The 65092-nt window shown below is 39.1% G+C and overlaps 2 protein-coding genes across 11 annotated transcripts; both read right to left on the bottom strand.

The window, feature by feature from the left end:
* Window positions 1-18642: 18642 nt before the first annotated feature.
* Window positions 18643-49959, bottom strand: LOC107827497 (CMP-sialic acid transporter 5). Of its 10 annotated transcripts, none has more exons than XR_012696414.1 (16): window positions 49602-49959; window positions 48530-48646; window positions 48259-48315; window positions 47120-47197; window positions 46389-46433; window positions 45744-45803; window positions 45476-45598; window positions 45081-45158; window positions 44645-44714; window positions 44309-44416; window positions 43798-43931; window positions 43640-43716; window positions 42109-42157; window positions 41954-42013; window positions 29251-29311; window positions 18643-18902 (listed from the first exon to the last, which is right to left on the bottom strand). XR_012696414.1 is itself a non-coding variant. In XM_016654673.2 (16 exons), the coding sequence occupies exons 1-14, from the start codon at window positions 49767-49769 to the stop codon at window positions 41963-41965; spliced, it is 1215 nt and encodes a 404-aa protein (XP_016510159.1). In that variant the 5' UTR covers window positions 49770-49959; the 3' UTR covers window positions 40952-41129; window positions 41261-41293; window positions 41954-41962. The 10 variants fall into 10 exon arrangements, 9 of the variants coding, with proteins under 9 accessions (XP_075080896.1, XP_016510159.1, XP_075080897.1 ...); XM_016654673.2 differs by lacking the exons at window positions 18643-18902; window positions 29251-29311 and adding exons at window positions 40952-41129; window positions 41261-41293; XM_075224796.1 differs by lacking the exons at window positions 18643-18902; window positions 29251-29311 and adding exons at window positions 40952-41293; window positions 49134-49330 and having other exon boundaries at window positions 49602-49958.
* LOC142165738 (uncharacterized) lies at window positions 37788-38345 on the bottom strand. The gene has a single exon (XM_075224102.1). The coding sequence runs from the start codon at window positions 38343-38345 to the stop codon at window positions 37788-37790; it is 558 nt and encodes a 185-aa protein (XP_075080203.1).
* Window positions 49960-65092: the final 15133 nt, after the last annotated feature.

Raw genomic sequence — 65092 nt, 5'->3', positions numbered from 1 at the left:
GGACACACACATTGTAAGGATATAAGAGAAAAAAAGGGAGCTGATAGAGATACACAGACAGAGATTAGAGAAAAGAGGGCACAGAGATATACACAGACAGAGAGGATTGAAAAAAGATAGAACTGATTTTAGGAAAACACAAATAGAGAGAGGTTAAGAGATAGAAAGTATACAGTCAACAATCAGAAACTGTTTCTTCCTATTGTTGTTTGGGTTTCATTTGTTCAACTTGTTCAAATCAATTCTGATTCTTTGAAGTTCCAATTGTGTCTACTAGTCGAGTGTTTTCATTGGTTTACTACTGGTTTTGGTCTGCCTGGAGTTCTGATTCTACTCTACTGTGTGTTGCTGTCATTTGGCTACTTCTTATATCGTCTATAGTTGCATTCCTGCACTCGAGCCTGTTCTGCTGGGTTGTTTTGTTTGCTGCTATTCTGTCCTGCTGTTATTCTGTCCTGCTGCTATTGCTAGTCCTGTTTCTTGCTGCTGCTGATTTCCCCATCTTCTTCCTCTTCTCCTTTGCATTTTCAGTGTTTCCAGGTACACATTTCAAATCCAACTTTGGTGTTAACTGTAATAGTTCAAAAGCATGAAATGAAAGGAGTTCTTGAAGAAGATTTAGATGTCTGTTTTGTAATGCTTGTGATATACTGACTTCAGTTGTATAAATTGATTAGTGTGATTCAGTAATGAAAGATTAGTTAGATAATACTTAATCAAGTTTAGCCTCTTGCATCTTAGTTTATAGTTGTTTGCTAGTACAAGATGTAATGATACAATACATAGAAGGCATGGAGAACTGGTATAGATTTTTTGACTGGATTCTCGTTTAACTGAATGACATGCATAGAATAGAATACTTCCACCTTACACAAATGTTCCTTGTTTATTTTTAGTTTTCCTTTATCATAACCCGCTAGGCAGCATATAGAAGCGCGTTCGAACCCTCGCAAGTAATGAGACATAGTGGTTAATTCCCTTAAATTCAGCTTCAATAAGTCTAGTTAAATTCAATTCAAGAAACGTTAGGACGCAAGTATAACATTGGGTCAATCTCGAACGTAATTTCTTTGTCCAATTAAAGTATGTTTCACAAGTTATGACATCCCTCCACTTTGTAAATAATTAATCAGTAATTGATAAGAATCCGGATTAGGCAAAAGCATATATAGTTTATATTAGCACGTCCCTTTTCTTTTAGTTTTAGGGACAAATACATTAGAAATGTAGCCACTTTAGGATATCCTTTCTAAAATAGAGACGAGCCTCGCCAAATAAAAATGCAAATTGCGGGGCCCTCAATAAATAATCATAATATTTCGAATTCAGGATAGGTCGTTTTAGCGAATTTTACGGCCTTCCCAAAATAACAATACGCTAGTTGCTTTAGGCGCGCCTTTAATAAATTACATTCTTAAACTTGGGTGCGCATTGATGTGACCCGAATCCAAATCTCAACGGAGTCGAAATGTGTTTAACAATTACGGGTGCATTGATGGCGACGTAGTTCAAGATACATTTTCACGATGTTGTAATTCTATAAAAATAAATGATAATAATGAAAGCGGTTTAAACTTAATGAAAGCACGTAAGTCATAACATGTATTTAAATCAGATATTTAGCCATTATAACAATTTAAGCGACCGTGCTAGAACCACGGGATTCGAGGGTGCCTAACACCTTCCCTCGGGTCAACAGAATTCCTTACTTAGAATTTCTGGTTCGCAGACTTCATTTGGAAAAGTCGAAAATTTCCTCGATTTGGGATTCAAGATAAACCGGTGACTTGGGACACCAAAAGCCAAACCTTTCCCAAGTGGCGACTCTGAATTAAATAAATAATCTCATTTCGAATATTGTCACTTAAATTGGAAAAACTCCACCCGCGCATTTAACTCTTCGGGGGCGGGCGCGCAAAAAGGAGGTGTGACAGCTCTGGCGACTCTGCTGGGGAATAAACCCAGAACCACTGGTTCAGGGTTCAAGAATTCGAGCTTAGAATAATTGTTATATTTGGCCTTATTATCTGATCTTTATTACATGTTTTTGCATAACGTGCTAAAATGTTGTCTTTTACTGCTTTGATATTATCTGAACTGTATATAAACTGTGCTGAAACCCTTCTCTTCTTACCTCCGGGGAGAAGCTCGCTGGTCGAGACTCCCTATTCTGTTAGTGTCAATACCTGAAATAAGAAAGAGGTCGGACAAGTTACAAAGCCGGACGATCTCGCGGGTCCCCGGTATGTAGCCCCCTCCTCGACTCGAGTGGTCCGCTCGGGTACACAGTCTAGAACAAATACCCAGGTTACGAACCTAGAATAACTTGACTTCATGCCGGATCCCTAGTAGGAACGCTTATTTGCATCATGTTGCATTTGACTTAGGGGACTCAACACAGGGGTTGGGTCCGTCTAGGACAGACAACCTGAAATGAAAAGACCATCATTGCTGCATTCCTATCTATGTTGTGCATTTATTTGCTTCGGTTCCGCATGTTGACCGGTTTCTAAAAAAGGGAAAATAGCAGGGTAGGGAGATAATTACTTATTTTGGAAAAATAAAACCAATGTTCAAGTATTGTCAAAACCTCGCCGGAATTTTTCTAAAAAAAAAATAAAAAAAATTGTCTTCTTAGTTTGAATTATTAAAAAAAAATTCTTTCATGTCCAAAATCAAAAAAAAAAGAAGGTATTTATTTAAAAGTAAAAAAAACGGAAAGTTCATAATTCAAAAAAAAAATGTTGTTTCTTTCATAGTACCCCTTGTATGAATTCAGACTAATAGTCCAAATTTTTCCTATAAAAAAAAATATAATAAATATTTTCTTTAGTCTTTATCTCTTTTCAAAAAATAATAAAAATATGTATTCTTGATTTCTAGGTTTATTCAATTTTCCCTATTTGCGATATGCCCGAACTACGCCGGTTTGATTCTCACCGGATGTGAGATACGTAGGCAACCCTCGTCGGGTTCAACCCCATTTTTGCTAAAATAGCCAAAATCAATAAATAAATAAATAAAAAATGTGTCAAATTTTAAAAGAGTCGTAAATAAATCGGGTGACGTTGTTTTGTCATAAATAGCCGAATGTTCCCGAAAGGGACGCCGGAAGGCTGACTTTGTATGAATAGCCACCTTTGGGTCTTATTTAGCATTTTTACCCAGTAGACCCACACAGCCTTAAAATCTTCGCCCCCGAAGTTGTTTAAAGGCCGTGTTCAAAACTTGATCCCATCTGTAAAAATATTTTTGAGTCAGTCATTTTTGATTAAAATCACCTTAATAAATGTGCAGGATGAGCACGATGCAAAATGAACATTTTCCAATAATGACCAAAATCCCTGTCAAGTTACGGCTATGGTGGAATGATCTAGGTGTTGAAGGACAAAATGAGGTTAAGAAATATCTGAAAGGTCTTGTGGGTCTGTTGGAAATCCAGCCTCGGGGAGATATCATATGAGCTTTGGTTACCTATTGGGACCCGGCGCACAATGTCTTCCATTTCTCTGATTTTGAGCTCACCCCGACTTTGGAAGAAATGGCCGGATACATCGGGAATACTGAACTTCCGTTGAGGGAAAAATACTTGGTCGCCCCGAGAGTCGTCACGGTACATCGGTTCCTAGATTCATTGAAAATACCTAGAACAGTCCACAACCCGGATCTAGCAGCCGGATTCTGTACTCCATGCTTCATATATGATAGGTACGGTCATGAGGGGGATTCAATAATCCAATCAACAAACTGTGCAGCAAAGGAGTTCGTCAGAAGTGGGACGAGCACAGACGGGTAGCGTTCATGATAATGTTCCTGGGTCTTCTGGTATTTCCAAGGAAAGATGGAAACATTGATTTGAAGGTATCTGGGGTCGTCAGCACTTTACTCACGCAAAGTGACAGTACCCTTGCACCAATGGTGGTATCTGACATCTCTCGGGCTCTCACAACTTGTAAAGCTGGGGGAAATTTCTTCGAAGGTTGTAACTTGCTCCTACAGATATGGATGACCGAGCACCTCTGCCATCATTCCGAGATTTTGAGCCATGGTTTCTCGGAAAAGACATGCATAGAAGAATCTTACACGAGAACCAAAGAGATCAGTTTGCCCAAAGGAGTCCTGGCATGGACCTCATTCTTTCAAGCTCTTACCGCCAGCCAAATACAATGGACGTTGGGATGGTTGCCTGTTGATGAGATCCTATATATGTCTGCAGCTAAAACTCATTTCTTGCTGATGGGGCTTAAGAGCATTCAACCTTACGCACCCGGCCGAGTTTTGAGACAGTTCGGAAGATGCCAGACAGTACCTCATGAGGAAGATCTTAGCGCTCAAGCAGTTGAGATAAGTCCTAACGGACAGTTCCCAGAAGCAAAGATTCGCCAAATCTGGAATGAGGGTCAATATTTGAAATCAGATACTTGTGTGCGGGATCGAGCCAAAGGAGAAACGGCGCCAGGTTACCTGGCATGGTACAGGAGGGAACTTGAGCATGAAAGGCCAGCTAAGAGACCCCACATCCGGAATTTCACCGAGTCATCGCAAAGGCATTGGGATTGGTTAGCAAAGGAAAGAGGCTATTGTGCCGAAATCAGCAGGTTAAAGCAACAAGTAGAAGGCATGAAATACGAGCACAACGTGCAAATTGCTACCGATCTGGGAGAGCGGAACAGGTTAATTCAAGGAAATGAAATGCTCAGAGCCCAGATCAAACAGATAAGGTTGGATGCAGATAAACAGCCAAGGCGTCGATCAGACGAGCACCTGATAAAAAGGCTAAAAAGCGAGATCAGAGAATGGCAAGATGGTTTGGAGAAATCTGAAAACGTCATAGCAGAGCTCAAAGCACAGTGGGATACAAGAGCAGATAAGCATCGTCGATACCTGAATCAATTGGAAGGCGACCACGAGAAAATTGTTGCTAAAATAAAGAGAGAGATGGTTGCACTTGAGATCAAAGCAGCTAATCAGGCCAAGGATTTCCAAATTGAGAGCAGATACTGGTACGACTCAATAGCCCAGATGAAGTTGGAAGTACGGCGACTGAAGCATCAGCATGTACAAGATGCTCAAGTCTTCAAGATATACAGCAATCAGATAAAACGCCTGCTCGTAGAGAATAAGCAAACCAGAGATAGGATCAAGGCCATTGCCCATGCCATCACCAGATGATGCCTACGATGTGAGAACATGTCCAGCGTTACTGTCCTCTCGGCAGTAATGGGTTATGTCAAGCAGACTATGTACGAGCTGGAGCAACTTGAGAGGGATCTCACGCCTAGGACCGCGGCGAGGCCGAACGATGCCCCGCGGACACCAATTTTCAAAACCATAATGCACTCATAAGTCGAATCTGTATCTTAGCATTTTCTGCCTGTTTTTCCATCAGGGTGATTTTAGTCTATGTTGAGTCTAGGTTTATTTTTGAAGTTTGCTTTTTCTTTAGCAAAATGTAGTTTGTAATAGACCACTTCAACAATAAAGAGGTTGCTTCTTTTACGCTCATTTGTGTTTTTCGAACTACGTAATGATCTGATTCACGTAGGCATCGTGATACGTAGGCAATCCTCATCGGATCCGGTCGCATTTCTTTTACTGCAAAATAAAAAAAAACATAAAAGAAAACAAAAGAGAAAAGAAAAAAAAGAGAAGGGAAAAACTAATAAGAGGAAAAATGCCGGAATGACGCATGCTCTCGTAGAAAACATATAGTAATCCACTTGACTGTATAGGTGCATCATGCCCAACGTGAGATTAACTATCTGTTATTTGCTACAAATTAACCGTGCGTTTGTCGTTGAGTCCCAGGGTTTTTGAAAAGACGTCTGGTTTGGTGAAAGTCTGGCCTCGCACTCATATTTCACGAGGTCAAGGAGAAGTGTTCAACTACCTGTTGTTAGGGCCAGAAGCAGTACTCACACTTACTTCACCAGGTCAAAAGGAAGTGTGGAAATGTCTTCAGAAATTCCATTGCAAACAATCCCTGTTTCCGAGGAAAGCTCGATCTCAGCCGTCCTCACACCTGAATCCGCAACTGCGGAGGAAAATAGAATCCTACGGGTCCGCATGCTGGAAATGCTGGACGATTGGAATATGGGAAAGAGCCGCCAAGTGTCGTCCCCGGATTCCCTGAATTATTCTCCAGGTCAAGTGGGACTTCTAATGTCCCCATAAATTATCCTGCTACCCCATTCGGGTACCCAGCCACCTCACCCTTCTCTGCTGGATCGCCTTCTGAGCCTCCTCCCCGAATGTCGGCCACTGATGCAAGCATGAACATCTTTACTGCATCACCTTGCCCGGTTGCAGCACAGCCTACCACATACAAGCCAAGCTTTGACTCATCCTCTTTTACAAGCACCATCGTTCTCAATGGAACCAACTAGGTTCACTACCAGTACCAATCCTCTACCGCCTCAGTGTGAGCTTGCACCTGGGCAGGATCAGAACCCCAGAATCGCAGAGCAAAATGAGATTGCCAAGAGAATGAGGAGCCTTGAACAAAGTTTGAAGAATATGCAAGGATTGAGCGGACAAAAAAGCGTCTCTTACGCCGACCTGTGCATGTTCCCTCACGTGCACCTGCCAACGGGTTTCAAGACCCCCAAATTCGAGAAATACGATGGGCACGGTGACCCCATTGCGCATCTTAAGAAATATTGCAACCAATTGCGGGGAGCCGGCGGAAAAGAAGAACTGCTAATGGCATATTTTGGGGAAAGTCTAGTAGGGATAGCTTCGGAATGGTATATGGATCAGGAAATGTCCCGATGGCATATATGGGATGATCTCGCCAGAGATTTTGTAAAACAATTCCAGTATAACATCGACATTGCGCCAGACCGAAACTCTCTGTCGAATTTGAAGAAGAAGCCTTCGGAAAGCTTTAGAGAGTATGCTATTAAGTGGCGTGAACAGGCGTCGAGAGTTAAGCCTCCCATGGATGAAGTGGAAATGGTCACTACCTTTCTCCAGGCTCAAGAGTCTGACTATTTCCAAAACATGATGTCAGTCATGGGTAAGCCATTCGCGGAAGCGATCAAGATTGGAGAGATGGTGGAAAATGGTTTGAAAACAGGTAGGATTCTGAGTCAAGCAGCCATAAGGGCAACCTCCCAGGCCGTCCAAAGCGGGTCCGGAGGAACGACAAGGGGGAAGAAGAAGGAAGAAACGACTATGGCAACCTCTGAAGCAAGGGAGTATCGTCATCCCAGGCCACATTTTCCGGAAAGAGCCCCACAACCCTACTACCCCCACTCAAATTTGGCATATGCTCATCAACCTTATATGGTCATGAATGCCCAGCCTTATAACCATCCACCACAACATGCCAACCGAGGCCCAGCTCCACCTCCCAGAAATCAGCCTCCTTACCGCAACCACTATAACCCACAACCCCCGCAGAATAACTTCTGCCCCCAGGAGCCACCTCGACGGCGGACTTTCACGCCCATCGGTGAACAATACTCTACTTTGTTCCCTAAGCTAGTCCAGTTGGGTTTCTTGCAACCAATTCCCCAAACGAGGCAAAACCCAACATCGTCTTCTTACAAAGCCGGAGTCAGATGCGCCTATCATTCAGGGGTCGAGGGACATGATACAAATGACTGCTGGTCATTGAAGAAAGTGGTCGAAAATTTGATAGAGCAGGGGAAAATAGTGCTAAAGGACGAAGAGATCCCAAATGTGACTAACAATCCATTGCCCGCTCACAATAATGGGCCGCTAATCGGAATGATTTGTGAAGACAAAGAGTTCGACCCTGCTCTGAAAGCCATAATTGCCATTGTCGACACGGGGAAGAGCCTGAAATAGACCAGAAACCAGAAAAGGGGGAGGAGGCCAAGGCTATAAAGAGCAAGCCTGAAAAGAAGATAGAGAAGAAAGTGGTCCCTGTAAAAAATGAAGTTCTTTACATACCACGAGGTCGAGCTGAGAAGACGCAGAACTTCGGGATCAAAAAGACAAAGCCTATGTACGTGCCAAAAGGGGCCTATGTGGTCCGGGGGACGATTCAACCACCTCGGCTGAATGAGCCAGTGGTTATCGGACGCGTGCCACAAAAGCCAATGACCAACCCATCCACAGTGCCGTGGAATTATCAAAAGACTTGGGTGATGTACAAAGGTAAAGAGGTCATGGGAGAACTTCCAGAAAATATTTTCATTGGAAGGTATTCAAATACCCAAGAACTGAACAACGCCACACAAAGGCGCTTCCCTCCAAAGAAGCCCGTGAGTGTTGAAGAAGCGGAAGTGTTCTTCCAACAAATGAAAATGCCGGATTACGAAGTAATAGATCAGCTGCGCAAGTACCCTGAGCAAGTATCCATACTGTCATTATTGATGAGGTCAACCGAGCATCAAAAGATCCTGCTGAAAACCCTTAATGAAGCATATGTACCAGTTGAAACCTCGGTGGAGCAACTAGAGCGGATGACAGAAAGATTCTTCGCCGTTAACCAAATCTCTTTCAGCAAGAATGATTTACCCCCGGAAGGAGCAGCACACAACAAGGCCTTGCATTTAACAGTTAAATGCGAGGACTACTATGTCAAGCGGGTAATGTTGGATGGGGGATCAGGTGTTGACATTTGCCCGCTCTCCACGCTACAAAGAATGGAAATTGGGACAGGAAGAATCCGACCCAACAATGTCTGCGTAAGAGCTTTTGACGGCATCAAGAGAGATACCATGGGAGAAATAGACCTGTTGTTGGTCATAGGACCAGTCGAATTTCGAGTAACCTTCCAGGTAATCGACATGGACACATCCTACAATTTTCTCCTTGGCAGACCTTGGATCCATGCGGCAGGAGCCGTTCCTTCCACTCTTCACCAGATGGTGAAGTTCGAGTACGAAGACCGAGAGATCGTGGTCCATGGGGAAGATGAGCATGCCATTTATCGGGACCCATCCATCCCGTACCTTGAACCAAGAGAAGGAAGCGAACATACGGTCTATCAAGCTTTCGAGGTTGTACTGGCAGAGCAGCACGAAGAGGGAATACCCTGCCCCCAGTCTTTCCTGTCTAACGCCTCGTTTATGGTAGCCAAAGAGATGATCGGGCATGGATTTAGGCCAGGGAAGGGGCTTGGGCGAACCCTTCAGGGAATAATAGAACCCATTACTTTGCCAATCATCAAGAAACCTTTTGGACTAGGTTTCAAACCTACTCCAGCAGACGAAGAGTGGGCAAAGAAAAGGAAAAATGAGGGTTGGAAGTTACCACAACCACTGCCGGATTTATACGCAACTTTCATCAGGCCGAGGTACATCGAAGAACAAGATGATGAGGTCTTCACAGCTGAGGAAATCGAGGAGATATGTGGGGCAATGAGAGAGATGCTCTACGAGGTCCACATGGTTCAACCAGGTGAAGGCACAAGCACTGCTGAGATGTTGTACATGGGGCCGAGCGCCCAACTTCAAAACTGGGAGGCCACGCCATTCCCGACTAGATGGAAGTCCGGGTAGACCTGTCCTGCCACCTTTCCTGTGTCACAAGTTATCTCCAGGACATAACTTGAACGTTTTCTTCTTTTCAATTGTTGCTTTGAATTCCTAGTTGTAAACATTGTTGTTTTCCAACTTTCCAAAGAAAATATATATAAAAAAAAAATCAATCATTGCTTTCCTATTCTTTCTTTTGTTCTGATTTTTATCATTTTTCCTTTTATCTTTCTTTTCAGTCCCAATAATACGGCTTTAAATATGACATGCTTGCGGACTTCACGCCCAGATCACAATGAGTTATTTAACTGCGAATTAATGAACCCAGAACCAGAATATGATGCGGAAGAGGCTTTTAGGGAGATAAACCGAGAGTTGGAATATTTCGAGAATAAACCTAAGCCAAATCTGAATGACACTGAACCGGTAAATTTAGGAACCCCGGAAGAAATCCGGGAGACCAAGATAAGCATTCACACGGACAAGAAAACGCGAGAGGCGATAATTCAACTTCTTCTTGAATTCAAAGACGTGTTTGTTTGGTCATATGATGACATGCCGGGACTAGGTGTTGATCTAGTGGTTCATAAATTGCCGATTCATCCTGATTGTCCTCCAGTTCAACAAAAGCAACGAAAGTTCAAAACTGAGGTCAGTGACAAGATTAAAGAGGAGATCACCAAGCAACTGAAAACAGGAGTGATCCGGGTAGTCCAATATACAACATGGTTAGCGAATGTGGTTCCAGTACCAAAAAAGGACGGGAAAACTCGGGTATGTGTAGATTACCGAGATCTGAACAGAGCGAGTCCTAAAGATAACTTCCCGCTACCCAACATCCACATCCTCGTTGACAATTGTGCCAAACACGAGATACAGTCTTTTGTAGATTGTTATGCTGGGTATCACCAGGTATTGATGGATGAAGAAGACGCCGAGAAAACTGCCTTCACCACGCCTTGGGGCACCTACTGTTACCGGGTCATGCCATTTGGTCTGAAGAATGCGGGGGCTACTTACATGAGGGTCATGACTGCCATTTTCCATGACATGATGCATCAGGAAATAGAGGTGTACGTGGACGACGTGATAGTCAAGTCCAGGACGCAGGATAATCACATCCAAGACTTGAGGAAATTCTTCGAGAGATTAAGGAAGTATGACTTGAAGCTAAACCCAGCCAAATGCGCTTTCGGAGTTCCGTCGGGCAAACTTTTGGGTTTCAACGTAAGCAGGAGAGGAATCGAGATAGATCCAACTAGGATAAAATCCATCAGGGATCTACCTCCCCCGAGAACAAAGAAAGACGTGATGAGTCTGTTGGGCAGGTTGAACTACATCAGTCAGTTTATTGCCCAGCTGACAAGCACGTGTGAGCCCATATTCAAGCTTTAAGGAAAGATGCGGCGATCAAATGGACAACTGAGTGTCAAGAAGCCTTTGATAAAGTCAAAGAATACCTTTCGAATCCCCCAGTCTTGGTCCCTCCAGAACCAGGGAGGCCACTTTTCTTGTATTTGACAGTCTTGGAGAACTCTTTCGGTTGCGTCCTCGGGCAACACGACGTAACCGGAAAGAAGGAGCAAGCAATCTACTATTTGTGCAAGAAATTCACCGACTACGAGGCCAAATACACTCTGCTGGAAAGGACATGTTGCGCTCTCACATGGGTTGCTCAAAAGCTGAGACATTATCTCCAAGCCCACACTACGTTCCTCATAAGCAGATTGGATCCTTTGAAGTATATATTTCAGAAACCAATGCCTACTGGGAGACTGGCTAAATGGCAAATCTTGCTTACGGAATTCGACATAGTTTATGTCACTCGCACGGCAATGAAAGCCCAGGCATTAGCAGATCATTTGGCCGAAAATCCGGTCGATGAGGAATACCAGCCATTGGATACCTACTTTCCAGATGAAGAAGTAAACACCGTAGAAGTGATCTTGGAGGAAGCTCAGGTGTGGAAGATGTTCTTTGACGGAGCCGTAAACACCAAGGGTGTAGGGATTGGGGCAATTTTGATCTCGCCTTCTGGTCAGCATTATCCCGCCACAGCTAGACTGCGTTTCTTTTGCACAAATAATACAACTGAGTATGAAGCCTGCATTATGGGCATGCATATGGCAATCGATCAGGATGTCGAAGACTTACTGATTATGGGAGATTCTGACCTGATCATCCGGCAAGCTCAAGGCGAATGGGAAACTCGGGATGTCAAACTTATCCCATACCGACAACATGTGGAGGACCTCAGCAAGCGCTTTACATCAATAGAATTCAGGTACATTCCAAGGTGTCACAATGAACTGGCAGATGCACTTGCTACTTTGGCTTCAATGCTACCCTACCCGGGCAACGCCCACGTCGATCCTTTGGAAATCCAAATCAAGGAAAGACACGGTTACTGCAGTGTAATCGAGGCGGGATCAAATACGCAGCCTTGGTACCATGACATCAAGAGGTTCCTGAAGACGCAAGAATACCCCGAGCACGCTACTGGAGATCAAAAGAGGACCATTAGGCGACATGCAAGTGGTTTCTTTTTGAGCGGTGAATTGTTATATAAGAGGACTCCGGACCTCAATCTCCTAAGATGTGTCGATATCGAGGAATCGAAAAAGATCATGCACGAAGTGCACGCAGGCGTGTGTGGACCTCACATGAACGGGTTTGTCTTAGCGAAGAAAATCCTTCGAGCAGGTTATTACTGGATGACCATGGAAAAAGATTGCTTTAGCTTTGTTCGGAAGTGTCATCAGTGTCAGGTGCACGGTGATTTGATTCACGCACCTCCCACGGAGTTGCATCCCATGTTTGCACCTTGGCCATTTGTCGCATGGGGCATGGACGTCATTGGACCAATCGAACCGAAGGCTTCGAATGGACACAGGTTTATACTGGTTGCCATCGATTACTTCACAAAATGGGTAGAAGCTGTCACTCTCAAGTCGGTCACTAAGAAAGCTGTGGTGGATTTTGTACACTCAAATCTTATCTGTCGCTTCGGTATTCCTGCGACTATCATTACAGATAACGCAGCAAACTTGAACAGTCACTTGATGGGAGATGTATGCGAGCAATTCAAGATAACGCATAGGAATTCCACTCCTTATCGGCCAAAAGCCAATGGTGCTGTGGAAGCGGCAAACAAAAACATCAAGAAGATTTTGAGGAAAACGATCCAAAGTTCCCGACAGTGGCATGAGCAGTTACCTTTTGCATTATTGGGGTACCGCTACGGTACGCACGTCGGTGGGAGCGACTCCTTATCTTTTGGTTTATGGGACCGAGGCGGTAATACCGGCAGAGGTAGAAATTCCTTCGCTTCGAATCATTGTCGAAGCAGAAATCGAAGACAGCGAGTGGGTCAAGGCTCGACTGGAGCAATTGACGTTGATTGATGAAAAGCGAATGGCCGCAGTTTGTCACGGACAGTTATACCAACGAAGGATGGCCCGTGCTTACAACAAGAAAGTCCGACCCCGGAATTTCGAAGTAGGTCAGCTGGTACTAAGGCGTATTCTGCCGCATCATGAAGAAGCAAAAGGAAAGTTTGCCCCAAATTGGAAAGGCCCATACATCGTAAGGAAGATATTGCCGAGAGGAGCATTGTATTTAGGTGATATCGAAGGAAATGACCCCGACACAGCAGTAAATGCAGATGCAGTCAAGAGATACTACGTCTAGATCATACTCCAAGTAGTCCTGACACATTTGAAAATGGCGAAGGTTTTATCCCCCACTACTCCCAAACACTACCCAATCCTCTCTACAAACAAAAGAAAACAAAACAAAACATTGATTGAGGCCTGAACTACGTTTGACTTGATTCCGAAAGGATACGTAGGCAGCCTCTCCCTGAGGTTCAGTCACACCAACAATAAAATCTCATTCACCCTGAAATTGAAAACCGGGGCACGTCGAGCAGTTGAGAAGTTAGTATCATCTACCTCTCTTTACCAAGCACAAGCTTTCAGATCAATTACCAAATATGGTGGGGAACCAATAAGCGTCACGAATGGAGGCCAGCACACTCTGAATTGAGAGAGATAAAATGAGAGAGTCTCGGCGGTGAAAACCTTCGGGCACCACGAGGCGACGGGAGTAGAGAAACCAAAATGAGAGAGCTTGTTTAGTAAAAACTCACAAAGAGTGCTATCAAGCGATGGCAGGAAGAGAAATGAGAGAGGTCAGCAAGCGAAAACCCGCAAAGAGCGCGGTTGGCCGAAAAAGAATGACTCCACCCCAAGGAGGTCTCGGCAAAGTGCCACCGGTTTGGAATCACAGATCCGTTCTGGTTCAGGAAAACGCAAGTTCTTGGAAGGTCAGATGTCCAGTCCAAAGAGCATGTCATGTCGTTTAAAGCCAGCATTATCTTCCTCAGATAAGTCTTTCTCGTCCCAAAAGGGACACTCCCTTCCTGAATTTGTGTTCTCCTTTCTTTGCTTCTCTTCGAATCCCTTTTGTGTTTTAACCCCAAGTTCAGGACACACCGGAAAGGGCAAGTGGTAGGTTTTCTTGCACGGAATCCCGTCTCATGAAGGAAAGCGCCTCATCTCGTTGGTACGATTGCCCAAGCCTGATGAATCATGATGTTTGATGGTGTTTTAGAGTGAAGAAGAAAGAGAGAAATCTTGAAATCTTCCCCAGCAAGTCCGCCTTCGGACAAATCCCCACAGAGTCTCTCCTTTTGTACGATCCCCCACAGAGTCTCCCCAATATGAAAAAAAAAAATCTCCGTTGGAATTTCCTCAGCACATCCCCAGCGAGTCCCTTTGTAAATATTCCCCAACAAGCTTACCCCAACAAACCCTGGGAAACTCGTTTTGAAACAAAATACCCAGCATACCCCATTGTACAGAATCCGCACAAAGAATCCATTTTGTAAATATTCCCCCCACAGTGCTTCCTTTTGTACAAATTCCCACAAGAATACCTCCAATAAAATCCCCGTTGAGAACCTCCAATCAAAACGGGACAAAAAAAGGAAAAAAAAGGAGGCCTTACGAGGCAAATCATCGCAGAATCTGGAGATACAAGCCTGAACAGTCTAGAAGGGTTTCGCCATTCGAATCAAATCAATGGCGGAACTTCACAAACAGAAATAAAGACGCAAGAAAGCAATTGGGAACGATCAAGGTCACCAAAACGACCGTCATTTCCGAACTAACAAATGATTCTTTGTCTGAAAGGTTGAAACAGGTCTAATCTAAGACAACCGTGCAAGAAGCAGATGTCGCCCAAAGAAGAAGGTACACGGTTACAGGAAGTACTTCGGCAATGATGAATTCACTCGAAAGGTAAGCTTCCACGAAACTCCCTTTTATCTTCTATTAAAACAAGAAAACTCAAAAAAAATAGATCGTGTAGTATTCTCGAGCTTTATCCCCAGCCAGTCAGCATTAGGGTTTTAAACCCTAAACTGAACTTTTTCCTTTTCAGCCAGCATTAGGGTTTTAAACCCTAAACTGAGTTTTTTCCATGCAATCAGCATTAGGGTTTTAAACCCTAAACTGAATTTTCCTTTTAGTCAGCATTAGGGTTTTAAACCCTAAACTGAACTTTTTCCTTTCAGCCAGCATTAGGGTTTTAAACCCTAAACTGAGTTTTTTTCATGCAATCAGCATTAGGGTTTTAAACCCTAAACTGAATTTTCCTTTTAGTCAGCATTAGGGTTTTTAAACCCTAAACTGAACTTTTTCCTTTCAGCCAGCATTAGGGTTTTAAACCCTAAACTGAGCTTTTCCTTTTAGTCAGCATTAGGGTTTTAAACCCTAAACTGAACTTTTTCCTTTCAGCCAGCATTAAGGTTTTAAACCCTAAACTGAGTTTTTCCATAAATCAGCATTAGGGTTTTAAACCCTAAACTGAGCTTTTCCATAAATCAGCATTAGGGTTTTAAACCCTAAACTGAACTTTTTCCTTTAGTCAGCATTAGGGTTTTGAACCCTAAACTGAATTCTTCCTTTGTTCGGCGTTAGGGTTTTAAACCCTGAACTGAACCCTTCCCCAGCTAGTCGGTATTAGGGCTCAAAACCTGAACTGAGCATGCATATCCTCTTTCATCAATTTTATGAACTTCCCGGCGAATAATTAACGAAATTTTCCTAGTGAAGCTGGGCCAGAAAATTTCGTTCGTTTGTTTTCTCCCGCAGGTCTGACCTCGAGCCACATGGATCGAAATGACCCACGAGATGAGTCCCAATTCGGAATCAAAGAAGAAAAAGAAAAAAAAAAGATGTCTCGAGATATCAGAGTAAACGGAAGGCAGATTGACTCCAACGTTTGTTTAAGGTCCTGAACCCTGCCAATCGCGTCTCACTCAGTATCCCAGAGATTAAACAAGTCGCCGCAACTCGCAAGCATCAAGATTCAGATCGGAGTCTACAAGCAGAATCAGCTAAGACCCAAGATCAAGTCGTAAAAGAATCATAGATAGGAATCTTGTAACTAGCAGTTGACATGCATATAAGTAGTTAGTTCAGTTTCCAATTTTCGTTTGGTTGTAATAAGGCGGTCAGTGACGCAACAGCGACAACAGCAACGGCAGTAGCAACAAGCATTGCAATCCCATGGTAGTCCCAGCTGCCAAAATTTTCCCGAACTACATTGACCTGATTCCTGTTTAGCCCAGGATATGTAGGAAATCTTTGAAGCAAGATTCGGTCAGGTCTTTCAAAACATGTTTCACACGGAGTAGTCCATAAGCAAATATCGTTCATATCCGCTCACTTTATCTTTGCACGAAAACACTTCGTGTTTCCGAACAAAGAGGGGCAGCTGTGAGCACGTGATTTTTGTTTTGCGCGACAGTCGCTCCAAAAGAATAAAAATTGGTCCTGCTGTACAATTTTGGATTTCTGTGCGGCACTTTGTCGATTTATTTGTGACTTTTGCCCATTTTTATTTATTTTTATTTAAAACAAAATACAAAAAATGTGTGGGTCATGCATAATTCGAACCGTAATCCGGTCGTTAAATAGAAAATCATAAATAGGCATCTTCGTCCGTGATTTTGATTTGTTTGATTTTACCTGTTTTGAAATATTTTAGTGTGTGTGCAAATAATTGTATTGAGTGTGTGTTTAATTTTAATTTGATTTTTTGTTTAGTTTTGTTTTTAAAAATAAAAATAAAAAAAAAAGAGAAAAAATCTTTTCTTCTTCCGGATTGGGCCAATTTATTAAAATTGGCCCAAACAAGCAATGCCCAGACCAGGCCTGCCCGGTCCAGTCCAACCAGATACCCAGGGTGTCCAAACGACGCCGTTTTAATCCAGCCTGATCTGGGCCGTTGATCTCAGATTGATCAACGGCCAAGATCACCTCCCCCATAACCCACTAATGCCCCGACCCGTTTCTACCCGGACCGACCCAAACCCCTTCAGGTTGAAACGACACTGTTCCCCATCAGCATAAAATCCTGGCCCTTCATCGCATCTTATCCAACGGCCAAGAATCGACCCCTCACTAACTATATAAGCCTAGTCCTTTACCCTGCCCCCCTATCCTAACCCCCAGGCCTTAGTCGTCCCCTCCACAGACCTTAGTCCTCCAAACCCTAGCCACCCCTGTATACTTTCGCCATGAAAGCCGGCGGCATGGACGCCGGTGACCTTCCCCTTAATACCCTAGAATCCCCTTGCCATCCTGAACATGGATCTGTTAACCATGTAGTTCGAATCCCTTCCCACCTTCTCGAATCTTCATTTGAAGATTCGAGTCAAAACTCGATCTACACAGTTTAACCCCAGTTTCACACCAGACACTCCCTAGACCCCCCTCGTGACCAAACCATACTTGGTTTGGTCCGAATCTGACCAGGGAAGCATGAATCCCGGATCTAGTTTTCGAACCTTAGGGTTCCTCGTCACTGGTCCGTGTCTTGTTCGAGCCAAAGAAATTAAGGCCTAATGGACCTTAATCGAGGTGTTTCTCATCTGAGAAACACTTCGATTAAAGTCCGTTCAGCCTTAAGAAAGGTCTGTCCAAATCCGAGTTCAAACTTTTGATTTTTCGAGTTTTAAGGTGAGTTTGCTTTCTTTCCTTTACTTGTTTTAGTCCATGTGATTTGTTTTAAAAGTCTGTTCATGTTTGTTTTTATTTTATCAACTTTTGTTTGTCCACTTTACCTGAACCTCTGTGTTTGTCTGAATCCCCCTCCTATTCTGATAAGGCATATGTATTTGTTGTGCAATTAGTTTGAATTCCAAATTTGTACTGATTAACTGATTCCTCAAAGTACAATTCTGTTTAATCAGTATAAGTCGAGTCATGTGTCCTATACTTTTGAATGTCTGGATTTTTAGCTACGATTGTATGTGTTAATGCTAATATAGTCGAGTCGACATATGTCGTCAATTAGTTTCAACTGTCTGAACAAAATAAATCGATTTGCTTCTGTTGAACATTGCCTGAATCAATTAAGAACTAAGTTCATTTACTTATAGTTGTTAATGTGATTTCAGAAACCTAATGTTTAGTCTGTAATGGTAATCCGAACTGGAGGGCATGTGCACAACATGGGCATAAAGGCCCTTTTGAATTAAATAGTTTGACAACATGTACTGTCAGACTACATCCTGCTGCCCATGCTTGCTTTTAGTTAATAAAATGGGAAAGATAAGTCTGCCAGGGAATGTTGATGGGATTTAATACTTAATTAGCTAAAGTGGAACTGGAAATGGAAGGCACATGGGAGGGGTATGTTGATATATTCTAAACAGGCTGTTGAAAGGGGTAAGATTAATGCTTATAAAAGGGGGAAGACATCTGATAGAAGCCTGGAGGATTAGAGGTTAAAAAACACATACAAATATATACATACAGACATAGAGGACACACTGGGGGAAGGATATGGAAGAGAAGAGAAAAAACACAGATACAGACAGAGGGACACACACATTGTGAGGATATAAGAGAAAAAGAGGGAGCTGATAGAGATACACAGACAGAGATTAGAGAAAAGAGGGCACAGAGATATACACAGACAGAGAGGATTGAAAAAAGATAGAACTGATTTTAGGAAAACACAAATAGAGAGAGGTTAAGAGATAGAAAGTATACAGTCAACAATCAGAAACTGTTTCTTCCTATTGTTGTTTGGGTTTCATTTGTTCAACTTGTTCAAATCAATTCTGATTCTTTGAAGTTCCAATTGTGTCTACTAGTCGAGTGTTTTCATTGGTTTACTACTGGTTTTGGTCTGCCTGGAGTTCTGATTCTACTCCACTGTGTGTTGCTGTCATTTGGCTACTTCTTATATCGGCTATAGTTGCATTCCTGCACTCGAGCCTGTTCTGCTGGGTTGTTTTGTTTGCTGCTATTCTGTCCTGCTGCTATTGCTAGTCCTGTTTCTTGCTGCTGCTGATTTCCCCATCTTCTTCCTCTTCTCCTTTGCATTTTCAGTATTTCCAGGTACACATTTCAAATCCAACTTTGGTGTTAACTGTAATAGTTCAAAAGCATGAAATGAAAGGAGTTCTTGAAGAAGATTTAGATGTCTGTTTTGTAATGCTTGTGATATACTGACTTCAGTTGTATAAATTGATTAGTGTGATTCAGTAATGAAAGATTAGTTAGATAATACTTAATCAAGTTTAGCCTCTTGCATCTTAGTTTATAGTTGTTTGCTAGTACAAGATGTAATGATACAATACATAGAAGGCATGGAGAATTGGTATAGATTTTTTGACTGGATTCCCGTTTAACTGAATGACATGCATAGAATAGAATAGTTCCACCTTACACAAATGTTCCTTGTTTATTTTTAGTTTTCCTTTATCATAACCCGCTAGGCAGCATATAGAAGCGCGTTCGAACCCCCGCAAGTAATGAGACATAGTGGTTAATTCCCTTAAATTCAGCTTCAATAAGTCTAGTTAAATTCAATTCAAGAAACGTTAGGACGCAAGTATAACATTGGGTCAATCTCGAACGTAATTTCTTTGTCCAATTAAAGTATGTTTCACAAGTTATGACATCCCTCCACTTTGTAAATAATTAATCAGTAATTGATAAGAATCCGGATTAGGCAAAAGCATATATAGTTTATATTAGCACGTCCCTTTTCTTTTAGTTTTAGGGACAAATGCATTAGAAATGTAGCCACTTTAGGATATCCTTTCTAAAATAGAGACGAGCCTCGCCAAATAAAAATACAAATTGCGGGGCCCTCAATAAATAATCATAATATTTCGAATTCAGGATAGGCCGTTTTAGCGAATTTTACGGCCTTCCCAAAATAACAATACGCTAGTTGCTTTAGGCGCGCCTTTAATAAATTACATTCTTAAACTTGGGTGCGCATTGATGTGACCCGAATCCAAATCTCAACGGAGTCGAAATGTGTTTAACAATTACGGGTGCATTGATGGCGACGTAGTTCAAGATACATTTTCACGACGTTGTAATTCTATAAAAATAAATGATAATAATGAAAGCGGTTTAAACTTAATGAAAGCACGTAAGTCATAACATGTATTTAAATCAGATATTTAGCCATTATAACAATTTAAGCGACCGTGCTAGAACCACGGGATTCGAGGGTGCCTAACACCTTCCCTCGGGTCAACAGAATTCCTTACTTAGAATTTCTAGTTCGCAGACTTCATTTGGAAAAGTCGAAAATTTCCTCGATTTGGGATTCAAGATAAACCGGTGACTTGGGACACCAAAAGTCAAACCTTTCCCAAGTGGCGACTCTGAATTAAATAAATAATCCCATTTCGAATATTGTCACTTAAATTGGAAAAACTTCACCCGCGCATTTAACCCTTCGGGGGCGGGCGCGCAAAAAGGAGGTGTGACAGATGTCACCCATGACATCAAGAGGAGGTAGTTTGATGTCACCAATGAGATCAAGAGGAGGTCTTTACCTCTATAAATTGATTCACTCTTTCATTTGTAGAAACCATCCTAAAAAATAATACAATACATTGTATTGAGTAGAGAGTTAAGAGAGAAATTCTCTTAAGTGTAATTGGGAACAATCCCCTTCCTTTGTTAATAATAAAAAGGCAACTGTTCTCTGGTGGACATAGGATTATTTTGATCCGAACCACGTTAAATCCTGTGTTCTTTCTTTTACGTTTCCGCTAACAATTGGTATCAGAGCGACAGGATTCTTTAGCGATCCAAGGAGGAAGAACAAGCAAAGATGAGTTCCATGAAGTTTGAAATTGATAGATTCAGTGGACGCAACAACTTCAATATCTGGAAGATCCAGATGACGGTGTTATGCGGAGGGAAGGTTCAATCTATGCTATTAACGGAAAGTATCCTAAGGATATATCAGCTCCCAACAAGGAGAAGATTGAAGGGGATGCATTAAGTGCAATCCAACTATCCCTTGCACCTAACGTGCTTTGTAAAGTGAGTACGGGTACTGAAGAGACGGCCAAACAGTTATAGGAAAAGCTAGAAGGGCTATATCAAGACCGATCAGTAACAATAAGGATGTTGTTACAATGGTGTCTTTACACATTTAAATGGGGTCAGGTACTTCGTTACAAGATCATTTAGATGCGTTCAATAAACTTGTCATGGACTTACAGATTGGTGGAATTAAAAAGGAGGAGGAGACGATTGCATGTGCTTTGCTATTTTCATTGACTTCAGTCGTGATATTGAGAATTCAATGATGCATAGCAAGGAGACTATCAAGCTTGAGCAAGTGCGGTAGGCACTTAACTCTAGTGATGTGCAGAGGCACATTGAAGGAGATAGAGATGACCAGGCAAGTGGTCTCTTTGTGAGAGGCTGGACTAGCCAACAGGGAAAGAGCAAATCAAAGCACAGATCAAAGTCTCGTGTGAACAAGAAGAATACAGAGTGTTGGGGTTGTGGCAACAAGGGGCACTTTGAACGAGATTGCCCAATGTCAAAGTCCAAGGAAAAGGCGAGTGCATCTACAGTTGAACATGTACATGATTTTGATAATGATTATGTACTAACAACATCGTGTAATAATAATAGTAGTTATGGAAACAAATGGGTGTTAGACTCTGTTTGTACTCTGCATATGACGTTCTGAAAAGACTGGTTTAGCAGCTATGAGAAAAGTGGAGGAACCGTAGTAACGGGCAATAATGCAACTATAGTTGGCATTGGTTCAGTTCGGGTTCGCTGCCATGATGGAGTCGTGAGGACTATTACACAAGTCCGTCATGTTCTTGATCTGAAGAAGAATTTGATCTCCCAGAGTACTCTGGATGAACAAGGCTATAGGTACATGAGCGAAGTAGGAATTATAAAGGTGACTAAAGGTTCTTTAGTCATGCTGAAAGGTAAGTTGGAGAACGGCCTTTACATATTGGTCGGAAGCACCATTGTTAGATCTGCAAATTCATTTACAGTGCAGTTATCTAATGATGACAAGGCAGGACTATGGCGCATGAGACTGGGTCATATGAGCGCACGTGGACTGGAGATGTTGAGCAATCGTAACCTTTTGGAAGGTGAGAAGATCAGCACACTTGACTTCTGTGAGCACTGCGTTCTAGGGAAGCAGAAGAAGGTTAGCTTCAGCACTGGCAAACACAAGACAAGAGGAGTGCTAGACTACATCCATTGGGGTCCCTCTAAACTTCCATCGAAGGGCAGAAAGAGGTATCTTCTCACTTTTATTGATGATTTCTTACGAAAGGTTTGGGTGCATTTTTTGAAGGCAAAAAGTGATGCTTTTGAAGCATTTAAAGAGTGGAAGATTTTGGTTGAAAATCAAATGGAGCGGAAAATCAAGTATCTTCACACAGACAATGGCTTGGAGTTTTGCAATGAAGAGTTTAATGAATTCTGCAAGGTTCATGGGATCTCAAGACATAGGACTGTCAGGCATACCCCACAGCAGAATGGAGTTGCCGAGAGAATGAACAGAACTCTTCTTGAAAAGGCTTGGTGTATGCTCCTACAAGCCAAAATGTCCAAAGTATTTTGGGCTGAAGCAGTTTACACTGCTGCTCATATTGTCAATCGATCTCCAACATCGGCAATTGACTTTAAGACTCTGAATGAGGTATGGTCTGGTGAACCCTCTAACTATTCATACTTACGAGTATTTGGGTGTCCAGCTTATTATCACGTTAATGAAGGAAAGCTTGAACCAAAGGCTAAGAAGGTCATATTCATAGGGTATGTGGATGGAGTAAAAGGGTACAAACTTTGGTGTTTGTCTTTACTCAAATTTATAGTTAGTAGAGATGTCACCTTTGATGAATCCTCTATACTTGATCCCCGCAAAGTTTCCGTGGAGTTTTCAAGAAACAAGAACGATGAGCAGGTGGAGCTTCCAAGGAAAAGGATCAAGAGACTCAGGTTACATATGAGTCAGAAGATGTAGACCTTGAAGAACTTGTTGTCAATGAACCATACACAATTGCGAAGGGGAGGGAGAAGAGGCAGACACGAGAACTGAAACGCCTTATAGATCAAGCAAACTTGATTGCATATGCGTTTGTAGCTGCACAAGAAAAAATTAAGGATCTGGAGCCCTCCTCGTATATTGAAGCAACTTCTTGCAAGGATGTTGTATAATGGCGATTAGCCATGACTGAAGAGATGGAGTCTCTTCACAAGAATCAGACATAGGTATTAGTGAAAAGACAAAAGGGGAAGAGGATAGTTGGATGCAAGTGGTCTACCGAAAGAAAGAGGAAATTCCTGAAGTAGAAGATGTTAGGTTCAAGGCGAGATTGATTGCAAAAGGTTTCAGTCAGAAGGAGGGAATTAACTATAATGAGATTTTCTCTCCAGTCGTGAAGCATAGCTCAATTCGCGTGCTACTAGCATTGGTTGCACAATTTGACTTGGAGCTTCAACAGCTTGATGTCAAAACTACTTTCTTACACGGTGATCTAGAAGAGACAATCTATATGGATCAGCATGAAGGTTTCCTAGCTGAGGGAAAAGAAGATCGCGTATGACAACTAAAGAAGTCTTTGTATGGTTTGAAGCAATCTCCTAGACAGTGGTACAAGAGGTTTGATGCATTCATGACTACACATGAATTCTTAAGGAGTGCATTTGATAGCTGTGTGTATCACAAGAAGATGTCTGGTAACTCAATGATTTATTTGTTGTTGTATGTTGATGATATGCTTATTGCTGCCAACAACATTACAGAGATAAATGCTTTGAAGAAACTGTTGAGTAAGGAATTTAACATGAAGGATTTAAGAGCTACAAAGAAAATCCTTGGTATGGAGATTTCAAGAGAAGACGGTGTTGTACATCTTTCTCAGAAGAGGTATATTGAAAGGGTTCTCGAGAGATTCAATATGCATACGTGCAAGCCTGTAAGTACACCATTAGCTCCTCATTTTAAACTTTCAAAGTTACAAATGCCTCAGTCCGAGGATGAGGTGGAGCATATGTCAAAGATTCCTTATGCCAGTGCAGCCGGTAGCATTATGTATGCTATGGTATGCACACGTCCAGATATTGCTTAATCTGTAAGTGTTGTAAGTAGATACATATCCAACCCAGGAAAGAGGCATTGGGAAGCTTTCAAGTGGGTTTTGAGATATCTCAAAGGAGCTTCTGGTGTTGGTCTGACCTTTCAAAAAAGTGGTGGAGGTATTTCAATTCTCGGTTATGTAGATTCTGACTATACAGGAGATCTTGACAGAAGAAGCTCCACAACTGGATACATATTTACCCTCGTTGACAGTGTAGTTAGTTGGAAGTCGACTCTACAATCGATTGTCGCTTTGTCTACGACAGAAGCAGAATACATGACAGCAGCGGAGGTGGTGAAGGAAGCTATCTGGTTGAAAGGTTTAGTAGCGGAATTGAATTTGGTTCAGCTGGAATCAACTCTTAGATGTGATAGTCAGAGTTCTATGCATCTAATGAAAAATCAGAGCTTTCATGAGCGTACTAAACACATTGATGTCAGATTTCATTTTATTCGAGATGTTGTTGAAGAGTGAACTATCAAGGTCATGAAGGTTATCACAGACGATAATGTTGCAGACATGTTGACCAAGATAGTCCCGCTCGCTAAGTTTTCACACTGCAAGGACTTGGCGGGGGTGTGCATCAACTGATGCAACTCCGAAGAGAACAACTGTTAGGTGGAGGTGGTATGTTCAACTATAGTTTGATTCTTCTTGTTTCTTACAACGGGGTTGCCTAGTAAGCTTAGAAGTTTTGGCTAGAGTTGTTCACATGCACGCTCGAAATGTAAACCAAGGTGGAGATTGAAAGTGTTGGTTTATGTTTAGTTAACAATGGCATGCCAATTGGAAGAGTTGGTGGAAAGAGTTGGTGTGGATGCTAGGAGGAAGCTTCCTCCTTTGATGTCACCCATGACATCAAGAGGAGGTAGTTTGATGTCACCAATGACATCAAGAGGAGGTCTTTACCTCTATAAATAGATGCACTCCTTCATTTGTAGAAACCATCCCAAAAATAATACAATACATTGTAGTGAGTAGAGAGTTAAGAGAGAAATTCTCTTAAGTGTAATTAGGAACTCTCCACTTCCTTTGTTAATAATAAAAAGGCAACTGTTCTCTGGTGGACGTAGGGCATTGAGCGACATACTCAGCAATGTTCTTCTTCATATCTTTCCACCAATACCCATCCTTAATGTCATGATACATCTTCATCGACCCAGGGTGAATGGAGTACCACGAATAATGTGCCTCTGACATAATTCTGTCTCGTAGCCCTGCTACATCTGGAACACACAAACGACCTCTGTATCTGAGAACTCCATCTCCTTTGAGTTCTAACAACGGATTCTTTTGTTGTGGAACCCGCTCTCTCAACTCGACCAACTGTGGGTCCTCATACTGCCTCTCCTTTACTTCAGCTATGAGAGATGATTTTGCAGTATTTTGGAGTACAACTCCTCCATTGCCAGAGTCTACTAACCGAATCCCCAAACAAGCTAATTGATGAATCTCTCTGGTTAATTGTCTTTCCTCGGCCTCTACATGTGCTAAGCTACCCATAGATCGACGACTTAAGGCATCTGCTACAACATTAGCTTTCCTTCGATGGTAGAGAATGTTAACATCATAATCTTTCAATAACTCAAGACATCGCCTCTGTCGCAAATTCAACTCTTTTTGCTTGAAGATATATTGCAAGCTTTTATGGTATGTGAATATATCCACATGAATACCATATAAATAATGCCACCATATCTTAAGTGCATGGACAACCGCAGCTAATTCGAGGTCATGTGTCGGATAATTCCGCTCATGCTTCCTTAACTGCCTTGAAGCATACGCAATTACTTTCCCATGTTGCATTAGGACACATCCTAACCCGACGCCTGAGGCATCACAATACATGGCATAGCCATTTGGACCCTCTGGAAGTGCTAAAACTGGCGCAGAGGTCAACCTGTTCTTAAGCTCTTGGAAACTCTGCTCACAGGCCTCTGTCCACTGAAACTTAGGCGTTTTCTAAGTCAGCTTTGTTAATGGTGCTGAAAGAGAAGAAAAACCCTCAACGAACCTCCGGTAGTATCTTGCTAAGCCTAGAAAGCTATGAATCTCTATCGGAGTGGTAGGTCTAGGACAGGATTTCACAGCCTCAATCTTCTGAGTGTCTACCTTTATACCTCCGTCAGATACAATATGCCACAAGAATTCTATGGACTTCAACCAGAACTCACACTTAGAAAACTTAACATACAATTTATTATCACAAAGGGTTTGGAGTACCGCTCGCAGGGGATCCACATGCTCATCCTCTGAACGTGAATAAACCAGAATATCATCAATAAAGACTATCACGAACAGATCCAAATATGGCCGGAATAGGCTATTCATCAAGTCCATAAATATGGCAGGTGCATTCGTCAACCCGAAGGACATAACAAGGAATTCAAAGTGGCCATATCGGGTCCTAAAGGCTGTCTTGGGAATATCTTTCTCCCGAACTCTAACCTAGTGGTACCCCGACCTCAAATCTATCTTTGAAAATCATCTAGCTCCCTGCAACTGATCAAACAAGTCGTCTATCCTTGGAAGGGGATACTTATTCTTAATAGTTACCTTGTTCAGTTGCCTATAATCGATACGCATCCTTAGCGAGTCGTCTTTCTTGCGTACAAACAATACCGTTGCACCCCAAAGTGAGGTACTGGGTCTGATGAAACCTTTCTTCAGTAAATCTTTTGACTGCTCCTTCAACTCCTTTAATTCGGCAGGTGCCATTCTATACGGAGGGATGGATATTGGTTGCGTTCCTGGAAGCAAATCAATGCCAAAACCAATCTCTCGCTCTAGAGGAATACCTGAAAGTTCATCTGGAAATACATCTGCGTACTCTTTGACTACTGGAATAGACTGAAGTGTAGGTATCTCAGCATTTGCATCTTTAACTCGCACAATATGATAAATGCACCCTTTTGCGATCATTTTCCTCGCCTTCATATAGGAAATAAACCTACCTCTGGGTGTCGCTGTATTACCTACCCATTCAAGAACTAGCTCACTCGAAAAATGAAATCTGGATGTCTTTGCTCGACAATCAACTGTGGTATAACAAGCTGCCAACCAGTCCATGTCCATGATAGCATCAAAATTCAACATCTCTAGCTCAACTAGATCGGCTGAGGTCTAACGACCACAAACTGATATCGTACAATCTCGGTAAACGCGTCTAGCGATAATCGATCCACCGACCGGTGTAGATACCGCAAAAGGATCACTTGTATTTCAGGCACTATACCAAATTTCCTCACGACAAATGGGGTAATACATGATAAAGTAGATCACGGGTCTATCAAGGCATAAACATCGTGAGAACAAATGGTCAACATACCTGTCACAATGTCTGGTGAGGACTCTTGGTCCGTTCGACCTGCTAGCGCATAGATACGATTCTGGTTACCACCTGAGCTGGACCCTCTACCTTTGCCTCGACCTCTACCAGCCGAAGATTGAGACTCGCGCCCTGAAGGATGCACGGACATAGCTGATCTTGTTACTGAATTCGCTGGTTGCGCCATACCCCCAGAATCTCTATTTGGGAAATCTCGCATCATATGCCCTGGACGTCCACATGTATAACAAGCATCGGAACCGGCTCGACATTAGCCCAAGTGTCCTCTACCGCAGATGGCACACCACGGCGGGAATGGCCATGTTTGCCCCGAACATCGCTGTCGCTGCAAACCTGATGCCTGAGAGCTTTCACCTGGTCCTGGCTGAGTATAGCGGTCATACCTGTAACCCTGTAGCTGAGGTGGCGGAGGTCTAGGTGGCCGTTCGAAGTACTGGGGCCTGTAACTACCCTGAGACTGCTCTTGAGATCTGGTAAATCTCATCCTCTTTCGCTGCCCTAACTCAGTCCTCTCCGTACCCTGCTACCGACGCCTACCCCTTTCTATATTCTGGGCAAATGCTTGAATCCGGGAGATATCCATACTATCCTGTAACGCAGCGGTGGCACATGCCTCGGTCAACTCTGGGGCCAACCCTGTTATAAACCAATGGATCTTGTCTTGTATAGTAGCAACTATGGATGGTGCATATCTGGCCAATTAGTCAAAATGGAGACTATACTCTCGAACACTCATATTGCCCTGATTGAGGGCTAGAAACTGATCGAGTCGGGCCTATCGGATCTCTCGCGGTAAGTACTGGTCAAGGATGGCATCTGAAAAATTCTCCCAAATAGCAGGAGGTGCATCACGTCCCCTGGATCTTTCCCATCCCTCGTACCAAAGGATGGCTATATCTCGAAGTCGAAAAGCTGCTAGCTCAACTGCCTCTTTCTCCGTAGCATGCATAACCCAAAAGATCCTATAAAGTTGATCTATGAAATCCTGCGGGTCCTCCCTCTAATCTGTCCCCGTGAACTCTGGGGGATTCAAAGCAATAAACTTTCGAACATTTGAAATCCCAGATCCCTCAGAAGGTCCTGCACTAGCGGATGCCCTAGCCTGTTATTGGGTAGCTACCAATTGTGCCAACAAATGCATCGCACTTCGCAAGTCCTGATCTAATGGAAGCGGAGGGGGAACTAGATGTGCGATCTCCCTAGGAATCTCCTCATGTGGCGGAGGAGCCGGTAATTGCTGGGTAGGGGTCTCTCCCTCGGACTCCGATTGGGCCCCATCTGCTGCGGGAACCCTGCTAGTCCCCTCACCTACTGTTGTTTCTCTCCTCTGGCTAGTCGTAGTCTTCCTAGTTACCATCATATGTGCATGCACACGTCAACATATAAGTTTTACTCAAATTTCCTATAACTCAGTGCTACAGCACGATTTAGATTTGAAAGAAGGGTAACCAACTCCTAAATGCCCTATAGTCCCCTGCTTATATAATGTGGTGCACCACACATCTATAAACAAAATCCTACTAGACACGACTTGTAGATTCCCTAGGACAGAACTACTCTGATACCACTTTTGTCACGCCCCGAGCCTGGGGGCGAGACCGACACCCAGTGCCTCATCTATCCTTGCATACCACTTGCGACTAAGAGACTCTGAACATATAATGACATACTTTGGCCATGGGCCACATTGCAAGATAATGTGCGATGCAAAATATAAAACTGAATAGAAACTAACACTGACTAAAAGTCAACATAAAGCTAGGCCGGCAAGGCCGTCATAATTAGTACAACTGACAAGCCAACAAAATATACGTACAACACCTACAAGCCCAACATACTGCACTAACTGACAGGATATATCTATAAGCCTCTATTGATAGATGTACGGTGATCGGAACAGGGCCCCGACCTACTCTTAACCCGTCTACATATATGCACAAGATGTATACCAGACTGCTAGACCCGACAACTCCGAAAGACGGGGAGCTTACCGATAAGGCTGAACTCGGGCAAACACCTATTGAGGAGGTCTACCCGTCTGTATGTCCGAACCTGCACGCATGAAATGCAGTGCCCCCAGAAAGGGACGTCAGTAAGAAAAAATGTACCGAGTATATAAGGCAGTATATTAAAAGCTGAAACTGAACTGATAACTTGAACATATGCTTAGCTGCTGATACTGACTCAATTCTCTCAATATAATAAGTAAAATAATTGTTCGGCCTTATAAGGCTCGGTATATATATATATATATATATATATATATATATATATATATATAACTGCTCTGCCGTAGTAGGCTCACTCATATGCATTCGGTCATACTAGGCTCTGTATCTCGGCCAACTGGGCTCGCTCATAGGAGCTCAGCCACAGTAGGCTCGGTGTATAACTTACCATCTGATCAGAGGTTTCCCAATAGGGGCTTACCCATCGATTATAGCTCGATGGTAATGAAAATACTTTAATACTGTATATATAAACTCTCTGCTCTCTTGACTGGAAGAAGGAAATACTCAATTGAATATGAAGTCCCGATAAGGAGAATATTGTAACTAACAAAACTAGAAAAATATACGTAATTTGCGAGACTAGCAAACTATACGTAAATTCCGGAATATGAATTTTTCTTTATGCCTCGTTATCAAACTTGTGTAATGACGAGATCATGCAAAATGAAATAAGGGCTTAGCCTTAACCTACTCGGAGTAGGAAAAATCCGCATGATATTGTTGGAAAAAGTTACACCATACTCCCTTAGAACCGCAAGATTTTACGTTGCTAAAATTCTAAAAAATCTTCATTGAACTGTTGAAGATTTACGATGCTACAAGATAATCACGTTACTTCCTGATCAAAATCTGATTTTTGGAGTGTCTTTTGAGAATGAAATTTAAGAGTGTCCACCGTTTCCTCCTAAGTTAATGCATTCCTAAGAGTTTCAAGAATGATTCACGTTTTTGGTTTGGTATTGAAACTTTTGGAATGAGTTTGCAAGGTTTGCTCTTAAATGTTTTGAGGTGGAGGTGTCTTGCTACTAATTTACGAAGATGACACCTAATGTTTTGTGAGGATGAGTCACTTACATTATTAGTGGTTTGCTGCCACTTGGGGTGGGGAGGGGTTTTTATTTAATCTTTGTCACTTATTAGGTAATTAGGTAACGTCCCGTTACCCGGTAATTAATCAATTACCCGTATAATTAAAAATTATCTCAAATTACTTAAAATTCTACTTATTTTTAATATACTTTATACATCATATTATCACGGTCATATGGTACCTTGTATGGCACTAGTTCATAAATATCGGGTAGTATCGCTCGGCCCATATTTTATCCCAAATCGACAACCTTCAACAAAACTTATTTTCTTTTATTCGTGAACCTTTATTCTTCATTGCCCTTACTTATTGCTTGTTATAAATAGCATAAATATGTTAATCTCAAGATAATCTCATCCCCGAGTCTACGTCAATGAACTGAAGACGAAATTTTAACGTACGAAAAAACCGAGACGTAAGAGAGAAAGAGAGAGAGAGAGAGAGAGAGAGAGAGAGAGAGAGTTTAGTACTCCCTCCGGTCCAAAATAACTGATTTTTTGGTTGTTTTCACACATATTAAGAAAGTCACCTTTTAACATTAATTAGCAATGAAATTGACCATATTAACCTTTACTATCTCTTCACATAAACACTCATAACACATACTCCAACATTAATTACTCCAAGGATAAGGTAGAAAAAAAATAATTAATTCATTCTTGAAATCTAAAAAAATCACTTATTTTGGACCACAAGAAAAAAGTCAAAAAATCACTTATTTTGGATCGGAAGGAGTAATAAAGATGTGTATGCATATCGTGTATTCAGAGTTGACATAATCACAAGGGGTGAGCAGTTTTCTCTCCAATTCAATTTTGAGGTATATTGGTAATATATACTTGATTTTATTGCACTTAATCTTCAGCTCTATTTTGCTCTTTCTTTTTCCTGTCTGCATTAAGTATTCTTTGGTATGAAATGAAAGTTATAGTAAATATATTCCCTACGAAAAGCAATAAGCAAAAGAGGAAAAGAAGATACAAGTATAAAGCTAAACCGATTTCTAATTCTGGAGATAATTTTTTCGAGTAAACGTATATGATTGTTAAAATGGAAATAATCAAAACATTGGTACCAAATAAAGGAATAAAGTTTGTCCATTATATTAAAGGAATAAGTAGGCAATTAGCAGCTTGCGATGCACTTGCTAATTCTTTATTTAAATTGAAAGAAGTTCAAGCATACTTCTCCTTTCGTGGAAAGTAAAGGTATTTATTATCTACGCTTAAAAGAGAAAGCAAAAGGAAAGTCAATAATAGCAAAGAAATGAAGCTTTCAAAAACAAGTTCTCCAATTTCTAAACCTTGGGATGCCAGTCTGTAAATTCTAATCATTGGAGAATAGTCCAATTTCTCAACGTTAGGATGCCAATTTTTAACTTAAAATCATAATTCATATATTGACAAAAGACGAGTTGATTTCACATTTCGACATATTCCGCCATCACATCATGGGAAGGCACTGAAGATATACGTCACTTTTGTGAAAATATTTGCAAGAATTTTGAAAAACTGTGACGTTAATCCCTCATAAAAATTGATTGAAAAGTGCTTTGTGAGAGAGAGAGAGAGAACAGTAGCTATGCTCTATTGCTACTAGTACTTTATTTATTATCTTGACTTCACGGGACAAATTTACAGAGAATGTGCATATGCATAAAAGCAGGGGCGGCCGGGCGTATCTACCTAGTCGTCAATTCGGCATTTTTTTTTTAAAAATAAATATGTTCATATCTATGAAAAATGAGTTATATAGTCAACTCTCTCTATAACAGCCTCATATGTTCCTACTCCCTCCGTTTCAATTTATGTGAACCTATTTTTTTTTAGTCTGTAGCAAAAAGAATAACTTATTTCCTTATTTGGAAACAATTTACCTTTACAGAATGATTTATAGCCACACAAAATATATGTGCCTCATTTTACACCATAAGATCAAAAGTCTTCTCTCTTTCTTAAACTCCGTGCCCAGTCAAATGGGTTCACATAAATTGAAACGGAGGGAGTATATTTTTTGACTTTTATAGTGAAGGACTGTTATACACCTATAACAACATTTGCTGTTTAAATATTTTTTTGATTGCTATAGATAAAAATTATCCAAAAATTAATTATTTTTTCTTTTTTAATGTTACATATAAAAGATAAGAAAAATATTCAAATTTAAAAAAATCTTAAAATATATGCATATTTCACTAGTTAAATATTGGAGAAAGCTAATACATTATTTATAAATTCATAACTAAATATATGAAGATTTAAACTCTAAGGCAGACATTTTAAAACTACCTACAAAAATAAATTCTTTCAAGATTGATGGAAGAACTTTGTAATTGTACTTGTTTCGTAGATTTCATTCTCTTACTAGCGATATAACGCGCGAACTGGCGAAAATTCGTGCCCAAATTTTCAGCAAAAAAATATCCAATAGTTTTTCCTTGAAGACAATCTAAGAGCTTAACAATTAAATTTTCTATCTAAATATTTTTTCGAATTTGTCCAATTAAAAAAATATCATGTGCAAATCTTCAAATTTTATAGTATTTTATGCAAGATAGAAATTTTATTTAATGGAAAAGATTGTGTGCATATTTTTAGAGGGCAAAATACATAAACGACCCCTTTGAGTTGTCCTTAACGGTCAGCCAGACACCTCAATTGACCAGTTTATCATTTTAACACTTCTCCACTAAAGTGCGACCTCGTGAACCTTTCACGCTAACATGGCAAAGTGTGTGCTTTATATTTAATTTTAAGCGTGATAAACCCTCAAAATTAAGGTTTCCTCTTTTTTCTTTAAAATTTAACTTTATTTTATGCGGGTCCCATTGGATTTTTAATTTTTCACACATTAATTTCACTTTCTTCCCAAAATATTTCATCTTCCAAAGTAAAAGTTAAAGCAATAGAAATGCTTTAAAAAGATGAATTGGAGGAGAAATTTTAAGAGATTTTAATTTGTTTTTGTTATAAAATATAACCCAAAATAACAATATAGAACAAGCAAAACAAACTAAGAGATATAGACATAAAAAGTGAAGAAAATATGTCATGGAATATGTCATTGAACATACAAAATATGTCATTGAATATGTCATTAAGCATTTCAGATGAAGATCATGGAAGAAGAGTAGACATCCACCATAATGTGATATTTATCATAACACTCCCCCTTGGATGTCCAAAGATAATGTGTCTCGTTAAAACCTTATTAGGAAAAAAAAAACTCTATGAAAAAAAAATCCTACTGAAGGAAAAAGAGTACACATGTTTAGAAATACGTCTTTTGGTTGCCTCGTTAAAAACCTTGCAAGGAAAACCCAGTGGGACAAAACCTTGTAAGAGAAAAAGAGTACAACGCGTATTAACTCCCCCTGATGAGAGCATCAACTCACATCTTTGAGTCTTCGCATCCCAATTTTGTACACCAGTTTCTTGAAGGTTGATGTTGGTAGAGATTTGGTGAACAAATCAGCCAAATTATCATTTGAACGAATTTGTTGCACATTGATATCACCATTCTTTTGAAGATCATGTGTAAAAAATAACTTTGCGGAAATGTGCTTTGTCCCATCTCCTTTTATGAATCCTCCATTCAATTGGGTTATGCATGCTGCATTGTCTTCATACAAAATTGTGAGTAGTTTTTCACACTTCAAACCACATTTGTCTTGGATAAGATGTATTATAGACCTCAACCAAATACATTCTCGACTTGCTTCATGAATAGCAATTATCTCAGCATGATTAAAAGAAATAGCCACGATTGATTGTTTAGTCGATCGCCAAGATATGGCAGTGCCGCCACATGTAAACACATAACCTGTTTGAGATCAAGCCTTATGCGGGTCAGATAAATACCCAGCATCGGCATAACCAACAAGATCGGGATTGCAATCATTGCCATAAAATAAGCCCATATCGGCAGTCCCTTTTAGATATCGCAATATGTGTTTGATCTCATTCCAGTGTCTCCTTGTAGGAGCAGAGCTATATCTTGCTAAGACATTAACCGAAAAAGTTATGTCAGGCCTTGTAGTGTTAGCAAGATACATTAGTGCACCAATTGCACTAAGATATGGTATTTCAGGACCAAGAAGCTCTTCATTCTTTTCTTGAGGTCGAAACGGGTCCTTATTCACATCAAGTGATCGAACAATCATCGGAGTACTTAATGGATGTGCTCCATCCATGTAAAACCGTTTCAATACCTTTTTAATGTAGGCAGATTGATGAACAAAAATCCCATTTGTCAAATGTTCAATTTGCAAACCGAGACATAATTTTGTCTTTCCGAGATCTTTCATCTCGAATTCCTTCTTTAAATAATCAGTTGCCTTTTGGAGTTCTGTAAGAGTTCCAATAAGGTTTATGTAATCAACATATACGGCAAGTACAATAAATTCCTATGTTGTTTTCTTTATAAAAACACATGGACAAATGACATTATTTATATAACCCTCCTTTAATAAATAATCACTAAGACGGTTATACCACATTCTTCCTGATTGCTTTAGACCATACAAAGATCTTTGCAATTTGATTGAAAATGTTTTCCGGGAATTTGAATTCTGTGCGTTAGGCATTTTAAATCCCTCGGGAATTTTCATGTATATCTCATTATCAAGTGAACTGTAAAGGTAGCCTATAACTACATCCATTAAATGCATGTCAAGTTTTTCATGGACAGCAAAACTAATGAGATAACGGAATGTTATAGCATCCATAACAGGAGAATATGTCTCTTCATGATCGACACCAGGCCTTTGTGAAAATCCTTGTGCAACAAGGCGTGTCTTATATCTTTGTACCTCATTTTTCTCATTCCTTTTGCGTACAAAGACCCATTTGTAGCCAACAGGCTTAACACCATTAGGTGTTTGGACTACATGCCCAAAAACTTCACGTTTTGCAAGTGAACTTAACTCTAATTGGATTGCTTCTTGCCATTTTGGCCAATCAAGTCTTTGTCGACATTCTCCAACAGATTGAGGTTCAAGATCCTCACTTTCTTGCATAATGCTAGATGCAACATTATATGCAAAGATGTAATCTGCCACTATATCCATTCGATTCAAATTTGTCTCAATATCGATTGGATTTATTGATAGTTCCTTATTATCTTGAGTCTCAGGCTCATTGATTTCCTCATGAATCTCAGGATTGGTTAAATCGTGAATTTCTTTATGAGACTCTTTCGTAGTGTCATCTTGATCATTTCTTTTTCTTTTTCTAGGATTTCGATCCTTAGAACCTAATGGTCTGCCACGTTTTAGGCGTGCTTTTGACTCATTAGCTATGACACAAGAAGATTGTCCAATAGGAACATCAATACGGATTGGAACATTCTCTGCAGGGATATGTGATTCTGTTATCCTTTTCAAATCCGTAAATGCATCTGGCATTTGATTTGCTATTTTCTGCAAATGGATAATCTTTTGCACCTCTGTGTCACAAATAGATGCACGTGGATCAAGATGAGACAATGATGTATTTTTCCACAAAATTTCACGTTTTGTTTCACTAATTTCTCCCCCTAATTTTGGGAAAAAATGCCTCATCGAATCGACAATCTGCAAAAAGAGCAGTGAACAAATCTCCCGTTAATGTTTCAAGGTAACGAATAATGAAGGGTGATTCAAACCCAACATATATTCCTAACCTTCTTTGGGGACCCATCTTGGTGCGATATGGGGGTGCTACAGGCACATATGCAGTGCATCCAAAAATTCTTAGATGAGATATATTAGGTTCATGGCCCAAAACTAATTGCAATGGGGAATATTTGTGATAATTTGTCGGTCTGAGACGAATTAGCATTGCTGCATGTAAAATGGCGTGACCCCAAACAGAAGTGGGCAACTTTATTTTCATGAGTAACGGCCTTGCTATCAATTGCACATGTTTAATTAAAGATTCTGCAAGGCCATTTTGAGTGTAAACATGAGCTACAGGATGTTCCACTTTTATCCCAATTGATAAGCAATAATCATTAAATGCTTGGGATGAAAACTCAGCAGCATTATCAAGTCTAATAGACTTAATTGGATTATCGGAAAATTGTGCCCGTAATCGGATTATTTGTGCCATTAATTTTGCAAACGCGAGGTTGCGAGATGATAATAGGCATACATGAGACCATCTAGAGGATGCATCTATTAAGACCATAAAATATCTAAACGACCCACTAGGTGGGTGAATAGGTCCACAAATGTCCCCTTGTATACGTTCTAAAAACGCAGGGGGCTCAATCCCAACCTTTATTGGTGATGGTCTTATAATTAACTTGCCTTGATAACAAGAAGTGCAAGAAAATTCATTATTTAAAAGAATTTTCAAATTCTTTAATGGATGTCCATTTGAGTTTTCTATGATTCGTCTCATCATAATTGATCCAGGATGGCCCAATCGATCATGCCAAAGTACAAAAGTATTGTAAGCAGTAACCTTTTGATTTAAGGTAGAATGTGCCTCAATTGCACTAATTTTTGTCCAATACAGGCCACAAGATAAAGATGGGAACTTCTCAATAATTCTTTTCTGGCCAGAGACATTCTTGGTAACGATGAGATATTTCATATTATTCTCATCTATTGTCTCAATATGAAATCCATTTTTGCGGATATCTTTAAAACTCAACAAGTTCCTCTTGGACTTGGAGGAGAACATTGCATTCTCAATGATAATGACTGTTCTCATAGGCAGAGTTATAGTAGCTCTTCCAGAGGCTTCAATTAGATTACTACTACCAGAAATTGTAGTAATATCTGCCTTATACATACTTAAATGAGAGAAATATTTCTTCTCTTTGAATATTGTATGTGTCGTACATGAATCAATTAAGCAAATATTTTTATAATTGAACTTTGATCCAAGTTTACTTTGAAAGATATCCATATTTGCTTCTCATAGATTGACATACAAAAGAAGTATATGAATAAATATTAGTATTTTTAGAGAAAAATGGAAAAGAAATAAAGTTAAACCAATAATTCAATAGTAGCCTTTAATGCATTTAATTACGCAAAAAATAATACAAGTACACATATGACTAATACAACTACAACAAATTTATTTACAAGTATAAATTATTTGCATTTTCCTACACATTGTATGAAACATAATTGATCTGTGTAAGAAAAGAACATACTCATAAAAAAAATTGAGGGTGAAGTAACAAAAGTTGTTCCAGGGTGCTTGTAAACCTTTTCTTAAAGAGAATTAAAGCAATGTATAGGAAAGTTAAAATCGTTAAAAGATCACTGAGACTAGAATACTAATAATAGGATATTACTCATTGTTTGTGAAATTTATAAAATTTCGGAAATAAAAATATTCTTAAGAACTACATAAGAAGAATTATAGAGTGCAATAAAAATTACGAGATGTTTATTCATTACATACTACGAGCATAAAAATTAAATTATTCAATTATCTCTAACCACAAATCCATCACCGATCAAGTGGTTTATTTTTTCATCAGGGTGCTCAAAAAAATCTGCCACATCCAAGTGGGTGATGTCAAATTCATTATCATAGACAAGATTGGCTTCAGAGCCTTTATTCTTCAGATATGCTTGATAAAGTTCAACCAAATGTTTTGGTATGCGACAAATTTTTGCCCAATGCCATTTTCCACCGCAACGATAACATTTAGTTTCTGAACCCTCTGTATTTCGCTTCTCATCTTTACCTTTCCATTTTTGGAAGTTATTTTTCGGTGGAGGATGATTAACACCAGGAAAATTTCTTCCTTGGACATGGCCACGACCACGAGCGCGACCACGAATATGGCCACGACCTTTTTCACGATTAGCATAATGGGAATACACCTCATCCTCTTTAGGCAATGGTGTAGACTCAGTAGGTCGATTTTCATGATTTCTCATAAGCAATTCATTGTTTCGTTCAGCCACAAGTAGAAGAGAAATCAACTGAGAGTACTTTGTGAAGCCTTTCTCTCGGTACTGCTGTTGTAAGACCATATTGGAAGCATGAAACGTTGTAAACGTTTTTTCAAGCATATCATAGTCACTGATATTATCTCCACAGAGTTTCAATTTGGAAGTAATTCTAAACATAGCAGAATTATATTCAGAAACAGACTTAAAGTCTTGGAGCCTAAGATGAGCCCAATCATATCGTGCTTGTGGAAGAGTGACCAACTTTAAGTTGTCATATCTTTCCTTTAAACCATTCCACAAAACAAATGGATCTATCACTGAGAGATATTCAATTTTCAACCATTCATCAAGGTGATGGCGCAAGAAAATCAAGGCCTTAGCACAGTCTTGTGTAGATGTTTTATCTTTATCTCTAATGGCTTCTCCAAGACCCATTGCATCTAAATGGATTTCAGCATCCAATACCCATGTCATATAGTTCTTGCCCGAAATTTCAAGGGCAACGAACTTTCTTTTCATAATATCAGACATTTAAAAAAGAAATACAAATTTGAGAAAAATTATACCTTAATTTTCTCAAAGATCTTCTTGAGATGGTAGAGCCTCATGCTGATAACGTGTTATAAAATATAACCCAAAATAACAATATAGAACAAGCAAAACAAACTAAGAGATATACATAGAAAGAGAAAGAGAGATTCTTATTTCTTCTTCAATTGTGTGTATTTTCCTATCTATTACAAGGCCTTTATATATGCATAAAAAGTGAAGAAAATATGTCATGGAATATGTCATTGAACATACAAAATATGTCATTGAATATGTCATTAAGCATTTGAGATGAAGATCATGGAAGAAGAGTAGACATCCACCATAATGTGATATTTATCATAACAGTTTTGGTTTTTTCTTTTCTTTAATTTTTTTTTTTGTTAATTATAATTGTCAAATATTTTATTATAATATACATGTGTCATTCTTTAATCGGTTCATTTAATATGTCATTAGCGAGTGTCATTCACGCATATGGTTTATCGGACTCGGATGTTCACGAGATACACTTATTAGCCACTTGAAGTGTTAAAATGGTAAACGGGTCAATTGAGGTGTCCGTGTGATCATTGAGCACAACTTAAAGGGGTCGTTTATGTATTTCGCCTTTTTAGAATTATTATTATTAGTAATTCTAAAATTCTATATGGTTGTTATAGATGGGTAATTCTACAAAGAGCGTACTGCTATAAATATGATTGTTGTTGTATAGGCAAAAGATGTTATAGAATAGTAAAATATAACTTAAAAAATTAATTCTGAGAAAAACTTGACTTTTAAAGTGAATGCCTGTTATATAAAGATGTTATACACAGGCCTGACTGCATATGTAAAGTGGCACCCGGATTACACAAATGACATATGGGTGCCATGGTTCAGACGTTGCTTTTGAAGTCTCTAATGTACCGCACAGTGCTGGGCTCAATTCTAAATCCCTCCATCTTGTAAAAATAGCACGGTATAGCCAGTTTTTGGATTGGTCATTCAAAAATAGCCAACGTTTACGAAGTCAATGAACTCCAGCATAATATACTGGAGTTCGGTTCTCCTGTGTATGAACTCCAGCATATTATGTTGAACCAGTATATTTTGCTGACTCCAGTATAATATACTGGAGACTGGAACACCGGTGCTCCAAACTTCAGGATATTATACTGGACAATTGTACTTGCTGGAACTCCAGTATATTATGCTGGAGTTCTAGTGTACTTATGCTGGAGATCATATTATGCTGGAGTTCCAGCATACTTATCCTGGAACTCCAGTATAATATGCTGGAGTTCAAGCATACTTATGCTGGAACTCCAGTATAATATACTGGCATATTTTTCGAGTTTTGAACAGTGTTTTCGCTCATATTTATCTTTACATGAAAATGGCTAAATTTCAATTACTTTTGAAACTGGACTATTTTTGAACGACCAATTGTAAATCTAGCTATTTTTGAATTTCTCCCTCCATCTTCTTCCCTTTTTTAAATTTCTTTACATTAGCCTTCATTTTGCTTACTATAATTATACTTTTCCATAAGCAATTTCTTTCGTAATTTTAGAATTCTAAGTACTATATACTTTCTCTCTTTCTAGTGATACAATATCAATTTATATATTGGAGTACAATTGGAGCAGTATCATTTGTTGACTTTTGAAAAAAATGTCCTGACAAATAGAGGTTTTAAGTTTTCTTCCTCGTTTGAGGCTTCTGCTGGTCATCTTTACCAGCTCTATCTCCTCTTTGATTCTCATATATTGATAACTTTAAAATTTTGGCTTTGAAAATGTTTGTCATATAACGCAACAATTAAATGGAAAAAATTAACCCAAAAATAATGATCAATTAATCAAATCAAACAAAGATTATATACTACTCCGTAATTAAGCTACTCTTTAAGAAAATTTTCTAATTGCAGGCGTATTTTCATGAAATAATTTTTTATGTACTTTTATCTAGAAAAATAGTAAATCAAGCGTTAAAAAGTTAAACTAAAATCGAATATATTTGCCTTTTTATAATATGGATATATGTATATACCTACCCACTAGCCAGAAAGACCGACTAGGAAAAATGGATGAACGAATAGTTATATATATATATATATATATATATATATATATAAAATATAGTTGCACCCGCAATATTCAAATCCTGGATTTGCCTCTGATAAAAGTCATACACTACTAGCAGGAGCGTAAGACAATACTTTGCTTGCAATTCGTGACATACGTCATAATAATGCCTGGGTTATGAACTAAATACTATACAAAAACGGATGATACAGATCATCTGGAACTCCAATATTATCGACTATGGTTCCTGAAACCCTCATTTCATGAGACAAAAAAGAACTATAGTAAATTCTCACATAGTGCCTATCTGGAGGATGAAAAGAATCTTAGCATACTGATGTTAAATATCAAGGGAATGACCCAAAATCCTATACATACCAACCAGCCAAAGATGTTTCTCCAGTAATAATCCTGTCACATTAACTTCAGGGATCAATAGAGATACTCTTGAGCACATCACGATTCATTATCTATCACGTAGTTTGAATTTCCTAGAATCTACTTTAGCTCATATACACAGGAAGGGTTAGGATCAATCTCACATCCCAGTTAAACTTGCTATGGTCCTGCCTTGAAACTACACACATAATCACCGTTGTAAACAAATGTACAAGGTTGGCACCTAGGAGGTTTTTAAGGCTATGGAAATCCTACACAAATATAATGATATCACTGGCAAATGCCTACATCCATTGACAAAAGACAAGAGTCTTGCATGTGGGCTTCAGCCAAATACATGATCGGGATGCTAAGATAATATTATTGAATATTTAATTAGGAATATAGAGTAGGTTGTGCCAAATACTTTTAGGTATAAACCTGATTTGTCTAAAGGCATCATCAATTTAAATGGGATCAAATAGCAGACCTAAAGTTTGGCCAGGGCATATTAGTAAATGACACAGGTCTTAACACCTTCTCTGAAACCACCCATCAAAGACGCTGAAACATATCAACTAAATATTGAAAGTCCGCTATGTATCAACCTGTCTGACAACTGAGACTGCAAATGTAATCATTATATTGCAGATATCATTCAACAGGGCAAAAAAGTGCCAGGAGAGTGCGTACCTGTAATACCTAACGTGGAAGAAGGGGTTCTTTCTCATCAGGTCCAACGCGATGGCTAGCCTGTAAAATGTCGTAAAAGATGAGAGGAATACATGCATGCATAATCTTCTGAAAAAACAAGAAAACAGGTCTTTGCAAGTTGATCAGAGTCTTACATCTTCATTTGCTCCAGCGGCCATATTTATGAAGGATCCATCCTTTGACCTGTAGAGATCAAGCACTCAAATTTTTTTCCAACGAAGAAGCACCAGAATGATGATATCAAATGTGTAGTAAGATTAGGCAACAGAAAGACTAAAGACATAGCACAACTTGCATCAAAGTGATAACTATGATTTTCTGTCAAACCTGTATAGTTAATAAGACCATATATTAGATAAATAATAGTTTAATGGAAAGTACAAAAAATTGAACCAGAAAAAGCAATTGTTTCATATTGACTCCGTCTGATTCCATGTCCACTCAAAATAAATCATTAACCCTCTCTGCTCTTGGAACAAGGACCCTGAGGAAATTCCCCATTTTACTTTCATAATTCAGAGAATAGTATTAGAAAGGCACCAAGGTAGCGTGAAAAAAGGTGAGGCTCAATGCCTCTAGTACATCAAGTCATGCATCAACATAGTGGGTAATACTCTTGATAGTGGCCCAAAAACTGATAACAAACAAAAAGAGCTCTTGATCTTATCAATAGGGATTCTCACTCAAATGCTCTCCTCTTTCTTCCTTTTCCTTTTCCAATTCTGAACTGGGGGGTATTCCCTATTTTAAAGTTTTTGACATGAAAACTCCTTTTTTTCCGTGCTTGCCAATTACTTACATTTCGTAAGTTTTGCTAGCAGTCACCAAAAGATTTCCCGTTTGAAAAAAGTTGGATCCTTCCTCTCATTTTAATATATCTTGTGAAGACAGCCACAAAGTTGAGGTGTCATTCAGTCATGCACTTCTTCATCACTTGTTTTACTTTCTAGATACAATTAAGTTTCATTAGTTGAACTTGTCGTAAAGGCTTACAATATGGCAAGTGGACCATTTATGAGAAAGTAAAAAAAAAAACAGTAATAATTTGGATATAAATTTAAGATTGCAAAGCTTTTTCTCTTTTGGGGGGATAAAGAGCTCATGAAATTTCATACTCTTGCATCTTTTTGATGCCTTTTAATACAACAATTTTATTTCATCAAAAAAAGCTCATGAAATTTCAAGGGCTCCATATCTAAGTAAAACTACCCAATTAGCTCACTTGGCTGCATGAAAAATATCTATACCTTTTGTGATAGTGAAAGGTAGAGGTCTGCCATTGGCCCTCCAAGATTCATCCGGTTGCAACTAGCATACTAAAGGAACTAAAACTTTCTAAACATCTGAATCCCAGATAGTCTCACACCAGATCAAGTGGTATACGCCATCATAGTGTACAGAACTTGCACATTTCCAATACTTTAATGTCTGCAAACATATAGATATGTCTACATTGTAACCTGGGTCCAGTATCTCCCATACTCTTGGGGTTTGACACTACCGACTCCTAAGAATGATAAATACTTGGTCCAAAACAATCTAAAGGGCAAATCTAGACATAAGCATCTCACAAACCCGTAGATATAAGACGTTGTAAGGTAACCCTGATCTCTCCTCTATATCAATTTTGCTTTCACAAAGTTGAAACATGAAAAAAGAGTGCACCTGTAGTTTTTCTGAGAATCCATTTCCAAACTATCGTTTTGTGTCTCATCCTTGACCTTTGCAAGAGGTGAAAAGAACTGAAAAGTTGAAGCTTGACGTGAGTCCAAGAAAAAAATTGATCATGCCACTCAAAATTGATAACAGCACCCAAATATAACCTGATGCATCGAGATAAACACAATAGAGATTCCTAAAATAAAGTTCATTGTAAGGGTATGTCCAAACAGAACAGCAGATGCTATTCCAGTAAAAATAGTGGCAACAGTTGATGAATACTTCTTCAGAATTGTATCTGCAAATGAAAAATTGAAGCTATGATTAGTTAATGCATTTAATTAGTAAAATTTACAAGACAATACAAACAACTTGGAAAAATGAAATCTGCATGTCACTCACTACCAGATTGGACCTACCTTTTTTGATAAGGAGATTGGACCTACCTTGTAAGAACTAGTATCTAAATTCAATAGCACATACTCAAAAATTGAGACGGCCCATTTTTGGAGTGCAGAAATTGGCCAAATTTAAGGAGAAAAAAGCTCAAGTCCCACATACAACAGAATTTTAAACACCAAAACTTTTTATGGAATAGAAATGGATGGTTATATGGGATGTAAACATGATGCATCTTGTCGACTCGGGAAGCCAAATAAGTGAGAGAGGCCTCACCTGCATACTTGAAGAAAAACGAAGACAGGATTCCCTGAGCTGCATTGTTGCATATCAAAAACATTGTTGCTCGTGAGTGTCCCCGTAAGATATCCAAACTGTCAGGTCCTAAAGGGCATTTGGGACAGAATTTTAACCACGAGTAAAGGAAGAAATTAAGTTTTGTGCATTAACCAACAATTTAGAAGTACGTCCTCAACAATGGTAGAGGTGGACTGATACACCATAACCATTTTAGCCAAAGCCAAAAAGACTTGGGAAGTATAAGCAAGTTTGCATCCTGCAATGGATGGTATTTCATCTAATAGTCCCAGAAACAAGATTTCCCATTCATACCTTTGAAAATGGCAGTTCCAAGTATGCCTAGGAAGTTGAAGATCGCACCATATCCGTACAAAAACAAATTCTGCAAAGAGCAGTTCAGTTGTTTGCATGTATCATTTATAAAGTCATAAACACCCATTAAGCAAAGCCACACCTAGAAGTTAGAAGCACCTCACTACTTGGAGCATCTAGATTATCAAACTATTAGCTTGTAAAATTACATCAAGCAAAGATACTGCTCAGAAAAACCTGATTATTAGCAAATCCGTAAGTCATAACAGTTCTAGGTGATGGTTCAAACTGACACTGAAGTAACTATGGGAAACGAAAGAAGAAGAAGCTAAGGAGGAGAAGATGTCTATGGTTTTTCCTGGGAACCAGTTGAATGAAGTCGAACTCACTGCAGCATTTTAAAGCATTTTTGGAGTGATCAGCAGTAAAAGTTCACCTGAAGATAAATGCTAGTCTCGAATTGGCTCTTCAAAGCATATTCATTGTAGACAGAAGCCAGTGAAGGAACAGTGACCTGAATTATTATATTGCATCAGTTTCTATACATTAAATTAGGCAACCAGGTGAAAAGTCGAGAAAATATGGCATTAAGGTTTTGTCCAGTACAAGTGGCACTATTTGTGAACCATGTATATTCTCTTAGGACCCCCACAGAAAAAAAAAAGAAAGAAAGGGAATATGCATGAACATGGAACATTGCAAACTGATGCCCAGATCCCCAATGTGAAGTGATTCTTGAAAGCAGTAGCACTCAAAGCTAGAATATCTGATGGATCACCCAAGCTTAGAATGTGCGTAGTCATTAAGAATTATCTTCATATTCATACTTACGAAAATCATGGTATACAAATATGCGCCTGTTGTCACTGGAAGACCCAAAGCTGTTGTACCTTCCGGCAAAGTGCGCAGCTGATTCACACTGATGCCAATAAGCAATAGTGCAAGAGCCTCCCACTGTGACCAATTACTTTAGACAGTCATAGATAGCTAACATTTTTTCAGGCTACAAGAAGTATAAAGACAGCATGGCCGAAATCTAAATATCAACTAAATACAGGTGACCATAGTTAATAAACAAACCTCTGTTTTCTTAACCGACCTGAATTATGGAAAAACGACGTTTCATAATCATCTTTAACAAGATTGCAATTACCAAAACCTGTAGGTTTGACGAAATAAAAAAGCAAAATTATCACCAACAGAAACTTCAAGAAAATAAATCTACCAGCAGAAGAAAAGGAAAGATGTGGTACAAGTATGTTAAGAAATAAGTGAATCCTAAGATTAGGCATCACAAGCAGTCAAGCACTCAGGCAGTAATCACAAAATCCTTGGATACAAGCCGCAATTAAATGACTAGCCAGCTCACCACCTAATCCCAACTACAACACTTGATGTGCGCCCATCGACTCCAGCTTTGTGGGGCTGGATTACCATGGCAACCCATGCTTGTGAATTGGACAGGCTGCCTGATGGATCATCCAAGGTACAGTTGGCCTGGGCACTCCGATATCCCAAAGAAAATAAGTACTAAACAGTTCACTACCATCCAAAGAGAAACAAGCAAAACCGTATATCTTCCACTAAATCCTGAGGACATATGTGGAATATTTAACACCTACAGTAAATCCTTCCAAATTTCAATCTCCGTACATTTTAACTGTGGTTCCAAAACTACTGTAGAATTCTCACGTGAAGTTGAAAGCTCTGACAGTGTCAGCAATAACTATAAGCAAATGGATACCTTCAAGTTACTCAGCATCTTTACAGTAGCAGGGTTAAAATATAACTGCACGAAGAACAACAGTGTCATTAGGAAGTGCGAGAGGATAGTTTTACCCCAATAACATGCACCAAAACTGCAAAACTTCAGGACTAGACAAGAAAGTTCATCAGGTAAAAAGCGCGTAAGATAAAAGTACAAAGGTAAGAGGACATGAATTCCTGAATTCCAGTAGTTTAACATAAGATTTTGAAGAAAATAGTCACAATAGATACAGAATGTCAGAAATCCAGAAGGTTATACATTTCCACTTGAAGTGACAACCAAATCTCTTCATGCCAAAGTTCTCAACTTTCAGGGAAGATACTCAAATTACTTTCTGATCTAAAACAAGAAAAGAGGTTATAAAAAAAATATTCCTTTTTTTAAATATAAAAAAAAAATCTTCTTGTAATGTACATTTGAGTAATATGTACAGAGATCTATAAGTTGGAAAGCACATGACATTCCTTAATAATATTAGAATTGCACACTACTGGAAACAAAATATCTAAGATAATGGTCATATCGATCAGTTATGCCTCCACCCCAAGCTAGTTGAGGTTGGGTATATTAATCCCTCTCTATAACCCATTCCGTTTTATTCGTTCCCATCTAAGATAAGGGCAGTAAGTCCATGAGAATATGATAAGCCTCTCATGAAACCTCTTAATACTACAGATCCAAGTGAGGAACCACAAAAAAATATTTACCTGCATAATAAACTTCAGGTAGTTATTAATAGCATAAAGCAGAGCTGGAACAGCCAGAAGCACATTGTTCCGAGCAGCCTGAAATTAATAAAGGAAAATGGTTCGTATCAAAAGTTGCCATGAACATACTTTCCTATAATTCTTAACATCGCACTTGTGTCCTAAGAGGTAGAGGAAGTCAGAGAAAGAACTTCTGAAAAGTTGGAAGCATTAATTTCAATGTTCAGATTGGCCTAAGTTTTAAAGAACCAAACACATTCGCACTGATTAATTAGAAAGAATTAACTTGGTGAAATGAAAACCTATTATTTTTCCTCTGTGGCCAGATAGGTTCCCACCTGTTACGAGGTGGCTTCATAACCTACTTAATTTGCCTGTTTATCTTAAGTATCATTGCCACATTTTCATAAAGGTAAGTAATAAAATTGGTATTGGCAATGTAGACGCAAAAATAATAGACTCATATGTTTAATTATGACTAATATATTGTTTAATTAAGTGATTATGTAAGATTAGCGGGATCTCTAGACATCTCATTGCTGTCTTTTTGCATCATAATTTGTATTAATGTGAAGTGAATATTTAAGATTAGTTGCTAAAATATATAAGCATAAAATGGATTTCACATTAAAAAATGACTTAAAAAGCCAAGACTAACGTGAAGAGCTTTGGGATTCCAGATTGACAACAGTAATATTTTCTTCGTACTCTTATCCCACTCTGTGCTGAATAATACAAAATTGTGGAATGGGTAATGGAGATAAATGGCTCCAGTTAAAACCGGCTTACCATTTTGGCACCTTAAAATTTTAATCTCATTCATAGAGTCTTATAAATGTAGCTTCTCCCTTACATATGTTCTAACAGAAAAAAGATCCCCTTCATATGGAAGAGCCTCCATATGATATGAGAGGACAGGAGTAATTGGGCAAAGAAAGAATCGACTGCATAATGGGAAGAAAATTTCTAAATAAACTAAGCTATCGTCCAAATATCAACCAGATTAGGTATATTCTTTTGCATACGTGAAAACACACATCTGAGTGGAAACATTGTTCTATTTTTTGACACAACTTCACAAGAAACTTTTATATCTATATAAGCCTAGTGAAATCACTTTGAGTATTAACAAGTCTTACCTGGAACAATGTGGAGAAAGAGAGAAGAGACTTCTCACCAGCCTTCTGGCCTCGAGCCTTCAAATGATACAAGAGATAGAGACATTTTAGAACAAGTGAATAGTTGTACCAACTACCAAGGTATCAAGAAATTAATAACAAATTATGATGCATATGAGCAATATCCAGTAGAGAATTTTGTTATATTGAAAAAGAAGAGAAGAAGCTCATAGAAAAATTGAAGGTGTAGAAGGTTATAGAATAAGTTAAGCAATGGAGAGACAAAGCATACCTGTAAGCATAGCATTACTACTGCAAATGCAACTTTTGCTAACTCAGTCAAGAAATTAACACTAATGGGACTAAATTCGAATTTGCCGTCAACTTTTGACATATATACAAGTATAGGCTGCAACAAAAGAAAGAAAAGAAAATATTTTTTATTCAATATACCTACATAACAAAATCGAGAATACTTACATGAAGAAACCCGTAAATGTTTCAGTATCACACAGTTCTAAATAATGACTACTCTAATACACCTTCTTCTTTAAATAAATACAAATTCGCAATAATTCAATATGTGAATATTAACATGGAAAAAGTAAGGACATCAAAAGCTCAAGGCCATACCGACTACCACCCCTTACTAAAAGAGGATATTCAGACTGCGAAGTACTCTTATTGGCCAAAGTCTCTGTTAACCAGTATTTCTCGTGGAAAGCATTTAAAATCATGCACACATAGGCAAAACTCAAAAATGAAAATTAGGCTTACCATCAATTTCTTTTGAGCCAGTTTACTTTCTAGAATCCAAGCTGACTCGGTTTTATTACTACCAATAGTTTTGCACAATTTAGCAAATTATACAAGAATTCTAGAATAATAAAAATTACCCCAATCAAGCGAAAAACCAGCAGAAGTAAACATCACGATAAACGACCCTTGTAGTCAAAGAAAGAACATGGTAGGCCAAAATATCCGATTCAATATAATCCAGCTCCTTCATCCTACCCTTTATTAGCTCCCGAATTTCTCAATGGTTTGTTCCGAATATGGGACCTCACAATGCTAAAACAGAGAGCTCTTGGAACTACAGAATCATACAGAAAAAGTTAGGCTTCCCAATCAATCCCAACATGCCTCGGAATCACTAATATCATTCTAAACTAAGAACCTTAGGGCTGTGATAAAACAACAAAGGTAAGAAATAAGAATACCTCACTTTTTCCAGCTCATACAATTTGCTTCGTATCAGTTCACTTTCAACATGCATAATTTATTCAAAAAATTCAAAAAAAAAAACTCGAGCTGATTATTTCTAGTTTCTAGCTTCATAGTTGAAGAGTAAGAAGTGCCAATACCTGTAAACCGACCAACACGCAATCACCGACAACCAAAAAAACATTGAAAGCGCGTGTTTTCAACGACACATCAGTGCGATGATGATCGTAAGCTTTAGAAACCGTTCTCGTGTTAGGCGAAACTCCTAATTTCGAGTGGCAAACACTGCATTCCGCCATTCCATTCATCTCGAACTTATTATTGCGTAAATGCGCGTATTATTTATAGCTGTAATTTTCTAGCTAATCGATCGATCAGTGAAGAAATTAGGTTTGGATTTTGATTTTTGATTTTTGTTTTGTTGGATCAGAATTTTTTTGATGAATTCAATTGAGGAGATGAGATAAAAGAGCAGTGTATTTGAAAAGAAAATGGAGTCTTTTGCCGTGCATTGGTTGAAATTTTGAGGGGCACTTCTGATATATTTGAAATGACTTAATTGCCCACGGTCTTTTACGCCGATGCAAGCGGGACTGAAGAGGGTAATATTGTCTTTAGGAGAGTAGGGAAATAAGTAACCGTATTAAATTAATGCGAGGTATACTGATGTAGAAATGTCAGAATGGTCTCTTGAATTTGAGGGTAGATTCAAAGCAGTGGAAGCAAAGAAGGCGGCTTACCTAAGGTTAGTAGGGAGCACTGACGAGGAGGAGAAGAGAGAGAACAGTCAAAGGTATAAGGTAGCTAGGAAGGAGGCGAAGATGGCAGTGACGGAGGCTAAGACGACAGCTTTTGCTCGTCTGTATGAGGAACTAAGGAACAAAGGTGGGGAGAAGAAGTTATTCCGACTCGCTAAGGCGAGAGAGAGGACAACTCGGGATCTGGACCAAGTGAGGTGCATAAAAGATGATGACGGCAAAGTTTTGATGGGAGATGACCAGATTAAGAGGAGGTGGCAGACCTATTTTCATAAACTTCTAAGTGAAGAAGGGGATCAGGATACTATACTTGGGGAATCGAGGAATGCCGATAGTCACCATGAAGTAAGTAATTGTAGGGACATTGAGATCGATGAAGTCATGGAGGCAATGCGTAAGATGAGAAGGGGCAGAGCTACCGGGCCAAACGAAATTCCGGTTGAACTGTGGAGGTGTGTGGGTAGAGCAGGCTTGGAATGGCTTACTGCATTGTTTAGTGTTATATTCAAGACTAAGAGAATGCCTGAAGAGTGGAGGTGGAGTACAATGGTCCCGCTGTATAAGAACAAAGGTGATGTCCAGAGCTGTAACAACTATAGGGGCATCAAATTATTAAGTCATACCATGAAAGTTTGGGAGAGAGTGGTAGAAATGAGAGTGCGAAGGACGGTGTCTATTTCAGACAACCAGTTCGGGTTCATGCCGGGACGATCTACCACAGAAGCTATCCACCTTATTAGGAGGATGGCGGAACAGTACAGAGATAAGAAGAAGGATCTCCACATTGTGTTTATTGATCTGGAGAAAGCGTACGATAAGGTGCCTAGGAAGGTCTTGTGGAGTTGCTTAGAGGATAAAGGGGTCCCGAGTAACTATATTAGGGTGATTAAAGACATGTATGAGGGAGCTAAGACTCGGGTTAGGACAGTAGGAGGCGACTCTGAACAGTTTCCAGTTATTACGGGGTTGCACCAAGGGTCTGCGCTCAGCCCATTCCTATTTGCCCTGGTAATGGATGCACTGACTCATCATATTCAAGGGGAGGTTCCATGGTGCATGCTATTTGCTGATGACATTATTCTAATTGACGAGATAAGAGGTGGCGTCAACAAGAGGCTAGAGATTTGGAGACATGCTCTTGAGTCGAAAGGTTTCAAGTTGAGTAGGATGAAGACGAAATACCTCGAGTGCAAATTTGGAGTTGAGCCGACGGAAGCGGGAGTTGAAGTGAGTCTTGACTCTCAAGTCATTCCCAAGAGAGGTAGTTTCAAGTACCTTGGATCGGTTATGCAGGGGATCGGGGATATTGACGAGGATGTCACACACCGTATAGGGGTGGGTTGGATGAAGTGGAGGTTAGCGTCGGGAGTCTTGTGTGACAAGAAAGTGCCACCGTTACTAAAAGGTAAGTTTTATAGAGCAGTGGTTAGGCCTGCCATGTTGTATGGAACTGAATGTTGGCCGGTAAAGAACTCACACATCCAGAAGATGAAAGTAGCAGAGATGAGGATGTTGAGGTGGATGTGCGGGCATACAAGGATGGATAAGATTAGGAATGAAGATATTCGAGAGAAGGTGGGTGTGGCCCCTATGGAGGATAAGATGCGGGAAGTAAGACTCAGATGGTTCGGGCACATTCAGAGGAGGAGCACTGATGCACCGGTGAGGAGGTGTGAACGACTGGCTGTAGTGGGCACGCGGAGAGGTAGAGGAAGACCTAAGAAGTATTGGGGAGAGGTGATCAGACAGGACATGGCGCGACTTAGGATTACTGAGGACATGGCCCTTGATAGGGAATTATGGAGGTCGAGCATTAAGGTTGTAGGTTAGGGGAGAGTGAATATTTCTACAGCGCAATAGAGGGAGACTATCCAGTTAGGAGTTAGACTAGGAATGTCATTGGTCGTCTATTGATGCATGGCTTTCCCTTCTAGTTGTACTATACCAGCCATCTATTTCGTATTTCGTATTTCGTATTTTGTATCCTGTATTCCATATTTCGTATCGCTTATATATTGTTGTTGTTTTGTTGTTATTTTTATTACGCATTTCTATGGTACTAATATATCATCTCCTATTGCTTTTTTGAGCCGAGGGTCTCCTGGAAACAGCCTCTCTACCCTTCGGGGTAGGGGTAAGGTCTGCGTACATATTACCCTCCCCAGACCCCACTTGTGGGATTATACTGGGTCGTTGTTGTTGTTGTTGTTATTCAAAGTAGTCCCTTAAATATCTTCTGAGCAGTTTTGGTCCTTTAGGTTTACCAAAATTTAACACATTTGATATCCTTCAAATGTTTAACAAACTTTATCCATTAGATTTAAAGAGTTGTGGGATAAAAAAAATTAAAGGGAACTCGTGCTTCATCTCCAGGCTTAGTGGTATTTTTTCACCTGAGACAAATTCTCTAACTCTGAAGGATTGTCTTCCATTTTTTTTTTTTGTTTACATATAGTTTTATCTTTTAGAAATATATAGAAGTACAACTCTCATTTTAAAATTGCAACCTATACTGAAGTTGGAGAAAAGGATAAAAATAATCCGTTATGTTTGAGGGTAGCTTCAAAATAGCCCCTTAAATATGCACTAAGCAGTTAGCGGCAACTCATATTTATACAAGTATAATTTTTGTAGTTTATGTTATTTCTTTGTCTATTTCTAGAGTCTAGTGTAGCCTTTTGAGGTGTAATTTCTGCTATTTTAGTATCTTTTTGGTTTCTAGTGCAGTTTTTTGTGTTTGTAATTTTTAGGATTCAGACGTGACTTTCCCAACATTTAAGGTTAAATCTTCTTTTTTTCCACCGTTTCTATCAAACCTAACAAATATGATTGTTAAATATCAAGTATATTTTTAATGTTCTTGATTAAAAACTTAATGAAAAAATTACAGTATTGTTGAATCTTGGCTGCTCAGAGAGGAAGTTCTTTATTTAGATTAACACTGTTTAGAATTATTAGATTAAAACTCCAATCTTAGTTTTTATCTTGGTCAATACATAAGTGTCCCCGTAAAATTATCAGCCATTTCCATTGTTTTACATCATTATGCACCAACAAGGAAAATGAATGAAAACCAACGAGGGTCGTAGTGGAGTGGTAAGTGTGATTCAATCTGTATTGCTGTAAAATCAATAAAACAATAAACTTTCTGAAAAATAGAAACAGAAAATTAGTAGAACTAGTTAGTCAAAATAAATTCTAAAAATAATATAGGAATAAATCGAGCCCACTGAATACACAGTGTGTCCTTAAGGAAATTATTCCCCTCAAATACTCGAGGTTATGGAATATATCCTCCAACGATAGAACGATTTAACTCACCAGCGTATTGATACCAAAAATTCTGGTGATCGGCGAACCACTCAATGGTGATAAAACACACTGGAAATATTGTGCAGAAGAAGAAGAAGATAATCAGAAAATTTAGTAAGTAAAAATTCGGATTCCGTTGGAGGGAACAAGCAACGAGAGTCGATCCACCAATGAGGGAAGGTGAAATGGTGGACTACTTCTTACAAACTTTGGAGCCAACTTACTTTGGTCACCTAGTGACATCAGTTGGTAAATCTTTCAACGAAGTAGTAAAAATGGGTGGTATGATCGAAGAGGGACTCAGATCCAACAAAATCCTGAGCTATTCAGCGATTAAAGCAACCACTCAGGCCATCCAGAGCGGCGCGGGAGGTGCGCTCGAGGTCGCAACAGTCGAAGCAGGTACTGGGTCCAAATTCAGAGGTCCTTCCCCTCACTACCAGCCCAGATCCCGTCACCCAAATTATCCACACACTCCATACAACCTTCCACAACCCTACTACCCACCATCAAAGCCACTCTTTTCAGCCCATCATGCCCAAACCTGCCCCCAAGCTCCATATAATTTGCCTCAGTATTATCCTCCGAACAATGTCCGGTCACAGGTTCAACTATTAGGTCACCCCCTATGGCGAGAACCAGTACCACATAATGCATTCTTGCCTTCACAACATTTTCGAGCACCCAACGACCCTAGAAAACAGGGGCATGGAGGGGGACAAAGGCAAAGAAATAATTTCACGCCAATTGGGGAGTCCTACACAAGTTTGTTTGAAAAGCTAAAGCTTTCTGGCCTGATCGAGCCGCTCTTTGGCTATACTCCAAACCCATATGCAAAAGGATTCGATCCTGCTGTACGATGCATGTACCACTCTAATGTCCAAGGACATAGCATTGAAGACTGTCGTTCTTTGAAAAAGGAAATAGAAAGAATGATTCAGGAAGGGGTAATTGTGATCAATGACAGTGACAGGGAGCATGCGAATCCTTTTGAGAACTTGTTAACTGATGTTGATGATACTGAAGTTGGTGATGGTCTTGGCAATGTTGATATAGAGCTCAATGGCTAAAATGCCGTGCTTAGCAGTTGGAAAGACACTCCATTTTGGGTCAGCCGGAGATGCCGTGCCTGGTAGTTGGAAAGACACTCCATTTTGGGTCAGCCGGAGAGGATCTTTGATGGTTTATTTTGTTGTCATTTCTGTTGTCTGGATTATTCTTAGGGTTGTAATCCGGATATTGTCTTGTGTCAAACCCTCTTGTCCCTCCATTTTTGCCACAATGGTTTATTTAGTTGGTCCAGGTTTGTTTCATGGTGTACTTTGGTTTGTTTTGCTTACTTTGTTATTCGAACCATTCCACCGTTAGTCTAATGCAAATTTTGGTCTTTTATCATTTCCAGTAATTTTCTTTGTTTAGTTCTTCTATCCTTTTGTTGTGTCTTTTGTTCAAACACCGATTCTAGTGACATGACATGCGCACACAATTTTGGCCCAATCTTAAAAGCTGATCATTAAACCATTGGGAGATGATCGAAACTTTTAAAGGAAATAAGAACGGTTTGAGATTATTTGGAGCCCAAGTCATGTGGAACTGGGGAAAGTAAAACATAAAGAAAACCATTAAATGCAAGGTTTGCCAAATTGACATGAGGGTCGTTCATGATAATGCGAGTGAGAGTGTTGCCCAACGGTGCTTTAGAGATGACAAATGAAAAAGCAAATGTGTGAGTATAATTGTCAAGTCCGACACCATCAGAAGAGGCTACAAATCTTTCGGAATCAGTAGCAAAGAGTAGAAACACAAACAGAAAAGATAAGAAAAAGAAAAAGAAAAGAAAAGGAGAAAACAACAAAAACAAAAAGAAAAAAACAAGAAAAAAAAGGCAAAAGAGAAAAGGAAAAGGAAAAGAAAAATAAAAATAAAAGGAAGATAAGAAATGAGTCACAAGAAAAAGGAATCAGTGGGAACTACGTTTGACCTGATTCCTCAAAGAAGGATACGTAGGCGCCTCATGACTCGGTCATAGTGTAACAAAAATTAAAATATCTCCAAGCAAGAAACTGAGGCAACGGTTGCGCTTGTTGTAAATAAATCTGGTTCCGAAGGTTGTAATTTTGAACCCAAAATTGATGCATTTTTTTTAGCCTTAAATACCCTTCCTTTCTAGCCTATCCAAAATCCCACACTACGGTCCAAAGAAAGACCTTCTGATCAGTCTTCAAAAGATGCCAAGTCAGACAAATGAGAGAGTTTTATCAGAACATAACATTCTGATCCCCATGCAGAAAAGACTCTGATCTCCATGCAGAAGAGACTCTGATCCCCATGCATAAAAGACATTGATCCCCTACGGAATGAGGATCATGAGTTGAAGGGTTGGATAGCCAAAGGAATCCCTAGTAGAGAGAATCTTATCGGTAACACTCCAATCCCCAGCTGAGAAAGAAACATGAGAGAGTTTTATCGGTGAAAACCTTCACAGGCACCATAAGGCGAAGAAAGCTGAGAGAAAAACCGAAATGAGAGAGGCTTGATAGTGAAAACCCTTCGGGGCACTACTAGTCGAATAAGGATTGAGAATCAGATGAAAATCATGAGACAAAAATGGTAAAAGGCGATGTGACGACGGAAGATAGGCCACATGTGCATGTCATGACCCTTAGAGCCGGTATCCGTGTTTGATAGGTTTTACTTATAGTTTCTCTTGTTAAAGAGTCATCTTTTTCTTTTTGTCTTTTATTCCGTCCCTTTTTGTCTTTCTCCTTTCATAGAAAATTTCCCAGTAGAGTCTATTTGGTCAAAGCAAGTGAGAAATGACTTCAAAATTTGCCATCAGCTTTCCAATTATACAAGACGGGATCTGACTAGTACACCCAAGTGGTATAAGTGAGGAAGGAACAGGCGCAAAGACCGTGTCAAGAAGGGTATCCCCATCAAGATGATATTGATAAAAGGGATGGGCCAGTGTCAGCAATTAATATCATCCCCAACAAGTTTTGATAGCATAATGGAACACAAAGCGGGGAAAAGAGAAAGAGGAAACCATCCCCAGCAGGAGTGGCATGACCGCTGTAAGCACGTGATTTTTGCCCTATATGAGAATTACTCCCAAAAAATTCAAAAAATAAAATAATTTTCCTTGGTGTGCAATTTTGTGATATTTTGAATAATTATTTGTATTTGTCTGTGCATGTTTATTTGCTAAATTAATAAAAAATACAAAAATATGTCGCATTTTGCATGTAGGATTTAATTCTACAATTTGTTAGTAATTAAGTTTGTTTACAAAAAAATAAAAATTTACAAAAATAGGCATCGTTTGCATTTTTAGCATTTAATGTCCAAATATACAATTTTATGCTTAATTACTACTTAATTGTGCGTTAATTGTTATTTGGAGTTAATTTGCGCTTTTATAACTTAATTTAGTTCTTAATAATAATTTAAGTATTTTTATAATTTAGTTTTAGAGAAATAAAAGAAGAAAAGAGAGCGAAAATATAAAGAAAGTCGGAATTGGGCCTCTTCTTCGATTTCAAGCCACAGGCCCAAAAATTGGCCCAATCTTCCCAAACGACCAAGTCTATTTCGAACTGGGTCGACCCAGCCCATAACCCAACACCCCTATTATCTTACAAACAACACAAAACAAAAAAAGAAGAAGAAGAAAACCCTAAAAAATACTAACCCATCTGCCACCCCCCTCTCTCTTTCTCTCTTCTCCTTCACCATCTTCAAGCTCCATCCATGGCTGCCCTACCCCCAACGACCACCCCCTCCAGCCCTTCCCCCTCACCCCGTCACACTCACAAACACACGCACAACTCCTTCATTTTCTTTCTTCAATAAGAAAAAAAATGCAGCCAACCCTCCGTCGAACCCCGTCGCGCTGCTGCATCGTCTGCTTCTTTGTAGTTGTTGTTGCATCGTCTGCTTCTTCTACTGTTGCTACCCGCTGCTACATCTTCTCCTTCTTCTACTGCTGCTGCCCGTCGAGCAGCTGATTCGAAACCACCTCGTCGTCGCTGGACAGAAAACCAACGAGCAACATGAGGTGAAGAAGAAGAAGCAACAATCTTGGAGATGTTGCTGTCCGCCACTGCTGCGTTTTGCTGCTGCCCACTGCTGCGTTTTGCTGCTTCCCGCTGCTGCTCCGTCATGCTGCTGCTTGCTTTTGCTACGACCAGCTATGGACGAGCTTCATCGAGCTCGAACTCGAGCTCCCATGGCTGCCGCTGCGTCTTCGTCTCCATTCGCGCTGCTGCTACTATGTTGCGCTGCTGCCTGCTCCGACGTGTTGCTGCTGCTGTTCCATCGTGTTGAGCTGCTGCTCCTGGAACTGCTACTGTAGCTGCTGCATCATCTTCAAACGACGCCAAACGACCATCTTCTTCGATCGCCGTTTCGATCCGGTTAGTGGGTTTAAGATTTGGGTTTAACATTCTTGTCTTGTTCATCGTTGAATTAATTTTTTTTAGTTTGTTCATGTGTTTTGTTGGTTTAATTTTCAGATTCAAATGAAAATTTAATTAATTGTTTTTCATTTTGTTTCATGTTAATTTTATTTATTTTTGTAAAAAGGAATTGTTAGTTTAGTTTTAATATAGAAAGGTATTAGTTTAAATCGTTCAAATCCGTTGTTTGTTGTTAATATAGATTTAGTTAGTGTTCATCTTGTTTGAAGTTCATTTTTAATTTAGTAATATAATGAGAAGTTATGTTTTGGTTTTAATTTTTGGATCATGCATCTTTGTTATAAGTTTTGTTGGATTTAATTTAAGAAAGATTAGTTGATTATTTGAATATTAGTGATTTGAATATGTTTATTTGTTTTGTTTAAGTTTAATTCGAAGTTTGAACAAAGTTTGTTTGTTATTGTTATTGAATATTTTCATTCATGTTCATACTTTGTTTGGTTGATCTTGAATCCGAAATTTGTATAGTTTGATTTCTGTTTATCATTTATGATTATTTATTGAATTTGTCTCATAATCTTGTTTAAGTTTAGTATAGGAATTGTTGGTTGTAATGTTGTTAGGGTTGATTTTAAGTTCAATATTATTGAATTTAGAAATCTGAATATACTTGTTTGTTGTTGTTGTTGTTGAATCGGAAAATAGGTTTGTTTGTTGATAAAATATTGTTCAATCAAATTTTAGTTGTTCTTTGTTGTTCAATTTATGTTCATGTGATTTGTTGTTGAAATATTGAAGAAATCATGTTCATGTGATTCGTTGTTTGAACATTGTTAGAAATTGATCATATTGTCTATATTTTGGTTAAGTTTGATTAATTGATTTGTTATAGCTGATGGGGTAATTTGGTAAATCGCAGTACGTTTGGGGGTAAAATAGTAATTGCAATAAGGTCGGAGGGGTAGTTTAGGAATTGTACATTTTTGTAATTTTTTATGTGAAGCATGGGTGACAAAATGAAATGGGGTGGGTTGTGATATAGTTATTTAATATAAAGGGGGGACAAGACAAATTTTAGTGTGGGGAATCTTGTATTTGTTTATGTTAGGCATGAGGGACAAAATATAATGAGGTGGTGTGATATATTTATTTAATGTAATGGGGATGAGTGGGAAGATAATGGGTTTGGTAGAGAAAGGGATTGATTTTAATTGATTAAAGAGTTGGGATTATATATAGGAAGTCTTGAAAGACACATAAAAAGACTGAAGGGAAGAAGAGAAAAAACGAAATCTGAAAAAAAAGAACAGAATACAGATAGAAAAAAAAAATCTGGCAGAAAGAGAATAAGAGAGAGAAAAAAGGGCTGAACATTTACGAGAGAGAAAATTCCGAAAAAATATTTAAACTTTCAAAATAAAAAAAAAACTAAAAAAAAAATATTCTGCTTTCTTTCATTGTTTGAAATCAGAATTAATTGTTGTTTCATCAAAGCTTGAAGCTTTTGTTTTTTTTTGGGATTACTGCTCCACTGGTTTGCAAACTCTGTTCCTGGGTTGTTACTGTTGATGGGTTGTTGTTGCTGGGTTGTACTGTTATTACTGCTGCTGATTCTCATCTTCATTTTCTTTTGCTTCCAATATAAGGTACACATCTGACACGCTGGTTATTGTAATCCGAATATGAAGCATGAATACAAAAAATGAGGAGTTAAAATTCTGAATTAGCTTTAATTATATTCTGAATTTTATTTGTATGTATAATTTATTTAGTTTGCAAAAATCTGAATCGTGTAGCTATTTAATACATATAGTGGAACATCCGACGATAGCTTAACGATTGAACTATCTACATATTGCCAAAAATAAATAAATGGTGTAGTAACTCCGTCAAGTAAAAAAAAATCAAACGAATAGGCCATCTAGTAGGAACTTGGTAGAAATATTGTTTAGTTAAAAAATATTGGTTAATTTCAGCATGTAAATGGTCTAGTATTAAAGATAGATTGCTAAGTTTTTTTTTAATTTGACAAACTGATAGCATGCCTAGTATAATGTAACTAGGTAATAACATGTGAATAAGACGACCCAGGTTTAGTTTTATGTCATACACGTTGGGCATGGGCCTGCAGTGACAACGGACTGTCATGTTTGCATCATTTTCAGATTTTATGAATCATATTCAAAATTCATCTATAACAACTCAAGCATGTAAATAAATTAAGATATTTTTTCTTTTATTTTGTAGAGACAAATTTCAATAGGAAAATGTAAGTATTTTAGGACTGTCTTTTTTAAAAAATAAGATGAGACGAACCTTGCCAAATAAAACACAAATTGTGTGGCCCTCATAAAATTTAAATTGATTACTTAAACTTCGGGATGGGCCGTTTAGCAAATTTCACGGCCTTCCCCAAAGTAATAAAGCGCTAATCGCTTTAGGCGCGATATAATAATAATACATTCTTAAACACGGGTACGCATTTATGCGACCCAAATCCAAATCCCAAAACATTGAATAAAAATACGTTCCGGATCGTGGACGCATTTTATGTGACGCAATCCAAAGACATGTTTTTTAAACGTTGTTCACATTCTTTAAAAATATAATAATAAAAGCGGCCAAAGGATAAAATTTGCACATAAGTTTATAATACGTAGTATATCAAATAATCAAGCCAAATATAACAGTTGAGCGACCGTGCTAGAACCATGGAATTCGGGAATGCCTAACACCTTCTCCCGGGTTAACAGAATTCCTTATCCGGATTTCTGGTTCGCGGACTGTAATACAAAGTCATTCTTTTCCTTGATTCGGGATTAAAATTGGTGACTTGGGACACCCTAAATCCCCCAAGTGGCGACTTTGAAATAAATAAATAAATCCCGTTTCGATTGTCCTTTAATTGGAAAAACTCCCCTGTACCCCCCGCGGGGGCGGAAAAAGGAGGTGTGGCAGCTCTGGCGACTCTGCTGGGAATTTTCTATGAACCAGAACCACTGGTTCAGGGTTAGAAATTCGAGCTTAGATAAATTGTTATATTTGGCTTTATCTGATTTTTACATGTTTGAGCCTAATGTGCTAAATGCTGCTTTTACCGCTTTGATATTATTTGACTGTATATATAAATTGTGCTGAACCCTCTCTTCACCTCCGGGGATGTGCTTACTGGTTGAGATTCCTTATTCTGTTAGTGTCATACCCTGAAATAAAAAAGAGGCTCGGACAAGTTACGAAGCCGGATGGCCTTTTGGTTCCCGGTAAGTTGCCCCCTCCTCGACTTGAGTTGTCCGCTCGGGTACACAGTCTAGAACACCGACTCAGGTCTTGAACATAAAATAACATGACTTCATGCCGGATCCCTAGTAGGAACGATTATTTGCATCATGTTGCATTTGACTTAGGGGACTCAACACAGGGGTTGGGTCTGTCTAGGGCTAGCAACCTGAAATGAAAAAGACCATCTTGATGCATCCTATGTGCTACATGTTGCATTCCTTCAAGGGTAAAAGGGTCATTTGGCGAACCAATGATAATTGAGAGTGAATGAAAAGGAAAAAAAAGGAAAAAGAGAGGGTGAAGTGCGAAGATAAAACAAATAGGGCCCGGTTATGTTTTGTTACATTTTTATTTTAAAAAAAAATTTAAAAAAAATGATGAAAAATTCAAAAAAAAAAAAAAAATTCTTTGCACTTTTTATCATTTTTGAAAAATCAAAAAAAAAAAAGGAAAAAGAAAATCCAAAAGATTTTACATGTTTCATCACCTTTTAAGAAAAAGCAAAAGAAAAAAAATATGTTTTTTTTGAATTAGTTATTTTTTTATTCTCACCCGTATCCAATCTGCCCGAACTACGCGGGTTTGATTCTCACAGGATGTGAGATACGTAGGCAACCCTCATCGGGTTCAACCCCCATTTTTAGGCAAAGACAAATATATATATATATATATATGTCAAAATTTTAATTTTGTCATGAATAAGTCGGGTGATGCTGTTTTGTCAAAAATAGCCGAATGTTCCCGAAAGGGACGCCGGAGGGCTGACTTTGCATAAACAGCCACTTTTCGGGTCATGTTTAAGATTTGGTCTAGTGCTCCCCCACAACCTTAAAAATCTTCGTCCCCGAGGCGTTGAAAGGCCGTGTTTGCAATGTTGAGTTTTCTATTTTTGAAAAATGATAAAAAGAGTCATAAATAAGTCGGGTGATGCTGTTTTGTCAAAAATAGCCGAATGTTCCCGAAAGGGACGCCGGAGGGCTGACTTTGCATAAACAACCACTTTTCGGGTCATGTTTAAGATTTGGTATAGTGGACCCCCACAGCCTTAAAAATCTTCGTCCCCGAGACGTTGAAAGGTCGTGTTTGCAATATTGAATTTTCTATTTTGAAAAAAAAACGATAAAAAGAGTCATGAATAAGTCAGGTGATGTTGTTTTATCATAAATAGCCGAATGTTCCCGAAAGGGACACCGGAAGACTGACTTTGCATAAACAGCCACCTTTGGGTCATTTTTTTTTAGGGATTTTGGTCCAGTTGACCCACACAGCCTTAAAAATCTTCGTCCCCGAGGCGCTTTAGGGTCGTGTTTGCAACACCAAGTTTTTATTGTAATTTGAAAAAAAAAACAAAGAGTCAGCGGTCAGGTGAATACCGTTTGGGCTTTTGGTCAAAGTAAGTCGAGCCAGCTTCGGCAGTGTCTTAAACCGTTCTTGCCGAAATAGCCTTAGAGTATCTCTCAATTGTCGAAAGGTTATTTTCGTAAAAGAATGGACAAGTTTGTAAAGTGTCATAAAATAATCCTCCCCGGCCTCAAAATTCATGTGAAATTTGGAAGGGGCCACGTTTGTAAAAATAATCGTTCGGTTGCATTTGTCAAACGGAGAAAGGAAGCTGGCCATTTGTTTTTGGAGTTTGTAAATCTTTTATTAGAATATGTGGGTTGTTTGATTTTCGAGTTTGTAGGTCATCTTCAAACCTTTGAAATCCAGTTTGTTTTAATATGAAAATTGAAAAAATGTTGTTTATCTTTTATTGGTCCGAACTACGCAAGGTCTGATTCATGCGGGGTCATGATACGTAGGCAATCTCCATAAGATTCGACCACAACAAAAAAATGAGAAAAAAAAAAGAATGAAAAAAAAGAAAAAAAAAGAAAAAAAATGAAGAAAAAAAAATCAAAAAAAAAATGAAAAAAAAATGAAAAATGAAAAAAAAGAAGAAGAGGAAAAGTTGTTATTAATAATGAGGACCGACGGAGTCCATTCTAACCTGTTTCACTTTGAATCACAAAGAAAGGTAAGGTGGTTGTTTTGTGGTAAGCCGGAAATACAAGACCCAGAAGCACACTTTGCGGGGATCAGGCCTGATAACAAAAGCACTCGAATCCTATTGGGACTTGTTGACTAAAGTTGATGTTATTAAAGTTGGCAATGGTCTGGGCAATACTGATGTGAAACTCAGTGGCTGAGATGCCAGTTTTGATAAAATGGGAGGACGCTCCGTTCCTTGGTTAGCAGGAGAGAAGTTTTTGGTGGCTTATTTTGTTGTCATTTCTGTTGTCCGGATTATTCTTAGGGTTGTAATCTGAATATTGTCTTGTGTCAAACCTTCTTATCTTTCCAGTTTGTCATATCAGTTTGTTTAAGTTTTGTCAAGGCTGTGTTAGGATTTTATTATGGTTGTTTTGTTTGTTTTATTATTCAAACCATTTCGCCGGTAGTCTAATACAAAAGCCGGTCTTTTATTGTTTCCAGTCATCTTTTTGTTTAGTCCTTTTATCATTTTTGTTCAGCGTCGATTCTCGTGACATGACATGCGCACACAGTTTGGGCCTAATCTTAAAAGTTAATTATAAAACCCTCGGAAGGTGATCAAAGCATTTAAAGGAAATAAGAACGGTTTGAGATTATTTGAAGCCCGAGTCATGTGGAACTGGGGCAAGTAAAACATAAAGAAAACCGTTAAATGCAAGATTCGCCAAATTGGCATGAGGGTCGTTCATGAGAGTGAGAGTGTCGCCCAGCAGTGCTTTAGAAATGACAAATGAAAAAGCAAGTGTTTAACATAATTGTCAAGTCCAGCACCATCGGGAGAAGCTACAAATCTATGTTCAATTGTGTTGTTTGCACTTGGCATGTTTTGAAGACTGGAATGACGAAGGCATTTTGTTCTGCTACCTAAACACTTTATCCTTCGTTACCCCTTTTAAGCCTTATTTACTTCCTTCATACCCCTCGTTCGGAATCAATAGCAACGACTAGGAAATACGAGCCTGGAAGGTAAAGAAAAAAAATCAACAAAAAACAAAACAAAAAAAGACGAAAAAAGAAGAAGAGGAAAAATGCTAACAAAAAAAAAAGTCAAATGAAAAAAGAGGAATTGGGAACTACGTTTGACCTGATTCCTCAAAGAGGATACGTAGGCGCTTCACGGCTCGGTCATAGGGTGCATAATGGCCACAATGGTCATAGTGTACATGGTGTAATAAAAATAATAAAAAATAAGTAAATAACCCCCAAGCAAGAAACTGGGTCAAGGGTTGAGCTTGTGGTAAGCAAAATTGGTTCCGAAGGTTGTAATTTTAAAACCCCAAATTTATTTTGTTTTTGAGCCTTTAATACCCTTTTTTTCTAGCCTGTCCAAAAACCCACATTACGGTCCAAAGAAAGACCTTCTGACCAGTCTGCAAAAGATGCCAAGTCAGACAAATGAGAGTCTTACCGGCGAACATAACATTCTGTTCCACAGCAGAAAGGACTCTAATCTCCAGCAGAGAGAGTCATACCGGCAACACTCCAAATCCCCAGCTGGAAAGTGATACAAATGAGAGAGTCTTATCGGTGAAAATCTTCGCGGACACCATAAGGCGATGAAAGCTGAGAAAAAAAACCAAAATGAGAGAGACTTGATAGTGAAAACCCTTCGGCCATTACAAGTCGAATAATATTGAGAATCAGATGGGGAATTGCCAATTGAAGGTCTTGAAAGACGATTAACGACGGAGGATAGGCCACATATGCATGTCATGACCATTAGAGTCGGTGTCTGCGTTTGATAGGTTTTTATTTATAGTTTCTTTTGTTACAGAGTCATCTTTTTTATTTGTCTTTTATTATGTTCCATTTTATCTGTTCCTTTCACAG

This window comes from Nicotiana tabacum, chromosome 11 (genome assembly GCF_000715075.1).
Source record: "Nicotiana tabacum cultivar K326 chromosome 11, ASM71507v2, whole genome shotgun sequence".
In the NCBI taxonomy this organism is placed as follows: domain Eukaryota; kingdom Viridiplantae; phylum Streptophyta; class Magnoliopsida; order Solanales; family Solanaceae; genus Nicotiana; species Nicotiana tabacum.
Note: the sequence above shows the minus strand (reverse complement) of the source record. Positions and strands in the feature narration are given on the sequence as shown.

Excerpts from the sequence above, each read along its gene's own strand:
- LOC142165738 (XM_075224102.1), bottom strand. The coding sequence starts at position 38,345 with ATGGTCTTACAACAGCAGTACCGAGAGAAAGGCTTCACAAAGTACTCT.
- LOC107827497 (XM_075224795.1), bottom strand. The coding sequence starts at position 49,769 with ATGAATGGAATGGCGGAATGCAGTGTTTGCCACTCGAAATTAGGAGTT. Across the intron at positions 48,316-48,529 it reads TAGTAATGCTATGCTTACAG|GCTCGAGGCCAGAAGGCTGG; the intron begins GTATGCTTTGTC and ends TATCATTTGAAG. Across the intron at positions 42,014-42,108 it reads CCGCTGGAGCAAATGAAGAT|GCTAGCCATCGCGTTGGACC; the intron begins GTAAGACTCTGA and ends GACATTTTACAG.